Below are 60948 nucleotides of genomic sequence, written 5' to 3'. Positions count from 1 at the left end.
CGTAGTTGCCAGGTGCCTTTCCACAGTTGCCAATGCCGAGCCAAGAGAGCTGCTGATTTCTTTAAAAAGAAAAGGAGTACTTGTGGCACCTTAGAGATTAACAAATTTATTAGAGTATAAGCTTTCGTGAGCTACAGCTCTGTCTTTTCCACCAAATGCATCCGATGAAGTGAGCTGTAGCTCACGAAAGCTTATGCTCTAATAAATTTGTTAGTCTCTAAGGTGCCACAAGTACTCCTTTTCTTTTTGCGAATACAGACTAACACGGCTGCTACTCTGAAACCTGTCATTATGCAAGGCGCTGATTTCTTTGTCACTTATGTCAAAGGACTGGAAAGAGGGCTTGAGAACCACTGTCTAGTGCACCTAGGTGGGATGAGGACACTGTGAGAATCAGTGCTGAAGCAGAGAGAGCCACCTGGCCAGGCATGGGAAGGGCCCACATGTCAATGATTTATTTGCAAGCAGAGTCTAATTAAAGGGAGCAAGATCTTTGAGGTGTCAACAGAGGTGGTTTTTCCTGCTGCCCCACCCCCCTCGGCAGGGCACCTCCTGTTTCACTGCTGGGTGGGGTACTAGCCCCTGTCCAGCTTCCCTTTCCTGGGCCACTCAGACAGCTGAAGCTAATCATCCCACAGACCACACCCAGCCCAAGGAGCTGCAGACTAGTGCCTGATTTAGGGATGGGGCGGCCTCCCTGGGAACCTCAAGTGTAATCAAGTAGTTAATGCATAGCACCTGCTGCCACATTTAGCTGCTGAAAGGGGTCAGCCTGCCTCTGGGGCATCCTTGGCTGTAGCCTGGTGCTTTGTGATTTGCATCTAGCCAGAGCACTGAAGACAGCTGTGATCCAAGATAAATCTCCCAGGATCAGGGAGTTTAACCAGACATTGGGGGGCAGTAGTTTGATCAGACATAGGCCCGGGGGGAAGTTAAACAGATGTGGATTCTGAAAGAGGGAGTTAGCCAGACTTGGAGGATGGAGGGGGGGAAGCGGTGCTGGGTTTTTTAAATGCCTTTGGGGCCACAAGGGATGGTATGATCGTGGCAGGGACCCATCTCACTGGGGAGATTGTGATGTTCATCCATTGCTGTGTGTGGTGTGCTGGGGGTCCTGGGAAGCCTGTTTTAACAAGGGGCCAGAAGCAGTAGCTAGCCAGCCTGAGTGATTTTTAATGTGTGGGCTGGGCACCAGAGCCCTGGATGGGTTTCAAAAGATGAATGAAAAAATACAGGCATTGCTGGGACTTAAAGTGATAACACTGCCAGACACCAACAACCACAGCTAAAAGGCAGCTAGAAGCTGGTGTGTTGCCCAGTGGGCGTCTCTGCTCCTTGCTGGCTGCTGCTCAGCTCGGGGTAGAACATTGCTTCCTCCCCGGGAGCCTGTTTTCATACAACATCCTCCTCACGCAGATCCTGCACCGCTGCCTATGGGCCCAGGGCTCTTCCAGTGTGTTTGCCAACAGTGCCACGTTTTCTGTTTTGGGTCTAGAGCCATGGTGCTGTGCTACTGGTGGGCACGTGGCCCAAGCGCCAGCCGTTTTAGCCCAAGGGCAGGCAACCTATGGCACGCAAGCTGATTTTCAGCGGCACTCACACTGCCCAGGTCCTGGCCACCGGCCTGGGGGGCTCTGCATTTTAATTTAATTTTCAATGACGCTTCTTAAACATTTTAAAAACCTTATTTACTTTGCATACAACAATAGTTTAGTTATATATTATAGACTTATAGAAAGAGACTTTCTAAAAAAACGTTAAAATGTATAACTGGCACATGAAATCTTAGCTTAGAGTGAATAAATGAAGACTTGGCACCCCACTTCTGAAAGGCTGCCGACCCGTTTTAGCCACTGGGACAGCTGAGCGTATGCGCAGGCAGTAAATATGCTGGCAGCTGCCAGCGTCTTGGCTAAATGTGGGCTTCCTGCCGCTGCAGCTGAACCAGCATGAGCAGCCACTGGGGAAGGTGTTTGGTAACATTCCCTAGCGTCGGTAAGGCCAGCTGTGAGCATGTCACGCCCATTCTGTTTGCCAAACCAACACCTTGTTCTGCTTCAATCCATGCACCTCCTACAAGGCCCATAAGAACAAAATGCACAGGCAACCTGTGGAACTCATTGCCAGGGGATGTTGTGAAGGCCCAAAGTAGAACTGGGTTCACAAAAGAATCAGATGAGTTCCTGGGGGCTAGGTCCAGCAATAGCTGTTAGCCAGGATGGTCAGGGACACAACCCATGCGCCGGGCGTCCCTAAACCGCTGACTGCCAGAAGCTGGGACTGGACAGCGTGGAATGGCTCACTTGATAATTGCCCTGTTTGGCTCATTTCCCTCTGCAGCACCTGGCGCTGATCTCCCAGAGACGGGATACTGGGCTAGACAGCTCATTGGTCCGCCCCAGCGTGGCCTTGTCACGGTGCAGTGGCTGGGCGGACCTTTGGACCGTGCCCATGGTGCGACTTTCCCCCTGCAGCCCCTTGTCCCCGGTGCTGAGCTTAGGATGGTAAAAGGTTCCCAGGGGGCGGCTCTGGGTTCAGGGGTGGGTCTCTGCCCTGCGGTGGGGAGTAACCCACAACTGGGCAGAGCCCAGCCAGGCGTTCACCAAAAATATGGAACGCTTCACGAATTTGCGTGTCATCCTTGCGCAGGGGCCATGCTAATCTTCTCTGTATCGTTCCAATTTTAGTATATGTGCTGCCGAAGCGAGCACAAACCTCACCGCCACCACATTGCTATTTAAAGCTCTAGAGATAAGATTATTTATAAGCTAGAGTGAAAAATATTGTTGCTACAGTGGGACGCGTTAGTAATCAGAGAAGGCAACAAACTGGGTCTGACAGGTCGAGTGGCGCTTTTTTATGCTCATTCTCTTAATCCTTTACATTTTTGTACCCTTCCTATTCCGCAGTGCATGATGGGAAGCAGAGCGGCTCTCCTTATTTGAATACACAAATGAGGCCGGGAAGGCCCGGCCTCTCTCGCCCGCCACCGTCCCAGCGTCCCCTCTCTTAAGCCGCCGCTCTTGGGCCTCGCCCGCTCGTTGTCGCACCGTAGCGTCCGGGCCGGGGCAGGAGGGGGAAGAAGATGGCGGCGGCGGCGGCGCCTCTGGCCCTGGGGCAGTGAGACGCGGAGCGTGGCCGGGCGCGTGAGGAGGCCCCTGGGCACGGCGAGGGAGGCAGGGCGGAGCGGGGGCCCCCATGGCCGCGGGGCCGGCCCAGGAGCCGCGTCCCGCCCCGGGCCTGCCACGGCCCCGCCGCCGCGGCTGGTAGCGCGGCCCCAGCGCCCGCCCGGGGGGTCACGCCCCCGAGCCTGCCGCGAGAAGGGCTCCCGCCAGGCCTGAGCGCGCCCCCCCCCCCGGGGGCTGAATCCTCCCCCCACCGCGGCCCCTCATAGCGGGCTGGGCCGCCCCTAGGGGCAGCGCCCCAACCCCCAGGGGACCGATTGCCCCCCCCCCCGCATCCTGCAGGGGAACAGCGCCCCGCCCCCAAGGGGGAGCCTAGTGACCCCCCTTCCCCAAGGGGTGTCGCCCCCCCCTCCCCGGACTGTGCCGAGGAGTGAGCCTCCTGGGGCTAGCCCTCGAGTCCCTCCCCCCTTGCAGAAACAGCAGCGACCCCCCCCCCCAGCATATAGCCCCCAGGTCGCTCTGCCGGGCGTCCCATTCCCCTAGCGCAAAGGGGCGCTGATCCACCCACCCCCCCCAAGGGAGACTGCCTTAGACTTCGAGACGGTAGACCCTCCCCCTGAGGGGCACAGCTGCCTTTTTCCTTCCCTCTCCTCCCGCCCCACCAAAAGGGCCAGACTCAGGGGGACAGAGGCGCCCCCCCCCAAGTTCTCTTCCCGAGCGCCTTCCTCACGGGAAGACGGTAGCCCCTCACCCCCAGAGGATCAGGATGTCGGAGAACCAGCCCAATGCGAACAATCACCATCACCCAATGAACAACAACGGGGGTGGTGGGGCCGCCGGTGGAAACAACCGGGGGGTACGGAACCCCAACCTCAACCAGAACCCCCTGATTAATGTGCGCGATCGCCTCTTCCATGCCCTTTTCTTCAAGATGGCTGTAACCTATGCCCGCCTCTTCCCACCCTCGTTCCGCCGTATCTTCGAGTTCTTCGTCCTTCTCAAGGTGAGGGGCAGGGCCACATATGTATGAAGTGGAGGGACTTTCTCCATCCACTCTTCACCCCCCAGTGCAGTTAAATCCAGTTGCTTCCAAATAATTCTTATCCCTCAGGAAAGATCTGCTGCTACCCTAGAATCAGTCCCCTAACTCCACCGATACTAGCCAGAGAGACTTTCCCACTAGACTGGTGTATTTCCCTATCCATTAGGAAGGGATGAACCATTCTGATCGTTATTCTACACTGCAGCTGGGAGCATGCCACCGAGTCTTGGTAGACAGATGCCCTAGCTCTACTCAAGGCACAGTGGTGTGGCTGTCATAGGCCATGGCATGGGCTAGCCACCCAAATACAAAGCTGCCCAGCCCTCTAGGTCTGTATTCAGGTTGTTGGTCCCTGTGCTGCTGTCTCCACACTGCTATTTTTAGCTGCTAGCTAGAGTAGAGTTAGTGTGAGTCTGTCTTCCTGGGCTCAGGCTCGCTTCGAGCTGCAGTATAAATGTACCCTTTAGGGTCCCTTTAATAAATTGAAAGGCTTTTTAGGGCATTTTCCTGTGCTCTTACTGTCATAGAATCATGGCAGTTAGAAATGGAGATGTCCTGTAGATTCAGTCTGCTTCCCTGCTGATGCAGCATTGTCTCTTACAGTCTGTGCTTTGTTTTAGTTTTTAATGACTCAACACAGTGGCTGCCAACATTCCCCAGGAGAGCTGCTGGCTTATCTGTCACATTCTAACCTCGTGCATGAGGAAAAGGAATAACTCCACAAATATCGGACTAAATAGTCTCTCTCCACAAAATGCCTCCATATTTCTCTCTCTGGGCAAAAGCTTGAGTGAATAGATTATAAAACCTTATATCGGTTTGGGAGTCTTCCTTTGCACTGCTGAGATTCTGTTGTGTCCTCTTGTTAACAGTTCCTAGATTTAAACTTCTGACTTATTCTAAGAAAGTGGTTTATTGATGCCAGAGGGATGGGAAACACTATCGTTTTGTCAAAGTTAAATCTGGAAGGAATATTCCTGGATGTATACAAATGATTCCCCCTCCCCCTGCCCCCAATATAATGTCCACTACATGAAAATTGGATAGTGCATCTCATTGAGCTCCATGGTACAGGATACAGATTTTGCGGGGGGCTTTGGTTTGTCAGCCATGTGTGAAGAACTCTTAGCAATGTGTTGTATAGCCACTATGCTTGGTAGTTGGGTAGTAAATCTTTCATTTTCATATCTTCTTGTCAACTGTTTGAAATAGGCCCACAAAAGCTTATGCTCAATACATTTGTTAGTCTCTAAGGTGCCACAAGTACTCCGCGTTCTTTCATATCTAGGTCACTGGTTCTAGTCCATCTGATGGTTGTGTGGCCAGTGTGAAATGATTTGGTGTTTTCAACCTGGTTTCTGGAAAGACAGTTGTGGATAGAAATAGATGTTCACCACATTAGGAAAAAGGTGAAGAGAGGAGAGTTTATCATAGGTTAGAAAGCACTGCTTATCTCAGCCTGCTAAGTGTGAAAACTACAAACTACTTTGTCCTCTTGTCTGCTTTTTGGTTCTGTTAGGCAACCACAGCTGGTATTGATTGGTCTCCCTTGTGGGCTGTCTCTGCAGAGAGGCCACAGTTTAAATAGGCCATGGACACTGAACTCCTTTCACTCCTCAAAGTTGAAGATTGGAAATGAGGCATGTTAGTGAGATCTGGGTAGGGATGTGCTGTTACTGTCTATGCTCGTGTTTTTTACCAGTGCTAAAAGTAAAAAAAAAAAAAAAAAAAAATCACAAAAAATAATTAGTTTCTAAGTGACAACAGTGTACTTGCATTATAATATACATGGCTACCGCTCTGAAACCTTACGGTATAGGAGCATTAGCTTTAACTAATTCACCAGATTTCAAGCAGGTGTCCTTTAAGTAAGGACGTAGTATGATGCTGGCTGTCTCTCTATAGTGCTAAGTAGTCTGGGTATAGATGTAAGGCACGATCCTGCCATTTATTGTGTAGGGGTGAATTCCTGTACTTGTACAGAGCCCTATTGCCTTAAGTGGGGTTCCTTCTATTGTCAAGGTTTACATGCATGCAATGAGTTGCAGAACCTGTGTCTAGGTGAGCTTTGGTATGCATGAACTTCAGCCTTATCTCTTGGTCCCTTGTAGGTGAAGATGTCTTCGTACAGCTTCTTAATCAAATCTGTGGTGTAGCTACCTAGTTTTGCCCGTCTGTTTACTCCTGCTGAAGAGCTCAAGGATAATGAGTAACTAGAACTAGTTGTGTTATGCAATGATCAAGCACCTTAAGGAAGTTGGAGAGCAAACAACCCTAAAACTCTGCCATGGTGCTGTATTCTAGAATGCTCTCCATTCTTGGTGGAGAGCTGCTCTGCAAGCTATTGAATGCATCTGTTAACATCACCCTGGATTGTTCCCCAAAATAAGGTGGTAAAAACCCATTAGTCTGTAGTGATATCACTTTCTTCTGATGTGACTTTACACCTGTTCCTCTAGTTGAGAAGCATCTCTTGACTATTTTTGAAAGTGGAGACTCCAGCTTGAAGTGTCCATTTTATGGATGGTAAATCACTAACCATCCCTTTAGTGGGGTGACTTGTTTGGTGTGAATTTAAAAAAAGATCTCTTTTGTAACAGTAAATATCTTTTTAATAACCATAACAATAAACTCCCTTGCAATTCTATGGAAAGTGTTCCACGGTGGCTTTCGGGTCATGTTTGCTGTAGCTTTATACTCGAGGCTTTTCAATCTAATTGACATGATTGGTTGCCTGTGTGTCGCAGAGGCCACATCTCGAAATTACTTAAACCTCTCTTGAGCAGAAAAACTGAGAGAGACACAAACAATTGTTTGTTGTTAATTAATACTGACATTAGTCCCTGTGAATGAAAACTGAAACCCTCTATAGTTTTCAATGTAATGTAGATCACTGAAAAGTACATTATTGAGAAATGGTAGTTTAGTATTACTAATCTACAGTGAACATGCTGGAACTAACCAGAATTTTAGACTGAAGAACTTCTTGTCTGTGCTGCATAATTGGATGTTCAAAGTGCATGACATTCCTATTGGGACTATGGATCATTTTAGGATCTAGCTAGGGATAGTCTCAAAAATCAAGAGCTGAGGTCCATTCTGATGCTAGCTGTTGAAGGCGTTTGGGGGTGAAAGGTTCTGCCTGTGAATCATGGAGGGCAGGAGCCACGTTTTCTATTAAGTTGAAAACCTGATTATTGAAGGTTGTAGAATATCGGGAGATTGCTCGGTGCGCTCACGTGCGTGTCAGCCCCAAGAACGCTTCTTTGATTAATTTTCAATCACTTTATTGCCACATTATGATGTCAAAGCTCATGCAGGATGTTGAGGTTCTGAATATAGGGCTGGTGACATGGTAGTAACAGGTTTAATGCTGTTGCTCTCCCTTTCTGATTTGGTGAGAGGTTGCCTCGTCTTGAGGCTATTTGTGCCTCTTGCATCTCATAAAGTTGTGCAATCTTTCTTTCTTGTGCTTTAATGGGGAGTATTTGTTATTACTAATAGTTTGAGGAAGTATTTTGTATGGTGAAGAGAGAATTTTCTGATTCAGTTTCAGTTCTGTCAAAATGATTGAGCTAGGCCTTTTTTGGCTTTCCAGCATTGCTTAGATCTTTCAGTCTGATGGCTGACTGCTGAATTTGGTAAGAGTTTGCCTGTGTTTTGGGCATTTGATCTGTAGTATTAGTGTGGGGATTTATAGAAATGTTGCTTGTATATTTTTTTTTTTCTATGCTTTCCAGCAGGACACACGTTGTGTTTCACACCAGTGTTGGTGTCTGAGCTCTGGACACAAACTGAAAGGTTTGAGCAAGTCTTGTGGTTGGATGAAGTTGTGTGCTTTCTTTGATGTTTTTTCCGTCTCGCTACTATTATGTTTGTGCCCAAAGGCCCCAGTTGCAATTGGGTCCCCATCGTGAAGGGTGGAGACAACCCCTGCTCTGGAGAGTTTACAGTCGTCTTGATGTAGGAATGTCTTTCCAATCTGATGCTAGTAACTACCTGATTGAACAGAGACTTGGGCCTGGTCTGCACTTAAAATTTAGGTTAGCATAACTACTTGTATAAAATCCACACCCCTGCACAACATAGCTATGGTGACTTAACTCTCAGTATAGACACAGCTAGGTCAGTGGAAGATGCTTCTGTTTACCTATCTCCTGTCACTCAGGGAGGTGGCGTTTCTACACTTAACTGAAAAACCCCTGACTTAGTGTAGATACAGTCTACACTGACTGCATTATGCCAGCATTGTTATGGCTTTGTGGCTATGCTGGTATGGTCCACGCAGCACAGCCATAGCCTGCATGGAGGCATCTCCTGACTTTCTCTAACATTTCCTACCTGAGCTCGCAAAAAGAAAAGGAGTACTTGTGGCAGTCTCTAAGGTGCCACAAGTACTCCCTTTCTTTTCGAATACAGACTAACACTGCTGCTACTCTGATACCTGAGCTCAAGTTGTCTTTCCTGTTTGGTCAGTTAACCTTGTAACAAATCAAAGGAATGCTTATTTTAAGTGAACTTTGCCAGCATAGATCCCGGCTTACTAAAGACAGTATATTGGCTTTCTAAAATGAGAGAGAGAATTCAATGGAAAGAAAACCTCAAATGATCTGGAAATACTGTCTAAAGCTAAAGCTGTACCATTTGTCATCTCATGAAGCAGGTGTTGTATAAATGAAACCAATTGATTCCTCTGCCTTTTAAATAAAGATCATTAAGGCCCTGTCTATGCTGAGATCTGCAACCATGCTCTAACTACTCAAGAGGGTCACTTGTTTTAAACATGACTCTCTAGAAAGGTTTGGAGGGGGTTGTAAAATCTCTCTGTAGACAAAACTAAAGTGGCCTCTCCCCTTTCCCTTAATTTTGGTTTCCTTCAACGGTGGACATGTAGGATTAGAGAGACTTTCATTATCCATGCAGTGAATTCCCCCATTAGCTAGTGACCTAGGTGAATGAAATTCAGGAAGAATCTGGTCAAGCTAGAGAAGCTGAGGTCTGAGGCAATGCTACCTTTTCATATAGGTCTTATATGGGGCTAAAACACCTCTGCCTGAAAACCCCAACACACGGTCCTCATGACACCACTGCTGTTGGCAAAGGCTGAAATGCTCTCCTGTGACACAAGTTTGCTAATGCTATCACTGATGGTATAGGGCATAAGGAATATGCAGCCAGCATTTTGGGCCAAATCCTGGTCCCACTGGAGTCCGTAGGAGCAGGATTTGTGCCTTGGTGCATATGGGTAGAGTCTACTAACACACTGAAAGTTTTAATAAGTTTCTGGTTATTTTTAAAATTAATATTTTATCATTTCAAGTTATATATAAATAGTGCACAGCTACAGATATACTAGTTTTATCTGTCCAACAGTCAAAAAAATTGCTTATGAAACATACTTTCCTACTTAATGCCAACTCTAAGGGTTTTATTTAAAAACAAAGAGAAGGGCAAGAAACAATATTCAGGTTCAGAAACCTCAAGGCAGTTGTACAAAGATCTGAAATATGACCTTTCATAATTCAGGGAAACATACATATGTGAAAACGTCATCGTACAATCATTGCATTTAAACTGCAAAGAAAAGGAAACATTCTCTCCTAGATATAATGTTCCATGATCCAATAACTAGCTGCTCATGGGTGAAATTTCTTTTCAACTCTGAGAGGCAGGGTGGGTGAGGTTAATATCTTCTATTGTATCAACTTATGTTGGTAAAAGAGACATGCTTCTGAGTTCCCCAGAGCTCTTCCTTAAGTCCGTGGAGCTTGAAGGCTTGTCTGTTTCATCAGTGGTATTTGGTCCTGTAAAAGAGATTCTCACTCTTCTGGTCTGTCTCGTATCCTGGGACCAGCACGGCTACAACTCTGCAAACAACGAAAGATTCATAACTCTGGGCGGTTGGCTGATAGCCTATAAAATAAGGGTTGAGGTACCTTATACGTTTTTACGCTAACTAGTGCCATATGTGAGAGAAAAGGAGTACTTGTGGCACCTTAGAGACTAACAAATTTATTAGAGCATAAGCTTTCATGAGCTACAGCTCACTTCATCGGATGTAGCTCACGAAAGCTTATGCTCTAATAAATTTGTTAGTCTCTAAGGTGCCACAAGTACTCCTTTTCTTTTTGCGAATACAGACTAACACGGCTGCTACTCTGAAACCTGTCAATATGTGAGAGACCCTCTAATCAGTGTAACTGCAGATATGTTTCTTATCCACATAAATATCTATTCTTTTGAAGGTCTTGATGGCACCAAAATACGATGTAAAGGGGTTGAATACTTTTTTCATTTTTTACTTTCAACTGTGTGTTAAATCCACAGAGAAGTGCCCAGGGAATAGACTCAGCATTGTTTGCCTCATGCCCTCTCTGGAGAAGGTGATCCCAATATTAAACTGCAATTCTGCATCATGGGAAGAAACAAGGAGCAGCCTTGGGGCTGGGTGTAGATATATTTATAGACATCATTTTAAAGCTGGATCAAATATTAAATCTCACGGTTGCAGAGAAACGCTTGGAAATATATACTGATTTGCACCTTACAGGCTCAAAGCCCAGAAGGCAAATAAGAACCCAACATATATTATTTTAACATATCATGATTTTGGGGCTGGTCTGACTCATTATTTTTGAATACTTTTTGTCTTGGCAATGCTGGGTACTGTCTGATCTAGACATCAAATAATCTAGATACTTCTCCTGTTGTGGCTTTTTTAGGTCCCTTACAATAAAAGAACATAGCTGAACAGCAGCCAAACACCAGAGAGACTTTCCCAGGAAGCTTGAGTACAAACCTTAAGATCATCCTGCATATGTAAAATACAGTAGGGGAGTTCTACCAAGCCAGAAATCGGAGACAGGCTAGTTGTATCTGGGAAGGTTTGTGTAGTCTGATAGCTATACTTGGTTTGCAGTCATGTTCTTACAGGATTTGATTGATCCTGGGATACCATCCCCATTCCTTTCATTACATTGTGTGGAGTAATGAAAATGTGCAGTGTTTAGCACTTATCAAAGATGATTTCTTAGTGAAACATATACCCGTAGCCCAATATGTTCACCCTGGTAAATTCTGGGACTTTGCTGTTAATGGATCATTATTAGATTAAAAATTGTAATTTAAAAAATGTCCTTATCTTCTTTTGTCAAAGCCCTAGTTTATTAAGGTTAAAAGTGTCTTTAAAAAAAATCTAGCTTTTTCACTGGTATTTTGTTTTGAGCTTCATTCAGCATGGGGCATGAAAACAGGCTGGTCAATTCACTATCTAGTTACCTTTCATTAGCACAACTCTGAAGTGTTTTCTGCAAGTAGAAAGGAAATGATTTTAAATTCAAACTCTGTCCTTGGAAACTTAAAAAAAAAAAAATCACAAGAACTAACAGAAAAGTTTAATGAAAGTCTTTGAAATAAGACCAAAAACTATCTGACTCTGTCCCTTTAAAACATTTCCAGTGACTGTCTCATGACTTGTGATATCTGCTGAGCAAAGGTTGTACGTTGGCACCAACCTAAGCAAGGACCTTGTCAATATTAAACTGAATTCTAGAGGCTTGGGAATAAATACACAAGAATTAATTACTAGAGTTGCACTTCCTGGAAAATTCTGGCCCAGTAGATTCATACAGTATATTCCCTCCACTGGAAACCAGTTTCTGGATCAGGAGGGAAAGTCTAGCAAGGGATGGCTTGTTTGCCAACAAACAAGCATTTGAAAATAGCACAAGAGTGGGGTGAGGAGAGCCAAAGGTAAATGGGCGATGTCCATTTTTTTCGAAGATAGGTTACTTTTGGGGAAAACCAGGAAGTTAAATTTTGTGCTTCCCAGAGGTATCCAGGACAGTTTTTCTCTGAACGGGCCTCTGCTGCCATATCAGATGGCTGTTACAACCCACTCTCTGGTAACCATTATTGCCAGCTCAGTTGCTAGTAGAACTGATATTGTGCCTCCCAGTCAGAAAAGACTGGGTGCCTGATTCTCCGTTGCCCTGCCCCCTTGTGCAAGCATTTACACCAGTGCAAAGTGAATGTAAAATTCTACAGTTCTGGATCAGAATCTGGCCCTGGTTTTGTAACATGTTAGATCCCAGTAGCATGTGAACAAACTCAAACAATATACATACAAGGCTGCTGAAATACAGCTGCTTCTGGTGCGGCAGTCACCCAGCATATGACACATTGTGCAACAAGGGTGTGAATAGGAAAGGACACCAGGGCCAACTTCTACTCCTGTGAAAGGTGTAATGAAGTCTCTTGAATGTCCACCCACAGCAGACAGGCCTCAGCTTTACAAGGTGTGACAAGAAAGGCTGATGCAGGTTCATGGCAAAATACTCCCTGGATCTGCCTTGTCCAGCTGAAGAGAATAACTGCTTCCAGGAACTTTTTAGTGTTAATATTTTGATGCTTAAACTGTCAAGACTAGGAAGCTTCAAAGTTCTTGGCTACTTCTGTCTTTGTTGGCCCAAACACATCCAGGTATCTTACTGGTTAGCAAGAAACATCTATAAAGCATGTGAGTTTGTAAAAGTACCAGATTTAAAAAGAGCCAGCCTGTACTCATAACCTCTCCCTTGTTTCCTGCTGTTTCAGGCTCTCTTTGTGCTGTTCATCCTGGCTTACATTCACATCGCCTTCTCCCGTTCGCCCATTAACTGCCTGGAGCATGTGCGGGACAAGTGGCCGCGCGATGGCATCCTGCGGGTGGAAATACAACGCAACTCCAGCCGAGCCCCCATCTTCCTGCAGTTCTGCGAGGTGGAGAAATTTCCGGGAATGGTGATCGAGTCTATGCAGGAGGAGGAGGAGGAGGAAGAGGAGGAAATGACTGTGGAGATGTTTGAAAACAGCTCTGTCAAGGTAAAGGCTAGCCATGTGCTCCCTGGGAAAGAGTTGGGGATGTCATCTTGCAGGGAGCATGGAAATAACTTTACAGATTGGCTTGGTGCCAGTGAAATATTCCTGTGCCCCACCCTTGTCATGTCCCCCTCACACTTCAATTTAAAAAGAACCTCTGACCTCTCCAAATGTCACCTCAAGCAGAAACTTGTGTGACTAGAGTGGCCTTGCAACATACACTGGAGGCCGGTAAACTCTATCTCCATTGGCCCAGTGGGAGATGTGATTTCTAGAGCTGAAGGCCTGTCATAGAAAATGCCCTGTGCCTGCCCTTTCCCAAACAGCACATCTGTTGCATCACTTCTTTTTCAAGCACTGAAAAGTGAATTTGAAAGTGGTGGGCAGGAGGGAGTTGGTTTAGAAACAGACCGTGCACGCAGTGCTGATAGGCTTTTCTGGGTCTGTGCTATTGGATAGCTTGTTTCAGATGCCCAGGTGTTCTAAATTTTCCTTAGCAGTGGGAATAACACTTTCTGCTTCTCCTTGGATTCCCCCCCTCACCCTGGAATGATGTGCACATCAGTTTGCGATAAGTGCCGTCCTCTTTCAGCACATCGTTTGTGTGTGAGGGTAATGTGATCTTCCCAAACTCATACCAATAAAGCCTTTATACCATGTCATCACGGAGAATGTCAGTTTCTCTGTAATATGTGACACAATTTTTAGGAATGTTTTAGAGGTTTGGGTTTTTGTTTTTTTGTTTTTTTGTTTTTTTCTTAAATCACTGTATTGGGACTATTTCTTGCATCTCCTTGCCTGTAAAGCCTGGTGATATTAGATGCCATGAGTATAGGGCCCAGAGGGGAAAAGAAATTAAAACAAACAAGTGGAAAATACCACCTCCAAAATAGCCATTCTGTACCTAAAAATGCCTATGCTTTAAAGTCTCAAAACTTGGTCCCTTTCAGAGCTAGAGAGGAGTGCCGAATCCCATGGGAAATCTTCTTGTAACAGGGCAGTGGGTCTTTGGGGCCCTTAAACCAGGGAGCTGTATATAGGTCACATGTCCGTTCCTAGTCATGTGTCCAAGGGGAACTTGCATACTCGGGGAAGAGATAGGGTCAGGGAAATGGCTCTCTGCAGCTGTCTGGCAGAAGTCTTGAGAGGAAGTCCCCTTCAGGAGCTGGTTTTGGGGCAGCCTCAACAGGGGAGGCTTGTGACAGATCTGGACAAGAGCTAAACGGCTGTAGGGCAGTGAGACAGGTTTGAATGGTGGTGGCAACTTGCTCTGAATCTTTTTTTAATAAAGAGAGCCCTGTGAACTGTAACTGGAGCTGTGCCATTGTTTGCAATGTGACTGCCCCTTCCCTGGCTGATGGATCAGCTCGCCAGCTTGCGTGTCCCCTTTCCAGTGGTAGAAAGATCTGGTTTTTTAGTCTGCTGGGCTACAACACACCAGATGGAAAAGCGGTGACATTTTTAGGCACAGAAAAGCTGCTACTAGCCCAGGACTGAATCTTGGCCTTTCCAGGCTAGGGCTAGCTTTGTGGGGGGAATCAACACATAAAGGGAGGAGACAGAAATATTCCCTCTGGTGGGTTCAGATAAAAATCTGGAAGCTGTTTGACACTCCAAAGGGATTTGGAGTGTTAGAATAAAACTTGGGGTGGTGGATTATGGTGACGCAGCCATAGATATATTGATAAATTTAAGGTACCTGTGCAGTTCATGGCACTTCTCCAGTTTAGCATTGGCTATCACCTCCACATAGCTGGCTCATGTAAATGAATACAGTCTCTGTAACTTCACTCCCCTTACCCTCCTGGCTTTTAAAATCTTTAATCTGTGGGGTCCTTCACTTTGGGATCTCCTACTCTGCCTTTCTGATTCACTGGTGCAGCCATCTCAGGTTCAGAAATGTGATAAGCAATGATCTTGTGCTGCCCTATTGCCGTCTTGGCAGTTGGCTTGTCGGTGATCGAGCAGGCTGTCGACATTATGCAGCTCGTTCTGTCTTGAAGTCTACTGGGACGCTGCCATGTGTAAGAGGGTAATTACCCTGAACGCGCCAGGCTGGTGTAGTCCCACAAGAATCCGCCATTTCTTGTCAGTCCAAAGCTCCGTTTGTTTTCAGACCTGACTGAATGCTTGCAAAGGTTGGGTTTTGTGTCTGTCTTTTCCTCCTTGGGTTTCGCTGTTTGACTTGTTAACTGGATGGGGGAGGGGCTTGGAACCCAGAATCGAAATGAGCACTAATGCTACTTTCATTCCAATGGTTTTTCAACAGTTTGAGCTGGACATCGAGCCCAAGGTGTTTCTCAAGCCACCCCGGGCAAGCAGCACTGAGGCACTGACCCAGGTGACCCAGAATGAAAGCCAGGATTTCTCGTTTAGCGAGGCGACCACTAAAGGTATGCAGCCTCTGAGTGAGACTGTGTCCGAGTTTGAGATGCTAGCCAGAGCAGGTAAAGACCACTTACACTGGTATCCATGTTCCCTCCTCCCCTTTCACCTGCATATCCTCCCTTTCACTCCTCTTGGCTTCTCGAGGCACTTGCATAACAACCTTCAGCGTTTTCCAGATGTCGCTCTTGCCTTCGAATGAGATGAAATTGACAAATGCTGACTTTGGTTCTGCAGAGCTTTGCTGTGTGGCTGGGGAGGGAGCCAGGCTTGTGCTGTGAAGTCTGCTGAAGTCTCTCGTTGCCAGCAGTGCCTGGATTGTTATGCTGATCAAGCATCACAAGGATGGTTGTACTAGAACAGACTGTTTGGTCTGGTATCATGTCTCTGACAGTGGCCAATGCCAGATGGGCCAAAAGAAGATGAACCAACCTCCCCTTCACCTTTCCCCCATAATTCACCTGAGCAACTATTGTCTTTTTATCCTCTAGGGGCGATGCAAGAAATTCCCGGGGCGGGGGGAATCCGTAAATCCAATTTTAATACATATTCTTAATAGTACTAGCAGGGATTTTCTGATCCTTGGTCCAGGACCAGGTCTTGGAATAGCTAACTGGTCCTGAAACCATTAATACTGATCCACTCATCTTAACCCTGGCAGATTGCAAGATATGGAGATGCTAGAATCATAGTTCAGAATACCATCTTTTTTTTTTATCTTCCCTACTTCAATTGCAATGTGATTTTTAGCAGCTAATATCCTGTACAACTTTTAGAAAGCGACCATGGGTTTTTATTCCTTAAACTGCGATTCAGGACATATGCATGGTATAATGCTATGGTGTCTGGCTGTACTAGATAGCTGTTAGGTTGAAGTAGGATCATGATAACTGGAATGACTTAATACTTAGCATGTCTTGTTTGCTGAAACGGATGTTTTATTTCCCTGGAAAACTGGGGCTCTTTGCTTTCCAGCAGTCTAAACCATTATTTCTAGCTATGGAGGATTATGAGCGCTAACATTAAAATGCTCACTGTTCCCTTGATCTTGCAGTATTTTATTTGGTGCTGGTCCAGGGTTGATTTAGTTCTGAACTTCAATTGGTGATTAGGGGGTCATGACACTACTTAAGACTTGGGAATGAAATATATATTGTATCTATCAGAGGGTTTTTTGGGTGCAATACCATCATTCAGGCCCGTGCAAAACTCCCCCATATTATCTGTAGCATACACTGAATAGGCTCTTCTGCTTTTGCTGAATTCTCAATGGAAATGATCCGACAAGAGGAAAGGAGAGAAATTAATAAGTGGTGCTGTCCATATCTTTACAGTGTAATAACCAAGTGCATCGTGTCAAAAAGGCTTGTGGGAATGTGAATAGGACTCATTTCCCTCCTCTTCTTACCTTCCCCAATTAAAGGGACATGGTTTAGTTCCCAACTTTTAACCTTTGTGTAAGATGCATTAAAATAAATTGATATCGATGCTTTCATGATCTAAATGAAAGCAATTCTTGTGATGGGATTTAAACCCTTTGTCTGTGTTTGAAAACTGGTAGCAATTGTGCTACCAGTGAAAACCGAAAAGTAAAACTGACCAGTCTGCTTTCATCATCTACTGGGTGAAATGTAACAAGTAAACAAGTGGGAAGCTTCAAATCTATGTTGAAATTTCTCTTACATAATGTGTTGCTAGAACTCAGGAAAGGAAGTTACATTTCTTATATATGACTTTTAATCTGTATTCCTTTAAAATATTTTCATTATGGGAAGCCTGACTCTTTTGGTCTGCCTCCTTTAGGAAGGAAGGAATGCTATGACACTCTTCGGGGGAAAAATCCTCTTTAAATTGATTGGTTGCTCCTTAACAGGGGATTTTTCTGGTCTTGGGGCTATCACAGCAGACAATGTTTACTTCAAACTCCCATCTAAGCAGGCAGTCATAAGTCATAATAAAGTGATGTCAGAAGGCTTTTTTTTTTTTTTTTTTTAAATCTGCTTCTTGCTCCTGCCTCTGGTTTTGGACATTCTGGAAGCAGCAGCAGCAGTTCCTGTGTCCTGAGACGTTCTAACTCTAGAGAAGTTAGTTGACTGTGGTTAGAGCCAGCCCGACTGCAGCTGCAAGACCTAGGGAAGGTTCAAAGCAGGAAAATGTACTTTGAAGAAGACCGTTTTGAACAATGCATTAAGCTTTTTTTGCCTCCAAAATAGGCATTTATAATTAATTTAACAGAGGCACATGGCGTTGATCTTAAAGCACCGAGTTGGCGCACGCTGTTGACTTGATTCAAGTTTTGTAGGAGTTGACGTGATATGATGTGCTAAATTAACCTTTGGGACAAGCAAGTGAGGCAGCTATATGTACACCTTGTCCTTCCAAGAAAGGAAAGTAGTTTTGTCCCGTGTGGGGTGTCTACTTACCATTCATTTATTGTAGTCCGAGCGAAGGTGGTAGAATATTCTTACAGCATTCCCAAAATGTGTAGGAAATGGAAGTTGCATAAATCTCCCCCATAGATTCCTTGGGGAACACACACAGGTGTCTCTGTCCATCATTCTTTACACATATGCTGCAGTGGGACGTGTCAAACCCTGATTAAAACCATGCGGATTTTCTGTTTCCCTGTGTTCAGACATCTCAAGGACTGAGTGGGAAAGGGAAGCAATTTTAACTTGGTTTTTATCACAGTGAGATCAGTTCTCCTGTTCTGCAACCCACACAAGCATGACTTTTGGTTTCCGTGCTTATATGATATGCAAAGGTTAATGACTTTCTGCCTGGGACTAATTGTTGGCTAATGTCCAAGTAATGGGGGTGAGGAGTGAAAGATTCCCACCAAAAAGACCCTCGCATTGTGGTTGTTTCATCAAACTGACCCAGAGCTGTGTAAATTTCTTTGTATCAATTGATTTAACTGGCCTTAAAAGGAAAGTTCTTTGTAAAGGTATTTAATTTTTGCCAAAAATCATCTTGTATGAATTGATGTATTTTTATCTGCTCTTTGGGGGTGAGTCATTTAGCTGTAGAACACAGGATACAGCCACATCCACTTAGCTGCCTCTGAATTCTTGAAACAGCCAGGTGACCTGTGTTTGACAAAAATGCTCTGTTAAAATAATAAGGCTGTAGCACCTAGTGCAAAAACCTTAAACCTGGGCAGCGCTTAGCAGGTCCAAACAAATCCATATTTCCTGGCCTGAAGCCCTGTTAGGCCCATTGTACTCATGGGTTTATGCTAGCAGTCTGCTAGGAAATCTTCAACAGCTGAAAGGGGCCAGCATAAGGAGGTCACTTGAGGACAGATTGAGAGGAGGGGGAGGGGAGGGGACAAGTGGCTTCCATTCCTGCAGGCGCAGTGCACGGAGCACAGGTGTTCTGAAGCCAACTTGTAAATCGCAGCAGATGGCTGCCATTGTAAATTGTTCAGCTTCTCACAATAAACAGATTCGTCCTCTACCAGCAATCAGTTCTGTTCCAGATCCCAGGCCTCCCCTGGGCCCAGCCTCACTCTTGACAGGAAATCTTTACAACTCAGACCGATTGGTTCTTGAAAACCTTGCTGTCTTATCTGTGGAGGGCAATTCTCTAAGCAGACTTGTTTCTATATGGGATATCTTTCAAAGCTTTTCTTTAAGGCACTAGTGACTCTTGAGTGGGTAATGCTCATCTCTCACTTATGAGAGAATATGAATAAAAACAGGATCTTTGGGTTTTTTTAAGAGTTTGTCATCTCCTTGTCTGTAGCTGAAGTTATAAGCTGCTTGCTTTGGAAACTGAAGTCCTAGAGTATATTGTGATTTTAATAATACTTTGCCTTTCTGTAGTATCTTCAATTCATTGCTCTTAAAGCCCTTGATAGAAACAGATCCAGCCCCTCTGCGAGATGGGTGGTATTATCCTGCCTTCACAGATAGGGTAACAGAGGCCCAGAAGTGAAGGTCACAAAGCCAAGTCAGTAGCAGAGCAGGGATTACTATTTGAATAATGATTCCTCTTGGATGGGGACTGGAACGAGGGACAGAAGCATGGTTCAGCACAGGTCCAACAAATGTCCCGTGTCCGGGGGCCAGAGTGGGGAAAGAAGGACAGAACATGCTCTCATTAGAGCATATCCTCTCAAGTCCATTATAAGTGGTGCTTAGTCTCCTGATTCCCTTTGATGTGCCTTCCTGGTTTATTATGCTTTGCTTCAGAGGAGGGTTCAAATCTGTGGTCTTCAGAGACAGTGAGCTGGAGTTCTTCCATCTGCTTTACCGTCTGTTGCTGAAGCTTGATTACTAAAGGTTTAGTTAAATTGGCCCCAGTATTAGGGATTGACAATGGGATTGGAGAGTCTCATGAGGCGAACAGTAGTGACCTGATGCTCTTTCCATCTGATGGCCTGTGTGAAATGAGTTGATGGGGAGATGGTCACTTTCAAAAGAATACCACCAGCCCAACTGATGGGGCAGTTTGCGTACAGACCACTAGGCATGAAGACAGCTTCCTCCAGGTTGGAGTTGCAGCCCGCTGATAGAATGACATGGGGAAGCCTTGCATTGTTGCTGATCTTGCTTAGTTATTTTGGCTGGAATTTTCAAGGCAGTGAATGGGCTCCTTTTAAAAACCCCAGGCCTTGTAGGTAGGACTCCAGGAGTCTGGGCTGTAAACATGGCACCTTTCAATGCCCTGAATCCAAAGTGAGTGGATAGTTCCTTAGTGATGCTCCTGCTGAAGTGGTTGAGAGGATTTCCCCGAAAGCCAACAGCTGATATCATCCCAGTGCACCTCCTGGGGTGAATGCCATTGGAAAATGCATCAAAGGGTTCATTCCTATCCATGTTAATGGGGTGGGATTACTATTGGGGGGGAGGGGAGAAGTGATGTAAAAAGTGCAACCAAAGCTTTAAAATGACAAAAAGCCATTTGTGCTTGTTTCTTGGCAAACCTGCTTTTCAGGAGGGGACGGGGTAAAGAGGGATGTTTCCATGATAGTTTGCAAACCCTGCTGTTGAATCTCCTTTCCCTTCCTCTCTTGCAGTATGGCCCCAGGAAGAGTACATTGTGGAGTATTCTTTGGAGTATGGGTTTTTACGCCTGTCTCAGAGCACTCGTCAGCGTCTCAGCATCCCAGTCATGGTGGTGACACTAGGTATGTAAGGGACATGACTGGGGTTCACACACTAGTTGACAAGACTCTTCTAAAATGCCTACATGCTGTTTGCCAATGTGCCAGTTTTAGCCATGCCCCCACATACCTACCTTTGCTTCAGTTGCACAGAACCCTTTTGTAACAGCGGAGGGGACCCTCGTTCAGAGAAGGGCCGTCTTTCCAATACGATGCCAAGGCATCCATTACTGAGTCTGAATCTAAGCAATACGTTTTGCTATCCGAGTCCTAGCGTTATTTTCTAGAGCAGTTGTCCCTCCCAGGAAGGAATCTGAAGAAACCAAACCTAAACTCTTCCCAATTTGTATTATTTTGTTGCTTTTCCTCCTTTGCTTTAAACTTTAGAGGCTAGAAACAAAATAGCCTGCAGCCCTCCGAGACAGTACTACTTAACACTTGTGATGCACAACATCGATATCTGTTGTCAGAAGCGATTATACCTATCAGAGGCCAATTTGAGCATGTCTCCTTAGCATTGATGTTTATCTCTAATCATCTCTGCATCCTGCATAGCCACAGGGACCATTATCCTGTGACAGCACTCTTTAAGTTTCCAAGGAAAAAGTGTAGTCTTGTACCTTCTAGTGCCAAAAATCATAATTAATCAGATGCCAAAATATGTGCAGCAATCAGATTAGACATAAGTAGTGCAAGAGAGTGGTACAGTTCTGCTGTAGTAAACTGTGATTACATGGCAGACAACACATGGGTCTACATTAAAGGTAGGTGTTTTTATTTGGTCTGATCTTTCAAATTCCTAAATAAGCCCCCTACCTGCCTTACAGAAAATGGCTTGCATTTGTATTCCACCTTTCATCTAGATGGATCCCAGCTGCATTGTGAGCAATTACATGTGTTTATAAAACTTCTTTGAATGTATGTAGGACTTTCATGTCACTATATTGACCTAATCGCTGCAGCCACCTCTGTGGTGGAATACTGAAACTTTTCCAACAGTGTCTGGAGTTACCTGGGGATGCTGAGTCACTTTGATTCAACATTTTAAGATCCTTTTGCTTTAATTCTGAATCTTGTTGCAAATAACTGTAACCATGCACCTCACTGTCCTTACCCTTTCTGATTTCTGTCATGTGAAGAGCTTCTGTTCATATCGGCTGTTCTCATTCAACTGCAAAAGCCAATGTTTCTGTGGTAACTATGCCTACTGTCCTGCTAAAAGGCTCAGACAAGTGAGTGCCATGTTTAGCTAGGGCAAGTGCACCACTTCCGCTGGCCTAAGGAGGGAGAGTCTAAGCCTGGGAATCAAATTGTTTGCTCACATAGCAGCGCAGAGCGTCGGATGTGTCTTGATGTAAATAATAACATGTAGCGTTTCCTGCTCTGTGGTTTGACCTCTGATTGAACAGAGTGAATCTTCTTTGCCTTTCATGCAGACCCCACCAGGGACCAGTGCTTCGGAGACCGATTTAGTCGCCTGCTGCTGGACGAGTTCCTGGGTTACGATGACATTCTAATGTCCAGTGTGAAAGCTTTAGCTGAAAACGAAGAGAACAAAGGTAAAGGCACCAGGAAACAATTTTGTGGTGGAATATTTGGAGGAGGCGCTTTCAGTCTGTGGGTGCATGAATGGTGTGCCCTGGGTGTTGACTGTGCCCTAGTACTGAGAATGGTTCCCCGGCTCCATGGGGAGATTATCACCAGGCAAGGAAAATGAACCAAGTGTGAAGAGAGAGGATAATGGCCACAAGGAAGATTTTCTCCTGCCATATGCTGAATAAGAATGAAGAATGCACCAGTATGGGAAGCTCATTTATTATTTAATCAGACCAGGATCCTCTGTTTCTTCCAGGTTTCCTCCGCAACGTGGTGTCTGGGGAGCACTATCGCTTTGTCAGCATGTGGATGGCTAGGACGTCGTACCTAGCTGCCTTTGTCATAATGGTCATATTTGTAAGTAAAACGGTTTGTGTTGCCTGGATTTCTGGACTAGGTGTTATTTAAGACTGAATTTTGGTAACTTTCTTATGTGCCCTAATCTGTATTAACACAAGAGGCCATGGCGCCTTTTACTAAATACACTTACAATCTTTTGCAAATGCAGAACTGACCCAGATGAAACCAATAAGCAAAGGAGGCTGAGAGGTCATAGATGCCAAACCACTATGCCTAGAGTTAGGGCAGTGTTCCTTCTTCCTTCAATAATCTAATGGCTGGTGAGAGGAGGTGTTTAAATATCTCTCGCATGAAGATAAATCAATCCTGTGTGATCTTTCTCAGAGACACAGTGTGGCCAACCTGGAGGTGCACGGGACTGGAACAGAGCTGGAACTTTGGGTTCTGTTCTCAGCTCTGTTTCAGATTTTGGGGCATAACTTAACCTGTCAGAATTAGACTCCTGCTGCAGCTAAACTACATGCCTATCTCTTTCACAGGGGCAGCATTTGGTTTAATTACTGTTTGTAACGTGCCAAAGAAGCGCTACTTAAAGCGTGAAATATGCAGTACAGTCTTGAGCTTTGTTACAGTGCTAAGAAAAATACACACACATCAGAAAATTCTTAGTTAACATAGATTCTAAGGTCAAAAGGGTCTGTTATGATCTAGTCTGACCTTCTGCATAGCCCAGGCCAAAGAACCTCACAAGTACATGTCAAGTTTGCAGGTTAACTGTGCCCTCTGTAGTCTGCTCAGGGGCACATCTCAAACTTGTAGCCATCACCTCTCTGTGGGCAAAGTGCTGCAACTTCCTCCAGACTGAGAATTTAGTATTCAATTCCTTCTGCCCTTCAGTGTGTGTATCCCAGCAAATAAGACCTTAGCTTAGCCCCTGTAGCTCTTCACTCTTTCTCAAGGGCTAGGACAGTGAATGCCAGTGACCAAACATAACATAAAAAAAATAAACATGCTCAGTTTACTAGGTGTTTCCAGACCCTGGCATGCTTCCCAGTCCTTCGGATCCTTCCAGCAGGGTTGTACCCTCTTGGTTACAATCTTGTCAATTATTGGATCAACTTGAGGGATTCTGAGTCAATTCAGCTGAGCCTTTATACCAAAAGCCTTTCTTTGTCTCCTGGGCCTCTGGAACCCAGTCTGAACCAGTATATGCAAAAATCCCCAGGAGGTGGTTCCTCTTTGGAGTTGGATACCCCTGTCCTAGGATTTGGTGTAATGGCCCCCCCCACTGATCTTTATTCCTGGAGAAAGTTTGGCAACCCTCCCCCATGGAGCCAGAATACAATTGTTGGCTCACAGAGATACAGATATAACATTTTTAAAACTTAGTACCGTAGACTCAGATATCTCATTTGTCTGTAATATCTGTCTCAGTGCATCCCATGATGGAGCATCAGCATGAACTCTGTATTTATGGGAAAACCAGCTTCCCAGGACAGTCCAGTTCTAATCCTGATCTGTTTTGCCGTTTCAGACTCTGTCAGTTTCAATGCTGTTGCGCTACTCTCATCATCAGATCTTTGTCTTCATTGGTAAGTGCTTCTAAATCTCACTCCTACAAGGTGTTTCTCTTGGGATAATGCCATGCCCTGGTGAACACTCACTACTTTTGAAGGGCAAGAAAAGAGCTTAGTGTCTTTTGTGGAGCTGAGCTGACTTGGGCAGTCGATTCTTTATCCCATTCATTGTCCTGGAGCTGGGAAAACACAGCAACTTTTTTCCAAAGGTTACTCATCACGGAAGCTGAGAGGGCATGACTTCGGCCACCTGGAGTATGCTACTTGGTGACCAAAGGACAGATTCTGTCAGTGTAAACGCAGCTCCATTAACTTCTAGACTCCTTTTCTTCCTGCTTACATCAGATCTGAATTTAGCCTTAAATCTCCAGACAAATATGCTCTCTTTAAGTTGCCCTTTGTGACCATTCCCCTCTTATCGGAGGTTGGCTGAATGCAAATCCCATGTTTCAGGGCATGGCCTAATGCCCAGGAGTCAAAAAACCACTGTCCCAAAGGTGCAGCCTTGGTGCCTTCTGGGGGATTTCGTCTTCCTCTGCAGCAGCGGGTGTAGGTCATTACCAGGGCAGGATTTGTCAGACCAGTGGCCTGTCCCAGTGTGGGCCTGTGTGTACTGTGAGCTGTAAGCTGTTCGCAGCCGTACGGTTTCCTGCATCTGGCTCTCAAGGTGGTTTGTGGCGTGTTACTCTGCTCTGTGAGCTGCTGAGAGCCCTTCATGGTTTGCTTTCCTTCTTGCAGTGGACCTCTTACAGATGCTGGAAATGAACATGACCATTGCGTTCCCTGCTGCTCCCTTACTCACTGTCATTTTGGCTCTAGTAGGTAAGAACATGGATTTACTCCTTATGCAAAGGAAGAACCCTGAGCATGTCCGAAACGAACTTAGTGTAGCAAGCTGTGTTGTGGTGCATTGAACACACACAATCCCCCCTTGCCCCTTGTACCTTAAGTCACTGCGGGAGTTAATGTTCTCACTCCCTGCAGAGAGGTCATGTCATGGAACTTGGTGTGACCATGTTGTAAGGTTTTGAGTTTTTTGTCCTAGTCTCCAGTAGAAATACACCCACACTTGGGTTAGGACTGGTGAAGATTAGTGATTCTCAGAGCTGTGCATTGGGCTGGAGGTAATCCACATAGTGTGTGTACATCATGTATAGCGTGATCCACTTCTCCATCTCTCTCGTTCCTCACCTATGTCCTACACCCACAAAGCTTCATTTAAAAACAATAAATCTTGTGCTGTGGCTAATGTTATAGCTGAAGATTCCAGTCAGCAAGGAAATCTTTGTGCTTTACCTCATGGCTGTTAGAAACCAGCTCCATTGTGCCTGGTTGCATTTGTTTTGCAATCCAGCAAATGCACATAGCACCAGTTGCTAGATAGTGTTAACTCTGGGTGCACTCTTGGTTCTGGAGAATGGCTAGCTGGGATTATCCATTGTCCAGGCCCCATAGCTAGTTGACATGTCGGTGTTTTTTTTTGTCCGGCAGGCATGGAAGCCATTATGTCAGAGTTCTTCAATGACACCACCACTGCGTTTTATATCATCCTCATTGTGTGGCTGGCAGACCAGTATGATGCCATCTGTTGCCACACCAATACTAGTAAGCGGCATTGGCTAAGGTAAGAGTTGCCCATTCTCCTTCTAGCATGTGCGCTTCCATCAGCTAGCAATGTGCTTCAGGCCTATATTGCATGCCGCTTTATTCTGCGATGTGAGGCTTCTTTAAAATTTTCATCCAGCGGTGCTGGGTTGGCTTCCATTTTGGATGGCTGCTGTTTTCCCTTCTTGGCCCTGAATGTTCTTGCATCTGAAGCCCAATTGCTTTCCCCACATTCAGGAGGCAAGCTGGTTCTTTCCTGTGTAACTATTAGGAAGTCCCCCTTTAAAACCGATTCAGACATTTGCTCACTTGTCAGTCCTGCTTTGTGTTTAGATAAACACTGATTTCTGCTGAGAATGTCAAGAGTACCCATTAATCAGCTGCTCAGTGGGAAATCCCTGCTCAAGGCTGGGATGGGTGGGTTTTCACTGTGGTTGCGTCCTGTTCCTTATTGTCCCTTCTCTTTTCAGGTTCTTTTATTTGTATCACTTTGCCTTCTATGCATACCACTATCGATTTAATGGGCAATACAGCAGCCTGGCTCTGGTCACCTCGTGGCTTTTCATCCAGGTAAACAGTGGCCTTCTTTTGCTCTTCCTTAGGTAGAAGAGTGGAGACAGATCTATGTCTTAATGCTAATTCTGCCCATGGTCACTTTGTTAACCTTATGAGGGAGCTGGATAGAAATCTAGGGCTTAAAATATCAAGTGAGAAACTGATCAGGCCACTTGTATGACTATGCATGGATGGACACAGGCTAGAGTAAATTACCCCCGAGTCACTGACTGCCACAATGTAGACTCTATAAAAGCTGTTACAAAGCAAGGTTTGAACAGACATCTTTACTTAAACAAGAGATTTGTGCACTTCCTGGGAACATGAGAATAGAGGGTGGATGAAACTGCCAAATCTCTTAAGATACAGGGCCTTGGACTTTTAGGTCATGGGCTCAAATCTGGCTGTGGCCATTAGTGACTTAAAGTGGGACCCATAAAATGGCTGAGAGTTAATGGCAAGGGAGTGTCTTGGTCAAATTCCCACTGGATAGCTGTCCAGAGAACATAAGGCACCTTCCTAAATGATCTCTTTGTGAGGGTTGTGACTCAGGGGCCAGGTACTGAATGGACTTATGATGAACTCCCAAGTGATGCCTGTGGTGATGGTTGAATGGTGTTGAGGAAGCTTGCACTGGCTGCCTGATGTCCCTGCTCTGTGGCTAGAGGCCTCGAGAGTCTCTGGCTGATGACCTGACACCTCTCACCAGCTGTGAGCCTGCAGTCAGCTGCTCATAGAAACTCCAGATATTCCTGGCTGCCTTCTTCCTCCCAATCCCTCCTTAAGAGGCTTGGATTCTGTGGTTCTCTGGTTGGTTGCAGGGCTTTTATGACCCCACTAAGCTGCTGGAGAGGCCTCTAGGGACCACAGTGGAAGGTGGAAAATCCTTCCCAAAATGTCTAGGTTTGACTCTAGATCCAGAATGTTTCTGGTTCCAGTATGAGTCAGAGCAGCCTAGCCACTCCCTTGCTCTTGTGGTTACAACAGTTAAGGGAACCAATTAACAGACTTTCTACAGGACTGCAGCAAAAACCTCCTTGGCAGATCTTGGCCAACAAGTAACCCCTTTCCCTTTGCGTTCCCTAGCACTCCATGATCTATTTCTTCCATCATTATGAGCTGCCGGCCATCCTCCAGCAGATTAGAATCCAAGAGATGCTGCTTCAGAACCAGCAGGTGGGTCAAGGGACCCAAACAACGCTTCAGGACAACCTCAACAACAACACTACTGCTGCCCCCACTGACATGGGCGGCAGGCGGCCCCATCCAGGAGTGAGTCCTGCCACAGATAGCAGCAGCTCCAGTTCTCTGGCTCCCAGCGAGGATCCCAGTGCTGTTGCCATTGCAGCTGCTACAGCCTCTTCTGTAGGGAGTGATCTGAACTGGGTAGCTGAAACTGCCGCTATCATTACAGAAGCCTCGTTCCTGTCTGACCTGAGCACTAGCCTCTTGGAGCCAAACGTGGTGAACGAAACCCTGGCCAGTGGGAGCCCACAGGATGCTGCTGTTGCTGCTGCTTCAAGCTTGGTAGCCCAAATTCGAGTCAGTAGCGACCACGTGGAGACTGCTGTGGGCTCCATTACTGTTGAGGTCTCAACAGCAGTGGTTACTGCAACAGATGCACCCGCTGGTGCAGAAGACACACCAGCTACCCCCCTTGCCAGTGCCCCCCTTGTCCCAACACAGGAGGATGGTGCATCTGTCCCCAGTCCTTCCCTTCCCGAGCAGACTGAGGCTGCAGGGGAGCCATTCAGCCAAGCAGAACCTAGTGGAAAGGACTATGTTGCAAACAGTAACCTGGCAGAGACCCCTCAGCCCCTCACGCAAAATGCTGATCTGGTCAAGCATTTGGATAGTGCTTTTGGGGACCATGGGGAGACCGCCCCCTGCCCAACAGCAATGGACAGTACAGCCTGCTCTGAAGCTCACTCGGAACCAGAGTTCAGGAGCCTGAGCCCGTTCTCTCATTGATCTCTGGCAGTCCAGAAGGAATCTGGATTTCTTGTTTCTCCCCAGGCCTGACCCATAATTCCTTTTAGTGAGGGCAGAGCAGCTGGAGCATGGTAAAGATTCAGTACATTTCTCCCCTGGACTCTAAATGTGTATGTGTGTAAAAGGGACAGACTAGCTGGCCATTAATGCCCAGCATCCCTCTGCAACTAGACCTGCAGAGAGGTTCTTCACTGCATGCAAGCTGCTGGGCCCCACATTTTACTTAAGCCATTGGCAGACAACAGGGCTGCCGGATTGGTCACTTGGGCTAGTCAGTGTCACAGTTCTGTGGTCCCCACTCCTTCCTCCCACCCCTCTTGTGTTGCTCTCACAAGGAAGGGCTTCCAGTTGTACTGGCTGGATCAGCGGCTGGGGACTGAGTCATTAGCCTTACTTGCCTTTGCAAGTGTGACCCAAATTGTACTAAACAATTTTTTGTTTTAACTCCCGCTCCCCCCCCCCCCCCCAAAAAAAATCTTAGTGTGATGAGTTGCATCTAGTGTGGTGTATTCCTGGAAAGAGAGGCTGGAAAGCTCATCAACTGAAATGGAAATGAACCTTGGGGGCAGTCAGAAACCACTTGCTGGAGCTAAGAGTCATTTCCTTTCACCATGGGAGCTTCAGTGGATGGTGCTTGACATCTTCACTCTGACAGTTTGGTAGTGTCTAGCTGACTTTGTCCATAACTGACTCCCTGTTCTTCACTCTTGTTCCTCACCAGCCATGTGGGCCTTGACTGTAGAAGGGTTTTTTGGCTACTTAGCAAAGGAGTAAAGTTGGCTGTTGCAAAGACGTGTGTGTATCTGTATAAGGGGTGAGACACATGTCTGTATTAATGTTGGGGAGAAGATACAGGTGGCAGTTTCTTGGCATTCCTAACTTTTAGAACTGCAGTTTAATAGAGTGTGTGTGTGTGTGTGTGTGTGTGTGTGTGGGGCAGGCAGGGGGGGTATTAATGTCTCCTTTGGAGATCCACAGAAAGCAGCAGAGGGCATCAGCAAGCTTGGCCCTCCACTAGGGAAAGGGCATCTTAAGCCCTGTGCCCTCTTACCAGATTTCATCGCAGATGAGAAGCTGGGAATAGGGCTTCGATTAGCTGTAGTTAAGCATCTTCCTGCTGCCCTCTCCCCCCTGACCTGTTACCAGTGGCCAGCGTGTCCGGGGAGACATGAAACATGAGGCTGTTTTCCTGTGCTAACAGCTCTCTGAGAGCCAGTCAGTTGTGCCTGAGCTGATAGGTTCATACCACTTCCCCCTGCAGGTTGGTGGCAGGGGTATGCTTGTAACCATCTAGGCTGATTCTGGGATGGATCCCCATAGCTCTCTTCCCTTTTCCATTCCTACTGCACCCCCCAAAAGGAGAGCAGCTCTTCTTTCCACCCCATGGCCTCTCGGCAGGGGCTCTCTCAATCTAGCACCTTAAATGCATAGCACATAGACTGTGGGTAAGCTAAAGGGGAGCTAGTGCCAGGGGCTGTGGCCTGAAAACATTAGGAACTGAACAATAGCTTCATAATTAATGAAGGAGCTTTCAGGGACGCATGTGTGTAGCCCTGTCACCACAGAGCTCCACTCTTTGCTTTAGTGGCTTAGCCTGTTTTTTCAGTGCCTTGTCCCATGCGTGGGACACCCTCACATCCTAAGATTGGGCCCTTCCACAAGTCGAGGAAACCCCCTTGGCACAGGGCCAGAAGGGGAGACTGCAGGTAGAAAACTGTTACTCATGATGGTTCGGTAGAACAGGACAGGACCCGAACACTGAAGCCAAGAAGAAATTGAGATACCCCCCACCCCGTTTCCTCCTTGGCAAAAAGGAACCCTGGAGCACTGTCCTGCTGAAAGGAAGAGGCAAAGCTAGCTCTGAGATTAGTGTCTCACCCTGATAGACTGTAGTTTGCCTAGGGGTTGTCTGTCTTTCTACCCTTTTACTAACTCGTTCTAGTAGGTGGTATCTGGTACCCAAGTTAGAGAGGCTGCATTAGAAACCATCCTGTTATCGGCAGCAGAGTTTTCTAGTTTGCTCAGCCTGCACTGGTATGCCCATCCTGGGAGCTGCTCCCTTTGGAGAAAAGTTTCTGGTAAGTGATGTCCGATTCCCCCAGCAAGGCTCTGAGAGGGGAGATAAACTCAGGAAAAGGTAGCGTATGTGGTGGAAAAGGGAAGTACCAAGGGGGAGGGTGGGGCTTAGCCTCCCACCTCCCCTCTAATCAAGGGGGCCATGTCACAAGGGGGATGGAGACCAAGCTGTGGAATTGTTCTTGGGCTCCATCCTTGTCTACAGGAGCTAATCAGCCCTCATCCGGTGTTTCCTTCCTGTCTGATCAGTCCTAGGAATGAGGCCCTCTGGTATTTCCACTGCTTACCACACAGGGGAGGTGCTGTTGGATGGGGAATTGGGGTGTTATTGAAGGATTTGCCATGTCAGTGGCTGCCCAGCGCAAAGGGGTTTCTGACAATATCTCAGCTTTCTTTCTCTGCCTTTCCTCCCCAGAAACCCATTTAGGGAATACATGCTGCTGCTGGAGGTGGAGTGTGCATGCCAGGGCCTGGTATGTTGGTAGACCCCTCTCACTACACCCAGCCTCCCCAGGAGCGAGACTGGGTCCAGCCAACATCTCCCCCCTCAATTATCTGATGCTGCTTCTAGGCAGCTGAGCTCCTTGCAGACAGGTTGTAAAGGTCACAGAGCACAAGCCAGCAGAAACAGCTGTAGGATTTTAGGGGGGGGAAATGAACCAAATCATTTGTTGAATGAAGGGTAGAGTTCATTCTATTTAATTAATGTAAAAATGTTTGTATGTGTATATATATATATATATAATAAATATTATCTCTAACGGCTTCAGTGCTGCTGCTTTGCAAACGGTCGTGCTGGGGTCCTGGGGAGGCTGGACCTGTCAGGCTCTGGACTTCATTCTGGGCAGTATCACGTACACTTAACTCCTAGGTCTAAGAGACTTACTGCTGTCATAGTATCTGAGCACCTCCCTACCCCAGAGGTAGGGCACTTTCTTTGTTACAGATGGGGAGCTGAGACACTGATTAAGTGACTTGCTGTGGTGGAGCAGGGAATTGCCCCAGGGTCTTCCAGGCCAACCTTCCCCAACCCTCCACACAGCCCAGCACTGGAGGGACAGAAGAGCAACCAGTCTTTGGCTTGAGGCACATTGCACAGCCATATGGAGAAGATGCTGTTGCACTTCTGTAGCTAGTTCTCCAAACTATGTTGAGGACTAGGGAGCCTAAATACTTTTGAGGGTCTGGGCCTGAGCCCCCAGGGTTTCCATCTCTGATTTACTGACCTCCCTTTAAAAACAGCTTGACAGCACCATTTGGACTTCTAATGCTGCAGGGCTCATGGTCAGTCATCCTCTTATGTGTATGGACTGCTACATTCTCATACCTACATCTGATCTTCCATCACATCAGAGATGAGACAAGCTGGGACTTTCCTATGCCTGAAATGAAGGGATTGTGTTAACCAGAACCTTGCCAGCAATGAGCAAGCACGAAAAATGGGGAGTCCTGCAGTGACGGAAGAGAAGTTTCCCTCTGCATAAAACTCTTGCTGCTGGGCTGAAGGTGGAAGGAGACTTCCCCCACCCCCAGCTTTACTCAAAAACAGTTTTGTGATTAAATTCCCTGTTGCTCTATCACCTTAAATTCTGCAATTTTGTGCTTTGGGGGAGGATCCTGGCTAAATCTAATCTTAATTCAGTAAATAAAATCCTAATCCCAGGCTGACAGTTGCATCCAAAAAACAGCTCAGAGAGAAGGAAAGATGGGGAGAGAAACTCATGCTGGTGAGGGAGATGGACAGGTTCTTTCCACAAGCTTGGGGGCTGGAGGAGCTAGTGAGCAGATTCCTGAGTCAATCTGCATTTTAACCCCCCACCCACCCACCACTACTACTCTAACCACCTGGGGGATTCGAAGGGGGGGGGGGTGGGTGGGAGGGAGGAGAAGTCTGTTTTGCTTTTTATTCTAGTTAAAATTGAACTTTGTACATTTTATTTACAATCAATGTTACAGATCCTGCCAGCGAAAGGGAACACTATTAGAATTTGCATTGCTCACACCACAGCGTTTTCTGGACAACTGCCCCCCTCAGATGTTGTAGGGGAAAGTTTGAGTAGGTCTCTATTCCATGCTGCGCACCCACCCTGGAGAGAGAAGGGATCCAAAACTGGGCATAAACTTCCCAACCTGAGATACCAGTTCTTAGAATCCAATGAGGAACTATCTAGTTTCCCCAAACAACTGTTTTAAATAGGGAAGGATTCTTTGTTCTGAGGCAGTGGGGAAAGAACTAAACCTAGAACTTCCTCCTTGAGGAAAAGCCAGTCTTGTCTGTCCTCGCACCTGCAGTAATGGATATGTAACTGAAAACCTGTTTAAGTGAGACTCCTTTCCATAGCTGTCAGGAGCCTGATGGAGGGTTCTACCATCCCCCTACAGTAAGCTGATCATGTGGAAATCTCTCAGCTTGCCATTAACAAAGGACAGCAGCAGGGTGGGAATTGGGTCCTAGCTGTGATACGAAGAAATTAATTTCAAACAAAGTGGTGAATGAGTTGGGAGTGTTTCCCAGTTGTGATCTGTGCAGCTTCACCCCTTCCCCAACCAGGAGCCTCTGCACTCACTCTCCATGCTCTGGTTTGATTTAAGAGGTGAAAGGAAACAGTAGCTGGTTTTCCAGAGTGCGTTCAAAAGGAACTTGCATGGCCCGTGTCCCATTACCTGTCCTTGTTGTTCTCTGCCGTGGGCTTAACAGGCAGCATGCCGATGTTCTTGGTGGGCCCCAAGGCCACCACCAACTCGCTCTTCCGCACCAGGGCAGCTCTCAGCTGATCCCTGATTGCCTGGATCCGTTCCTCCAGCTCCCTGAGCTCCTCGCTGGTGTCCCACTCCTCTGGCTGGGGCACCCTGCCATTCATGCAGTGCCACATGGGCACCTCCCTCTCCTGCGCTGGCTCAGAGGGCGTCTGCTCCATGTTGAAATGCACCCGCTTGTCCTCTTTCCCAGCAGCCTTCCTGAGGTTGTTCCAGCTTGGCTGGCTGGAATTTGGGGCTGGTGCCTCTTGGCTTTTCTGAATGTTGCACCTTCAGAGTGAAACAGGCAGAGGGTGAGTTGAGCCTTCAGGGCTGAGTCTACTATCCCAGCTGCCTAGAGGGCTCCCCCCTCCATTGTCTGTGCCCTTCCAGAGAGAGAGGATGGCAACAGCTGGTCAAAGCTGGGTCTTCCCTCTAGAAGGAGTGATTGGCTGAAACTGTGCATTGGATCCTCGTTTCTCCAAGCTGGATGCTCACACCCAAGACTCTTTGCTGGTGGCCAGCAAGGTTCCAGGGCAGGGCACCTTTCTCCCACCCTAACACCCATGGGAAGGCACTGTGTGTTGGACCATTAGACGTTGGTTTGCACCGCCACTTGGGGGCAGGAGCCCTCTGCTCTAAGCTACTGCTGCAGCTAGACAGCGCTGAAGACTCAGGCTAGCAGCGGAGGTGGAACCGGGCTTTGCCCCCTGTCAGTACCTTTTCTCAAGTCTCAGCTTTTGGTTTTTCTGCTCCTCAAAGCCCACGTTCAGTGCCCGGTGGATTTTCTGTGAAGCACAAGGAGGAGAGGAATCAGACCCCCAGGGGAAAGGCTGGGGGGATGTGAGGACAGGGCTTTGCCTTTTCAGTGTTAAAAAGTAACTTTGATTCAATGCCTTGCATGATGGCTGTCTGGGCCTCCTACAGAAGAGCGGATTAGAGTCTAATTAAGCCAGAACTGGGGGTGGGTATGAGTCCCAACAGCTGCTGAGTGTAGGCAGTGGCATAGACTGATTCTGCACTAGGGAAGAGGGCAGTGTGAGATGGGGGGGCAGAGGAGGGGGAATCTTTAGGACAATACCAATCCCAGAAGGCTCCCTCCAGTGGCTTTCGCTGGGCCCCACATTATGGAGGGACAATGCTGTGTCCCACCAGGCAAGGTGGGAGAAAAGAAAGGGGGTTCTGGGGCTTGTAGGTCCTATGATAATACAAATAATTACTAGCAATAAATACTCAGACCCCAGCACCACTGCTCTTGGGCCAGTGAAGCACCAGGGACCGTTCTCACCACTGCTAGGGAAGGGGCTGGTGGGGACCATCAGGCCCCTGTGGAGGTAGAAGGAGGCGGCTCTCACCTGGCTGGTGTGCAGCCAGTAGTTGAATTTCTTCTTCCTCTTGATGCAGGGCAGGATGAGGCGGTAGAAGACGTGCTCACACAGGGAGGTGAGCAAGGAGCCACAGAGCCCGATGCACAGCAGCAGAAAGAGGCCGGAGAAGTGATAAATGCCCATCTGCAGCGTCTGGAAGGGAAAGGGGAGGGGGGATTAGCCTGGGCCCCACGACATCTCCTCCCTGCAGAGCCCACCGGGCCGCCCTCACCTCAGTGACACCCAAGACCCGCTTGCCGCAGGGCACCATCTTGTACCACTTGTCATGCAGCAGGTCCATGAAGCCGGCTGACTTGTAGCGGCTGATGAACTCGGAGAGGTTGGAGGTCAGGGGTGAGTTCTGGGGGAGCCCGATTCCATAGCCTAGGGGGGGTGGGGGAAGAGAGAGAGAAGCACCATCATGGGGGTGGACTGGGAGCCAGCAGCCCCGGGCTCTGTTCCCAGGCCTACTGTGTGACTTTGAGCACATCACGTCTCTTCTGTATTGAATGTACAGCACTGAGCGCAGCAGGACTCTGATCTCATCAGGGCCACAAGGTGCTACCAGAATACAAACAATGAATAAAAGCCCTGGGCTCCTGCCCCCTCTAGACCCCACCACTGCAGCATCTGAGCCTCGGGGGGCTTGTCACCCCATTGAAAGCTGGAGGAACTTGGGCAAGGTAACAGCTGGGCTATGAACCTGGATCTGCTGAGTCCCATAACGCCCCAGTCAACCTTTCTCAGGGCTCTCAAGCCACACCGCTCCCCTCGGTCGGCCAAGTGCCTGCAGCTACGCAGCCCGGTGTGGTTTATTGCAGGGGGGGTGGGCGGCTGCTTCCCCCCCTAAGATAAGTTGTTCTCATCGTAGGACAGCTTGCACTCCATTGCTATAAATCCATCTGGTCTTCCCAGGAGGAAAACCCACGAGCTTCACCTCTTAGTGGCGTGGCAATTGGGAGCTCTCAGCAAAGAGGGCCTTGTGACATGCAGCAGCCTGCCTTGCCTTGCAGGGCCCTGCTGATGGGGCTGCCTTCGCTTCCCCGTTTCCCTTTCTAGTCGCAGCTTGGCAGGCGAGAGCACGGGGGCTTCATTGAACTTCCCTCTCGGCTCCGGTCTGGTTAATGAGGAGAGATCAGCCAGCATCCCTGCTGCACAGGGGTGAGAGGAGGAGGAGGCTGTGCAGGAGATTAGAGGAGGTGGAAAGGCTCAGGCATGGGGCGAGAAGAGGACATGCAGCACCTGGAGGCTTTGCTCACCCTTAGCCAAACCAGGATCATGGTAGGCTGAACCCTCATGCTCCAGGACACAGGCTCGCTGTCCATGGCAGGGTCAGGAAGGATGATGAACATCCTAGGACACCAGGCCAGATGGGCTACTGGGGTCTCCAGCAGCATGCCAGCTGTCGGGTAGCTGGCACACAGCTGGACTCAGGTGAGGGGCTGCAACACACCAGGGTTCCTCTGTGCTTTGCTAGCTCAAAAGACTCTTGCTCTGGCTGACCGCCGCTCGGAGAGCCTGGTGAAGGGCGCCACGGAAGCACCGCTGCTGCAAGCAATGCCTGTCTGCACAGTGGGGCCCTGTGGCACGTAAGCTGTGGATTCACCAGGGATCAAAGCCCAGGTGTGCAAAAGCTCAGGTTGCGGGGGTGGTGTGTGTGTGTGTGTGTGTGTGTGTGAGAATGAGACAATGCTTTGTGCTGCTTTTGCAGGGGAGCACTCACCGCTGGTTGGAAGGCACTGGAAGCTACAGCCCCTCTGCCTTGGGCATGGGGTCAGTGTTGTTTTCGTCCTGCTCTGGATGGATCCGGCCCCTGAACTAAGGAGCCTTTCCCCTCCAGGTCCCCAGTTCAGCTCCAGCTATGACCAAAACTCAGGAGCTGTCTGCAGTGGGGGGGCCCATAAGCGAAGTGAGCCTAGCAGAGGGCAGCCCAGGCAGCTGAGTGGATCATACGGATCATTTCTCTCTCCCCCAGGGAAGGGGGGTACGTGTAGGGAGCCTGCCAGCCCAGGCTGTGCCCAGCGTCGGGCGAACCAGAGACCGGCTCCGCTGCAGGGCTGTCGGGCCAGCTCGGGAATCACACACACAACGCAGACCACCTGCTGCAGGCTTTAACAGCCTCTCGCCAAGAGTATTTACACTGAGCCATTTTAACACAGAGATCAACGCTACACGGAAGCCACCCATCGCCTGCCGCTGTGGCCCAGGCCCACGCAAGCAATGCCCCTTCTCCCAGGGCACCGGGGCATTCGGCTGCTCGGGCCACGGGCAGGGGGCCAAGGGGACCCGGCCCCAGGCAGCGGCTCACCTTCAATAGCAAACGGCTTCCCCACGGTGAGGAGCTTGCAATCCGAGTCGATGGTGACCTCGTAATCCAGAAGGGACTTGTCCATGATGAATGCGTTGAGCTTGGGGGGCTCAGTCCTGGAAAAGGGAGCACAGGGGAGAGGCTGATTGGCTGGATTCGCCCTCCCCGTCCCCAAGAAGTGGCTGGCGGGTTAAGGGGTAAATAGCCACAAATTACAAAAGAGGCTAGTGCAGGTGTGCTGGCTGCGGGGGCACCTCCCGCCTACTCCAGCCCAGCCTCTCCCAGCAGGGGGTGCTGTAGGAAGCGGGGCAGGGTGCTGGCTGCAGGGGCACCTCCCGCCTACTCCAGCCCAGCCTCTCCCAGCAGGGGGCACTGTAGGAAGCAGGGCAGGGTGCTGGCTGTGGGGGCACTTCCCACCTACTCCAGCCCGGGGCAGAGGTGCTGGCTGTGGGGGCACCTCCCGCCTACTCCAGCCCAGCCTCTCCCAGCAGGGGGTGCTGTAGGAAGTGGGGCAGGGTGCTGGCTGTGGGGGGGAGCTCCTGCCTACTCCAGCCCAGCCTCTCCCAGCAGGGGGCGCTGTAGGAAGTGGGGCAGGGTGCTGGCTGTGGGGGCACCTCCTGCCTACTCCAGCCCAGCCTCTCCCAGCAGGGGGTGCTGTAGGAAGTGGGGCAGGGTGCTGGCTGTGGGGGGGAGCTCCTGCCTACTCCAGCCCAGCCTCTCCCAGCAGGGGGCACTGTAGGAAGCGGGGCAGGGTGCTGGCTGTGGGGGCACTTCCCACCTACTCCAGCCCGGGGCAGAGGTGCTGGCTGTGGGGGCACCTCCTGCCTACTCCAGCCCAGCCTCTCCCAGCAGGGGGTGCTGTAGGAAGTGGGGCAGGGTGCTGGCTGTGGGGGGGAGCTCCTGCCTACTCCAGCCCAGCCTCTCCCAGCAGGGGGCGCTGTAGGAAGTGGGGCAGGGTGCTGGCTGTGGGGGCACTTCCACCTACTCCAGCCCGGGGCAGAGGTGCTGGCTGCGGGGGCACTTCCCACCTACTCCAGCCCGGGGCAGAGGTGCTGGCTGTGGGGGCACCTCCTGCCTACTCCAGCCCAGCCTCTCCCAGCAGGGGGCGCTGTAGGAAGTGGGGCAGGGTGCTGGCTGTGGGGGGGAGCTCCTGCCTACTCCAGCCCAGCCTCTCCCAGCAGGGGGCGCTGTAGGAAGTGGGGCAGGGTGCTGGCTGTGGGGGGGAGCTCCTGCCTACTCCAGCCCAGCCTCTCCCAGCAGGGGACGCTGTGGAGACCGGTGCAGCGCACTTGGGGACGGTAGCCCAGAAACACACAGTTCCTTTACCGCGCGGGCCAGTTCATCGCGAATGAGCCAGGGGCACACGCCCGCCTTCCCCTGCGTGTTGAGCTTGCCCCTGCTGCTGCTGCTGCTGCCCCCTTACTTGAGCATGGTGACCCCGGCGGGGGTGGTGGGGACGCTGTGGCGCCTCATGTACTCGTGCATTTCGGGGAAGCTCTTCTTGATGTACTCCTCGGCGCTGCTCTCCCACACGGTGCCGAAGCGGAAGCCCTGCGAGGGGTGGTGCAGCTGCAAAGAGGACCAGGCGGTGGCTTGCAGATGCCATCAGCAAGGCGGGTGAGCAGGGGAGGGAACCGGAGGGGTTGGGGGGTCAAATCAGTGAACCCCACATGCCATGAAACGCGCTAGCCCCAAGCCCATCAGCCCTGCCTATCTAACTTGGAGTCGCTGGCTGTACATGCCAGACTCCATTCCCCACCACTCAGTGGCACCAAGTAAGATATTTCTTGGGAGGGGGCACATGCCAGTCCCACCCCCAGCCGGGGAGTCTCTCCTCTCTTAGCTACACAGTGCAGGAGCCAGCGCCAGCACAAGTTGATGTCTCGGGGGCCGCCCCTGCACTCTGCTATATAGGAACAGACACTCCGTGAGCCAGGGGGAAGCACCGTTTGGTCCAGCTGCCCCTCTGTCTGAACGGCTGGGCCAAATTTGAGCGGGATTGTAACCATGCAGCCACAGCGATACTCCGGATGGCTCTGGCATCAGCCATATTGATTTAGTGAGCAAGTGCAAAAACCGGGGGGAACCGGTAGGGTTTGCTCCTTCTCTAATTGGCACCACTGCTACCACCAGAATGCAGCCACCTCTGGGGTGGAGGTATTTCTCTGCAAACAGCAGCGGTTCAGGACAGGAGGTGAGGAAGCATGCTGCATCTAGCTTGAACTGCAGGGGAGAGGGATTTTAAGGGAGGCAGAATTACCCCAACTGGAATCTGGCCAGGACTTAGGATGAACCCCCACCCCAACTCATAGGAGAATGACTCTGGGGTCTTTGAGGTTGCAAGCAGACAGGACCTTGGATTTAAGTCTCATTCAAAAGACAGCACCAGCACTGCAGGGCCAATGGCTCAGAGACGGCTCTGAGGGAAGAGCGCCCCCGACTGAACCATCCACTGGATTTTACACCCCCTGCCCCTGTCGTTCCCAGAACCAGCAGCAGTTGGGAGCCAGCTGGGAAAACGGGGCGTGGCAGGTGGCCCAACAGGCAAAGCTCCAGGCGACAGCCCAACACAACGACGGGTTGGGAACGATGTGGACAAGTTTCAAAAGGCCTAGCGCGAATAATGCTCTAGGCCTAACCCTAACCCTAACCCTCTAGTCACTCTAGTCGGCGAAGTGACGGGTAGGGGGGCGCTCTCCTCTTGGAGTTGGGCCTGACCCCAAGGCCCCAGCATGGTGCTAAAGGGCGGTGGGCTGCTGGAGTGGCCACCACCCAAAGGAAACCGGGTTGCAGAGGAGACCAGCGTGGGGAGGGGAGGGAAGACGGCAACATCCCCGACCCCTCGGATCCCGCCCGCCTCCGAGGCAGCGCAATGGCCCTCCCACCTTGGGGTCGTGGATCCCCGAGAGCTCCTCAAAGGTCTTCTCCCCCACCATGACGGCGGCCAGGTTGGCCGTGTAGCTGGAGAGCACCAGGAGGCAGAAGATGGCCCAGAGGTTCATGAGGAAGCGGCCAGTGTAGCACTTGGGCGTCTTGCTGGAGACGGTGCGCCCGAAGAGGATGGCGTAGCAGAGGTTGAGGGCTGATGAGTAGGAGAAGATCTTTATGCGGTTGCGGCCGTGCGGGGTCATGCCATAGGGGCTCTTCCACTCGTAGAGGGTCAGGAAGAGCGCCGTCAGGTGCAGGGCCACGAAGATCCCCACCCACATGGTCCAGTGCAGGGGCCACATGAAGGCGCCGATGGGTGAGGCCGTGTCCTTGGTCCTCACCAGGATGCCCAGGCTGGTGGAGAAGAAGGGGCTGGTGAAGTCGATGACCTTGCTCCTGGCCGAGTTGATGCTGAAGGAGGTGACGGCCATGTGGGCCATGCCGCTGAGCAAGTCCCCCACCAGCCCGGTCCACTGCCCGTTCTTCCAGGCCCCGTACTTGCCGTCCCCGACGATGTAGAGGTCGAAGTCAAAGGGCAGGTCCTCGGCCAACTTCTCCAGCAGGTCAATGCAGTAGCCGTAGCAGCACTTCTTGTATGCCAGGGGCACCGAGCCGTTCTTGGCGGTGAGCGCCTCGAAGAGGGCCTCCAGCACGGTCGAGTCATTGGTGTGGGGGTCCAGGCACAGCTGCCCAGCTGGGCAGCTCCCATCCTCGTCCACCTTCCGCGTGAAGACAAATGGGTGTTCCACCAGCGTCACCACCCGCAGCTTCACAGGCAAGAAGCCACCCCTGCCATCCGGGCTCTTGCGTGGCAGCTGGTTCTGCCAGAACCCTTCCTCCACCTCCAGCTTGCCGTCCTGCCAGCTGCCCACCGTCACCCAGGTGGGCGCCCCCAGGGAATCGCGCAGCAGGCTCCAGATCCGGTAGCGGTGCTCGGTGTGCACCAGCGACGTGTTCCTCACGGACACCCGCCCCGTCCGCCCGTGGAACGACGTGTTGGCCAGGAACCTGGGGGAGGGGAGAGAGGGAGCACTGGGCAGCTGACATCCCCAGGATCGGGGAGCTGAGCACAGCGCCACAGCAGTGGGGCCAGGAGGGAGCTGTAGACAGGGTCTGGCCACAGTGATGCCTTTCCTGAGCCCAGCACACCAGGGGCCCCAGGCTGGGACGGTGGCAGGAGGGAGCTGATCTACTGAACAGGCTGTCAGGCGGATCGGGGCAGGAGGGGATTTCTGGACGGAGGGGGAATTGATGAGAGTTCAGAGACCCGAGGGGCTGGAGGGGACCCAGCAGCGGAAATACTGGGATTCTTGCCCTTTTCTGCACCAATCTCCCCCATCTAGCTGGGCTCCAGCCAGGATCTGCCCCCCAATGAACAACAGGGGAAGGGCAGGGTGGTCACAACTCCCATGTTGAGAACCCCCTGCTCTTCAGGACCCTGAAGAGGCTGCTCCAAGCCCCAAGGACCTGACCAGGGCGGCGGGGGGGCCTCCCCAGCCTGGTTCCACTTGCTAAATCAAGGAGTTTGCTTCAGTTGATGTTTTTTTGAGAGCAGAGGTTGCTCCGTGCTGGGCAGTCGTTCAGAGACTGGCTGAACTGAGGGTTTTAGAGGGGCAGGGGTGCTGGCAGAGCTGGGGGTGGGAGCGCCCTTGGGCCGGGAATCTTCAGCAGCAATGTCTGTGACCTAGATAAAGGGGCCGATTATTATCAGACCGGCTGGACAAGTGGGGAAAGTCAGGGCCTCCCAAGTGCATGTCAGCACATGTGCAGGGAGGAGCTGTGTTGGTATGCGTGCCGGTCTGTGTGTGCACATCCATATCATCGCGTATCAGACTGGACATGCAACCATGCAGGGCAGTGTGTGTGTGTCTGTGCATGCATGTACATGCATATCTTTGCATGTCCGACTGGACATGTGACCACGTGTGTCGCCGTGCATGTCTGAGCACTTGGGTCTCTGGGTGTGGCTCCTCTGGGAATGGGCCCATGTGTGTCAGTGCTAACATGAGTTCATGTCAGAACACACATGGCACAGGGGATTGGAGGGGCATGTGCAGGCGGGGGGGTGAATTCCATTTTCCAACCAAGGCTGCCAAAGCATCCCATAAAACAACCCTCTGCCCAGCTGAGCCTTCCTCTGGCATCAGCTCCAGTCTCCTCGTCTCTCCTTTTCCTTCCATCTCTCACTCGCCTTTCCTCTGCTCCCCTCCCTCTCCCGGGCCTTGGAACAGGCTCATTAAGACACTAGTAGAGTCTCCAGCATGAGCCAAAGTTACCAGAGAGGCCCAGAGGAGGGGACAGCACTTTGCTGCATTTCTAAAGCAGCTAGATCATTCATGACCCTGGTAGCTGAAATTAACAGGAATCAAATGCCATGCTCCAGGGCCCAGGCCGATTGCTGGGAGGGTCAGGAAGGGACCTAGCCCACACTGCCTTGTGCAGGGCTTTCGGGGCCTTAGCACAATTCACATTTCTATAACAACAGCTTTCTGGGGATGTTACTCAGAGATTTAAAGAGACATGGTCCCTTTCCCACACAGCTTCTGCACAGACACAGCCTCTTGCAGGAAATGGTTAGTGCCTGAGCGGACAGCTGATCTTCCAAGAGGAAGCATGACCTAGTGGTCAGAGCACAGGCTGGAGTCAGGAGACCTGGGTTCTCGTCCCAGCTCTGCCACCGCTTTGCTGTATTGACCTTGGACAAGTGACTTTTGGTGCCTCAGTTTCCCCATCTGTATAACAATAAATTATTCCCTTCACCCCCTCCCCCTGACAGAGAGATTGCAAGGGTTAGTTAGTGCAGTGCCAGAGGAGTGCAAGGTATTAACATAACAACGCCAACTGCTTCTTTCCCAAAGGTCACAAAGCACTTTACAAAGAAGGGAAGTATTGTGATTCCCCATCATACAGATGGGGAAATTGAGGCATGCAGAGAGGAAGTGACTTGCTCAAGGTCACCCAGCTGGTCAGTGGCAGAGTCAGGAATAGAAGGGAGGTCTCCTGAGTCCCAGCCCAGTGGTCTTTCCCCTGCCATCACACACAAGGCTTTATAAAGCAGAGGAGGTGGGGTGTGTGTGTGTGAATTTAATTGATGCTACAGGAATGACTCTGCCGGCGGCTTTAAGCATCATGGATTTATTAATTAAATAATGATTTTTATTATATAATAAAATATAATAATTTATTTTATTAATTATTAATTAAATAATAATTTATTATTTATATTATTTATTTAAGTTCCACTTCCCTATTATTACCCAGCCTGACAAACCTTAGATTTTTAAGGCCAGACGGGACCATTATGACCATCTAGGGCTGAGCTCCTGCATAACAGAGGCCAGAGAATTTCACCCAAACGAGAAACTGAGGCACAGGGAGGGGAAGTGGCATGCCATGGGGTCACCCAGCAGGTCAGCATTAATACCTGAGACAGAACCCAGTTCTTGCAGTCCGGCACCCTGGACCAGCCCGTAACATCAAACAGAGAGACTCCAGTGCTTGTAGTAAAAATCAAATGCAGAGGAAGGCCAACCAGTAGGGGGCACGGGAGGGTGTGGGAGGACCGGCTGGGCATTGCTGCCGGCTTGCAACCCCTTTCTGCGCCCAGCCCCCCGTGGCAGGAAAGCGCGTCTGGCTGTCTGAATGCTCAAAGAGAAGCAGATGCCCCAGCAGGGGGCAGCGGCTGGACGAGACAGACACTGGCCCACGTGCTAGGAGCTGCTGATGGGGGCTGGCTCAAGCTTACCTGGAGAGGTAGTGCCCAGAGGACTCCGAGCCGTCCACGTGCTTGTCGTTGCAGTTCACCATGCTCTGGATGAGGGTGAGGTCGGGCCGGATGTACATGGCGCTGGAGATGGCCCGGGATACCAACTCCACCGCGTCCTGGGTGAATTGCTCCAACGTGGGGCTGTTGACCTCCCCGTAAGCCAGGAGGCCCAGGGGCAGCCCCTCCGTCTGCAGTTCATCCACATTCAACGGCTGCCCCAGCATCCAGTGAAAGTCCTGCAGCCTCAGGCCGGACTCCGAGGCTGCCCTGAACACCAGCCGTGAGAGGTGGGCGTCACAGCCGAAGAGCAGCACCGGGCCGGCCAGCTCCTCAAGCTCCTCCAAGTGTTGGCGGAGGTAGCTGGTGGCACCCGGCTCATCCAGGTAGCTCAGGTCCAAGATGGTCCTCAGGAAGAGGTCGGTGCTGCTGGTCCAGAAATCCAGGAAGCCAGAGATGTCCCAGGCATGGCACAGCACCAGGGTCATCTCATGCCAGTTGTTGGTCTGCAGGATGCTGCCAAGCACGTCCACCAGGGTCTCCATGGGGCTCTTCCGGTCCATGTGCAGGTGGAAGGGATTCTGCAAGCCCAGAGATGATGAGTGAGATTTACTTTTTGGTCTTTGTATTACAAGGGCAGGTGAAATTGGGGGGCCCCACTGCGCTAGGCGCTGTACGTATCTATAAGATATGTCTGTACTGTAACCAGGGGGTGCGATGGCAACTCATGTGGCCACACCAGATACTCAGTGTCATCTAGAGGCATTTCTCCTCCTCTGCCCTTCTACTGAACTTTCCTCCCAAAGATCTCTGAGCTTCCCTCCTGGCCATTAGGTAAGGGAGACATGGGGATCATTTCCTCCCACCACTAAAGTGCAGCCACCTCAGGAGTGGAATGCAGCAGCTGTTTAACAACTGCCCAGAAAGGCTGCCCTGCTAGTTAGGACAGGAAGGGCCAAACTGAGATGAAGTTACAAGAGGAACTTTAGGGAGGAAGTGTTTAATGACCGAGGGAACTGGGGGTCACCATGTTAAAACAGGGTACACCCAGCACCCCCCTCACGCCACACTAGAATACTGCGGGCACTGCTGACCCCGTTGAGTCATCCACACTGCCTCCTGCAGCACAGCGGCCCCTAGCGCCTGTGGCCTTGGGGGCAACAAAACACTAAATAGGAACAGGAGCTTCTGGGAACTCATGCAGCCTTTGAACTTCTTTTTCCACCCGCTCGTGGCTGTGAAGTGATCCTTACCACAGGACTAGGAGGGTGCCACTGTCTCCAAAGGGGGTGGACAAGTTATTTGCAATTGATGGGGAGGGGAAGGGCTCCTGTGAATTCCCAATGAGGGAGGGGTACGCTGTGTTGACTGGCAATTCTGGGGCATGGAGAGCATTGGTCTCTGCTGGGCACTGTCCCATTATCCCATGGCCTGGGATACTGATGGCCTCTGGACTGGCGGCTTTGCATGCATTTAAATCAAAAACAACACACAGGAATAAAACCCACCGCAGTGCTGACTCACGCCAAAAATAAAACTGCAGGCGATTCACAGAGGAAATGGGCAAGGAGGCGAGTGGCCAGGAGAGGGCACCAAATCCAAGAGAGCAAAGGGAAGGCTTCAAAGAGGAGAAACAATTCCTCAGGGGTTCTGGCTCGGCTCCCAGTCACACTAAGGGGGTGTGTGGGTGTGTGTGGAGGGGGTGTCGCATGCTTTGCTTTGCTTTGCCTCACCTATGTGCTCAGGATCTAACTGATCCCCATATCTGGGGTCAGGAAGGAACATCCCCCTGGATCAGATTGGCAGAGACCAGAGGGGAGGTTTTACCTTCCTCTGCAGCATGGGACATGGGTTGCTTGCAGGTTTAAACCAGCATAAATGGTGGAGTCTTTGTAACTTGAAGTCTTTAAACCATGATTTGAGGACATCAGTCACTCAGCCAGAGGTTCGGGGTCTATTACAGGAGTGGGTGGGTGAGGATCATGATGGTCTTTTCTTGCCTTAAAGTCTACACAGCATGTAGCAGCACCTCTGGGCTTGAGTGTAATACAAATAAACAAACATCCCAACAGTTCCCAGAGCCCAGCTGTCCGATATGCTTAAATAGTAACGTTAATTCCATGCAAAGAAAAATTAGACCCTGTCCAAATCGACTGGCATCAATTGGCTTCATCTTGGGTCCTAGGTCACTTTTTACTCTCCCTCTGCATTGCATTCCCATCAGCCCACAGAGGCTGCAGGAAAAGGTTTACGAAGCAAGGGAATGCCGGGGCATTAATAAATCCATGATGCTTAAAGCCGCCGGCAGAGTCATTCCTGTAGCATCAATTAAATTCACACACACACACACACACACACACCCCACCTCCTCTGCTTTATAAAGCCTTGTATGTGATAGAAATAATTCCCCATAATAAAAGCAAGAGAACACTGGGCAGGGAGGCAGGCAAAGATGAGGGCTGAGACAGGGAAGAGCTGAGAGGCTGGACTGTTGCTTGTTGTGATGTGTTACCACAGGATAAGGTCTGCTATGGCTCCACTCTAAAATAGTTTCCTCCTGAGAGCACAAACTTTGCTGTTTGCCAGGTAACTGACTGACACCCTCAGAGCTCTATTGATGGGGCAATTTGCAGGAAAGGGGTTTCATTCTGGAGTGAGACGGTCCCTGCTCTGTCACTTTAGGGTCACCCAGACACCGTTCCCACAGTGGGTGTTCACAAAGATTCCAGCGGCCTTGGATGTACAGGGAGGGCTGGAACAATTTTTATAGTGGGGGTGTTGAGAGCCATTGAACCAAACTGTAAACCCTGGGTATAAAGGAAACCACTTCAAGCCAGGGGGTGCTGCAGCACCTCCCGTACCCCTTGTTCCAGCACCCATGTGGATGTGTAAGCCACACCCAGCAGTGCCACCCTTTAAAAGCTATTATTTTGGGTGCCCAACTGGAGACACTTAAATGGACTTTTTTCAGAGTAGCAGCCGTGTTAGTCTGTATCCGCAAAAAGAACAGGAAGACTTGTGGCACTTTAGAGACTAACAAATTTATTTGAGCAGAAGCTTTCGTGAGCTACAGCTCACTTCATCAGATGCATGCAGTGGAAAATACAGTGGGGAGATTTTATATACACAGAGAAATGGACTTTGTTTTCAGAGGGCAGGCGCTCAGCATGGCCTGGAAATTAGGCCCTTTTAAAGTGTCCCTAGATTCTGACATGCAGTAGCAGTCAGGGGACCACAGAGAACCACAGGGTTTGTCTGCGTCCTGCAGCCTCGTGACAACTGACTCTTGTCTCTTCTATGCCCTGGAGGACGCCACCTCTCTCTTTAGAGGGGTTTCTCCCCACACTTACCAACATCTCCTCTCTACTAACTGCATCATGTTCATTTAACCCCCCAGTACAGGAGATGCTGGCCATGCCCCTGCTTGATTTAATGAGGCCAGAGGAATATAGAGAGAAGCTTCTCAGGCAGCCCGTGTGACAGCAGCATGCACAAAAAAACCCCACCCTTTTGAACCTACCATTGTATGATCAGTCATTTGTTTATATTTCTTTGGCATAGCTTCAAAGGACTTTGCATACAGCGCCTGGGGAGATGCAGCCACCTCTGGGGTGGGAAGCAGCAGCCAGCACACAACACTGGGGACATTTAGCCGGAGAGCATAATCTTACAAAGAGCGCCTGGGGGTTGGTGGTTAAGGTCTCATCTCACCATCTCCCCTGGATGGTCAGTATAGATATCTATGGCCCAGCTGGGATCTGCCTGCTGACTGGGGCCTTAGATTGTATACTACAAACATCAGCATGGTATCTAAACACCTTCCTCTCTGGACCCGGCAGGAACCTGCCTCACCGCAAGAAGCCTGGAACACGGTGCCTCTTTGTGTTACACAAACTCACACCCAGCACTAAAGCCATGAGAATCAGGAATGCATGCACCCTAAAGTGAACTTCTCCTTTGCACAGGGGCCTTTTCCTCCAGAACCCCACTCCCTGCCCCCTCCAGCTACTGCAATTAACACTGCTCTCCCGCAGGTGCATGGGGGTGGCGGGGAATGAACGGGGAAGGAGGCTGGCCTGGCTTGCGAATAAAGTGATCCCGAACTATAAATATTCCCCCTGATGGATAGGTCTGAACTTGGCTGTGATTAAAGCTCAAAACCACTGGGACTTTCTAGGTGGCTAAACTATTGATCAGACCTTCTGAGTCATTCCAGAGACAGGATTGAGCTAGGGCAAGACTCCTGGCAGGAAGGAAGCGCAAGGTAGCCAGGAGAACAGAAAGCAGAGCCTCCTTTGAAACAGGGACCCCACCAGGCTCTCCCCAGGCCCCCTAGATACACAACCCTTCCACTCCAGGGTGGCAGGCCCAGGGGAAGAGACTGCCAGTAGCAAGTAAGGATTTGCAACCCGGCATCTCTTCTGCTCCTTTGCATACAGAGCAGACCCCCCCCCATAAAAATAGTCTCAACAACAAACCCTCCCCCTCCCCCAGCCGCACTGCTGCTGCTCGACACTCAGAACTGCCCCCCAGGCTTACAGACAACCAGGGCTTATGCTGGGGAGGAGAAAAGGGTCCCAACTGCAGCTTGCCCAGCTTGCACTGGGAGTTGGAGGGGCTGGATTCAGTGGGCAAGGAGCCCCCCGCCCCTACCTCCCAAAATCCTCTTCCTGCCAACAGGGGAATTGCTGCAGCGGGGTGGGGTCCCCCCCCCCCAGCTGGCCTAGCCCGTGTGTGGCCAAGGAGCTCCCGGGCTCCACCAGCTGCAGGTCGCCCAGCGATCGGACCAGCCCTGAGCCACGGGAGCAGGCTGGGTTGGACAAGCCAGACCCCCCCCCCCCCCCCCCCACACACTTGTGGCCCAGCCGAAGCTGCTCCGGGCGGGGCAGGGGCGCAGCGCCTCCCCCTTACCTGGGTGCTGAAGGGCTGCTCCAGCTCCAGGACGCTGAGGAAGGGGATCTCCAGGACGGCGGAGAGGAACTCCATCTGGAGCAGCTCCTCCCGGGACCCGGGGAAGGCCAGCACGGCCGCCACCCTTTGCACCACCAGCGCCTGGCACAGCCAGCGAGCCAGCGACGCCGGGTCCCGCTCCCGGGGAGCCCCCGGCACGATCTCCAAGCTCAGGTTATAGGGGAACCAGCTGGCCCGGCTCGCCCTGGCCAGGGCGCTGCGCACCCGGCTCTGCGCTCCCCCCAGGGGCAGCAGTGCGCCCAGGCGCACCGTGTGCCCGACCCTGGCGAGGATGTGGCAGGGCTGGGGGTGCCCCGGGCAGGGCGCCGGCAGGAGGCTGCCCGCCACCCCCACGCACAGCCAGAGCGCCCGCAGAAACTCCATGGGAAAGTTTGGGCGCGCCCCGGTCCCCCCCTCGCCCTGGGTGGGGGAGAGGCGGCGGCGGGCGCTGGGGAGGAAGGAGCCCTGGGTGCCGGAGGAGGAGGAGGAGAAGGGGCATGAGGAAGGCTGGGAGAGCGGAGGAGGTGCTGGGATCTCCAGGCAGGGCTGCCATGGAGCGTCTGCGGCAGCAGGGGCAGCAGAGGGAGCAGTTTGCATTGGCGGGGGGGGGGGGGGCAGAGATTAGGGCAGGGGGGTGGGTAATCACAGCAAGGCAGGGGAAGGGGTACGAAGATGCCAGGGGACATGGCTGCCAGAGGGAGGAGAGGCCGAAGGGAATCCAGAGGCGAGGGGAGGCTGGCAGAAAAACGCCCCCTGTCCTCGTCCTGCCCAAGTGCCCTCCTGGAGATCCTTCCCTCCCCACCACACACACGCACCCCCAGCGTGGAGCCTGGCTTTGCCAAGGAGTGCTGGGCCAACACCAGCGATCCTTAGTACCCTTTGCTGGGCACGACTGGCCACGAGCAAATGTCTCAGTGAAGTTCAGAGGCCAGGCTGGCAAAGGGTGAGGGGAGGGGGGGGGCGGTTATTTAATCTCTGGCCCCTGGTGGGATTTGTCTGGAGAAACCTATAACAACAGTAATAATAAATAACCCGGCTGCTCCTTTCTCTCGGGTTATCATTTTTTAACACAAAAGACTGTGGATCCAATGAAAACTAAGGGCTGGATGCGGCCCCCAGGTTCCCAAAGGAGAGGCAGTCTTGTTGAGTGCTTAGAGCCACAGCTGGGCAATAGGAAACCTGTGTCCTAATCCCGACCCTGCCACGGACACACTGTGGTGCTAGGCCCCCCTTCTGGGCCTCGGTTTCCCCATTTGGAAAAGGAAGACGATGACGCAGCCCCACCTTCCCGATGTGCTTTGAGAGCGAGGGGTCTCAGTGTGATGAATCTGTGCCCGATTGCTGCCCTCTGGGTTCCCATATGTTACACAGAAGGCTGAGAGCCCCTGGGCAATAGTGAGGCAAAAGTCCACTAAAGTAAAATCTCCCCCAGCCAGTGTAGCTTCCCCAGTGGTAGCAATGGCGGGGGGAACAAGCATAGATAGGGCACAGGCATTTTCACCAGCGTGTGCTCTTGCCCTGCTCAGAGCAGCCTGCCGGTAAGATTGTGTCTGTTTAACTTAACATCTTAACATCTTAAAAAATGCTAACAAATCTGTAGGCACCTAGGACGTCACGGCTCTCCCTGTGCTGCTGACCAGGGCCACTTGAAGCCACCTAGCAGCAGCTGGGATGTAACCCACACCCTTCTAGACCCAGGGCCTAGCACTTGAGCCAAAGGAGAATCTCTGTTAGCAGGGAGGTGTCTATGACACACAGGAGAACAGTTCAGATTCCATCCACTAGTGGGCAATATTGCACACAGCAACGCTAGCTAATTCCTTGCAGAATTTATCATTGAGAGAGAGCCCTTCTAGCCACAAGGATAGGATACCTGGTGCTTACAAGCTTTCTGCCTTCATGAACCCGAGTATTTATCAGTCAGGAAAAACAAAGCAACCCTTGCCTTCTTTGAGTCCTATTGGACCCAGAGCCTTCGGGTTGATTTCCTTGGAACCTATTGAGGACTGGCTCCTTCCTCTTTATTTTATTTGGTAATCATTCAGTGAGGGGTGCAGTTATCTCCGAGTACGCACTGCCCTTTCATTGTACTCACATCACCTTACATAACACCCCTCGGCCCCAGCCCAGTGTGCATGCACACACCCAACTCCATACAACCCAATCTGCAAACATGCACTCACGCCGAGCTACACAACTCAAACCACGCACGCATACACCCACACAACCCCTGTGTAACCCAACCTGCAAACACACACACACACACACACACACGCCGAACTACACAACTGACAAACCACACATGCATGAACCCACACAACCCCTATACCACCCAACCTGCAAACATGCACCCACTCCAAGCTACACAACTCACAAACTATGTTTGCATGCACCCACACAAGTCCTATACAACCCAACCTGCAAGCGCACCCACTCTGAGCTACACAACTCACAAACCATGTACATCGTGCAGTGCATGCAATCACCCAAACCCTGCACAACCGAAAGGGCACATGCATGCTTTAACACAACCCAGCGCCCCTGCTCCTTCCCCGGGCGTCCGCCCACTCATCTCGCACAACCCAGTCCGCCTGCTGCCACACAACAGAAACCTTCCATGATTGCACACCTCTCAGGCACTGGCCAACCCACAGGTCAGCCTTGACACACTCCACTGTACATGACTCTCAAGCCCCAGGGCAATCCGTACCGCAACACACACCGAATCCTGCACAACCCACAGTGCATGCATGACCCCAACCCAGCCCCATAGCAAACACGCCCGGCTTGGCACACGCTCGTACCAGCACAGCTCCCTTTGTCTCCAGCGGCCCAGGGGTGCTGCAGTAGTGGGGACACTTTCACACTTCATTATGCATTCCGTTGGCCTTCCCTGTCATAATACCGAGCCCGGGGAAGGCCTTTGGGAAGGGGCTGAATGAGATTCAGGCCATAAATCCAGAGGAATTCCAGGAGAACGTTCACTGTCTTTTAGTAAGCAGAGCCCCCCCCGCCCCCAGCCCGCCAATCATCTCCTCCCCTGCCTTTCCCAGCCTTGCCAGGCAGCATGTGTGACCCGCATGAGAACACGGGGCCTTTTCAATAGGCACATACTTGGTGAACAACTCGGGAAGGAGTTCGCTGGAGCGAGGCCGGAGCCTTGTCCCTTTCAGCGAACAACTACTCAAGAAAAAGCAACACGCCCAACCTTGTTCACAGGCCGGGCTTGAGGGTGGACCGAAAGGGTTGATACCTCGGCATTTTGATACCTTTAACAAATGCGAACTTCGCAGCCCCACTGCAAGGGAGCTAAAGCAGGATTTAGCTAATCTAACCCCCCATTTCAGTGAGATCCTGCCCCAAAGAGCTCAAGGCGACAAACAGACAAAGGCGGGAGGGGAAACTGAGGCACAGAGCGGGGAAATGATTTGTCCAAGGTCATGCAGCAGAGCCAGGCCTGGAACTCGAGTCTCCTGGATGCCCTAGCCACTGGACAGCCCTGCCGCCCACGTGATGGACGACCTAGTGACTATGCAGCTCTGGATTTAATGGAGGAGAAATGGGAAGGATAATCTTGTGCAGGTGACCCCCTGACAGCAACTTACGTTTCTGGTGCATCATCCCACGCTCGCCTGTGCCTATATACAGTCATCATTTCAGCCATGGCTGCAGTGCAGCCGCCTCTGGGGTGAAACCCTGCAGCTGCTTAACGGCACACAGTGCCACTACATAGCTGTTTAAGCCAGGAAGGGAATATCTTCTCCTGCTGCGACTGCCAGGCAACAGGGGATCTTTAGGACACAGAAGCTAATCCCCCTGCTCTTGAGAGACGTGTTAGGGGATCACTTTTGTAGCCCAGCTGAACGATGACACCCTCAGTCCTACACAGGGGTTAGCACTCAGAAGGGAGAGCGGAGCCCCTACTTCGCGCGCACACCACTCCGCAGCACCTTGTGGGCTCCCCTCCCGTGGGGCAAGAGCAGGCCAGATGCTGCTTATCTCAGGAGGCAATCTAAGAGGATTCCCAGCCTGAGGCAGCAGGGGTGTAGCTGTGGCATGATAATACTGAGCTAATAAATGGCTAATAAAATTAAAATAGCCCAGGTATTAGCCAGCCAGATGGCTGTGGCACTGGGTCCTTCAGCTGGAGAACAGGGCACGGGCAGGAGGCTAGGGTCCCCCAGTTCAGTCTGACTCATCATTCTCTGGGCCTGGCACCTGCCAAGTCTGCGCTCACCCCTCTGCCCCTTGTGGTACAAGCCACTAATTCTCGCTGCATGCCAGGGCCTCCCTGTTATTAACCTTAAAGGACCAAGGACAAGCGTGCCGGCCGCTCAGCCTTCCTTCACTGGGATCTGCCCTTCTGATATATCCCTGGCTCCTTCCTACCAAGGCCAGAAGGCTGCTCACACTGCCTTTAGCAGGCCACTCTTAAGAGCTAGCACCATATCCTGAGAGGATGGACAGGAGACAATGGAGTCAGCTGATCGCCTACCCAGCTAGCTGCACCATGGTCACAGGGAGAGGCCAGGCAGCGGCCATGTGTGTCCTAGGGAGATGAGCGACATGTGGCCAAGGCGGGATGGATTTCGTGGTTCACTGATCTGCATTTCTGATGAGGTCCCTCTCACCCTCCCCCCGAAGACAAACACCAGCTGCCAGCAGAAAAGGAAGAAAATCTATTAAATTAACAACCAAAAAAACCCCACCCCAGCCAAGTACCAGCTGGCGAAATATGTTGATCATCAGACAAATGTAATGAGTGAACGCTAATGAATTCCTCCCAGGCACGATAGTGGGGGAGATCTGTCTCGCTTCAAAGGGGAGGGCAGGAGAAGGAAACCTTTTGAAGGCCTAACGAGAACAGCCCATGCAGTGTCACACTGGACCAGTCAACCAGATGGGAGATGGTCCCTCCCCTGCAAATAGATATAAAGCAACTGATAACAAGATTAACAATCCAAGGGGCAACGTGGCCAGTTCTCCCTTCTTGGCGCATGTTTTTTTGAGTGAAGGATGGAGCGGATTGGCTGGGGACCTGGCAGGAGCGTGAGGGCTGAATTTAAGGTGCGGGCAGCCCCTCAGAATGCAGCTCTGGCTCCTCGCTACCTGCTGCTCAAGGATAGGAGGGGATAGCTGGGCAGGCTAAGCTAAGCCTGGAATGGCTACACTCCCAGAGGTCCAGCTCCCAGCCATGGCTAACACAGCCATTGGTTGGTGCACGAGACCATCACGTCAAGTCACACGAGACCTTTACTAGCTATGAGCTGGCTCCAGGGCCCCACAGCTCCTCTGGACTGTAGTGGGAGCTGGGAGGGCTCAAATCCTTGGACAAATCAAGCCCATGGCTGCTGCCTCTTCTGCAGAGGCTCAGGGGCAAAGCAAAACTCTATGCCAGAGCTTTCCTACACCAAAAGCACAGGCCCCTCCCACTTTACCTAAACGTGAATCCCCATTTGTTGTTAGCAGTATATGGCTTATGACACACAGTTGAGCCATTCTGATTCCATCCAGCAGGGGGTAGCTGTGTGCATGCTTTTGTGTGTGCATGCACCCCCCCCCACACACACACACACGCACTCAGTCTCTCTCCCCCACCCCAGCTCAGGTCTTCCAGGCTAGACTCTACATTTTTGATCCTTACTCAGTCCAAGGAGGAGGCCTAACACAAAACATTCCATCCCTTTTAATTTTATTTATTTAATTTTGGTTACAAATATTTCCCTGATTTTCCCTCCCGCGTTATTAAAAACAATCGACTTATCTGTATGCCCCTGGGATGGATTGTTTGGTTTTTGGAAAAGACAGGCAGCTGGAAGTGGCCCTTGCTCTGACCTTGTCCATTTCACTTTCCGGAGCATCTTTTCCTGTCATGTTGCTTCGTGCTGTTCCGCTGTAATTCTTGGAGACAGATGTGGTGGGGAGCGGGGGGGGAGAAGGAGGGGAGCGACCACAAGCCAGCATGGTACCAATATCAATGGATTGCCACTGGGAAGCCCTGCTCCACTTTTGGCTTCAGCTGACCGGGACCATCAGCCCCCGCTGGGCCCTTTAAATCGTCCAGCTCCAGTGATGTTCTGACACAGGCCTGCTTGTGCAAGGGAGGGATCCAACGCCTGCTCTCACGCCATCCATTTTTTTTGGCAGGTGGGGAGAGAGGTTGAATAGAGCTAGTTATTGGGCAGCAATGGGACAGGCCAGAGAGCAATTACATAGCACCAGTAATGGCCGTGTCTGCGTTTCTGTATCACTTTTCTGTTAATTAACCAGCAGGTGTTAACGCTTCCTCTCCCCACGCCATCCCCAAAGCGGGGACCTTACAGCCCTGTTAATGGACTGACTCTCTCTCTGCCCAGCTGGCATGCAGCTCCCTGGCCCTTACGTACCCAGCCCAGCCCAAGAGAGCAGAATGCCGTGGTCGTCTTTAGGGCCTTCCAGCTGAAGGGCTTGTTTTTACCAGCATTAGTCAGTCATAAAACACCAACTCACCCTGGTAGGTAGGACTTAGCCCTGCTTCCTCGATGGGGGAAACTGAGGCTCAGAGAAAGGAAGCTACTTGTCCAAGGTCACTCAATAAGTCAGCAGCAGAGCCAGGAATTCTGACTTCCACTCCAGCCACCAGGCCACACTCCCCTCCCAGATCTAGGAATGGAACCCAGGGGTCCTGGTGCACCATCCCTATCTCTAACCACCAGGCCACACTCCCTCCCCTATGGAGTCTATCTGGCCTGGCTGTACACAGACACTGCACGCACTATATGAAGACAGGAGGTGAGTGTAAGTCAGCCGGGGGGTGGGGGGTGGGGGGGCACAGAAGGGTCCTGCTTCTTTACAGTAGTAGTGGTAGCCCCTGAGCAGAGATTGGGAACTTACCCCTAAAAACCAGGCTCCTTATCACAGCGGGTCTCTCTCAGGCTCTGCCGAGATCCTGACCGTTTCTTCCAGCTCTGGGGCAGATGCCGACTGTGAAAGGTTTCAAGTCACCGGGATTAGGAGCAACCCCACATGGTCTCCAGCCCAGCCGCATCCCGGAAAGCACAGCCCAGGACATCACCGCCCGGGTCATTGGAAACAGGGTTGAACCAGTTCTCTGGCCTGTGTTATGCAGGAGCTCAGACTGGATGATCACGGGGTCCCTTCTGGCCTTAGAGTCTATGAATTCAGCCCCTGAGGAGCAGGGACGAACAGGCCGTGCTGGGTGACGGAGGCTACAGAGAACAGCAGCTATGCCCTGGGCCTGGGTGCAGGTGAGAAGGGAGATTCCTCCAGGAACCCAGAGAGGACGTGCAGGAGAAGGCAGCTCCATGGCTCTCTGCTGCCTCAGCAATGCTGCTGGTGTATCTGGGACAGTCTTTCCAGGCCCGTGCTTGGCCTTCTGAGCTGAAGGTGCAGTGAGGTGGGACTACTGGAGCCCCGCCATAAGCAGGTGCTGTTCAAGAAGCAACAGGCCGTATGGACTGGGACTCAGGAGACCTGGGCTCTGCTACTGAAATGCTAGGTGATCTTGGGCAAGTCCCTTTCCCTTCCCACCCTTTGTCTGATCTATTTAAATGGCAAACCCTTAGGACCACAGGCTCTCTCTTACCATGTATGTGCAGACCTAACACAACGGGGCCCGATCTTAGCAGATGCAGCTGTACTACAAATAACTCTGCTATCTTCAGGCATTGCACTGGTATGCCAGGCTGCATTAAGCACCTTGTCTTAGAGCCTTCTAGCAAGACAACATCCTCACCTAACTGATTGGATCAATTTTGTGGCCACGGGAAAGCAGAGAGAAATGGATTTCCCCCATCGTCCCCCGCATGGCTGAATGGTGTCGCTCTGGCTTTTTACAGGAGAGCTGCAAAACAAAAGTACATTGTGCTGCTCTGAAAGACTTAAAATGCAACTTCCACTTGGGTCAGCGGCTGATCAATGAGCTGAATTATACCGGACCGGACAGAATAATGCAGCTGGGTTTCCTTCTTATCTGCTCTGACCCAGCGACGGACAGCATTAATGCCAGTTGCTGTCTGTCAATCGAAGTCTCTGATACATACATCCAAGATCTTCCCTGGTCACTAGAACCCTGCCTGCCCCCTTCCCCACTGGAGCCCTTCCTCCCCCTCCTCCAGCCCAACCTCCCTCCTGAAAGGGGCTGGCATCTCTGCTCACCCCCCCCCCCACGTTCCTCCACACTGCATCCCACTTCTTCGTAAGAGCAAATGGGACAAATGCCAACTTTTATCCAAAAAGTCAGGACAACTGGGACAGGGCTTAAATGTATAGCCACCCTCCCCACCTGGGCAGGTAGCCAGGTGGGAACCTGTGACAAACAGCTGCTGCCCCTGTTCTCTTCTCAAACTGCACCACTGCGTGAAGAGAGATCCCGGGGGGGCACTCTCCGTTCAGCCCCCTGAAATCAGAGGAGATGGCTATGGGGGGCGGGGGGTGTTTTCCCATTGCACGGAGAGGAGCAGGGCAGAGAACAGAACCGGGGAGCCTGGACTCCGGAGTTCCATTCTCAGCGTGGCACCCAATAGCAGTGTGAGGTTTGACAAGTCATTTTGTTGCTGCTTTGTGCCTCAGTTTCCCCATCTATACAATGGGGACAGCACTGTTCTCATGCATAGGGCCTTGCAGGGTTTAAATGATGCCTGTAGAGCTCCAAGAGGCCAGGGCAAAGGGGAATAGTCAGACAGGTGCCTAGGAGAAAGATGATGCTCTAGAAAGGACAGCTGGGCTAGTGGTTAAGGCAACAGATGGGGGAAATCAGGAGACTCAGAGCAGGGACCACCATGATCATCTAGTCTGAGCTCCTGCAAGTTGCAGGCCACAGAGCCTCACCCTCCCACTCCAGTACTAGACCCCTAACGTCTGGCTGAGTCACTGAAGTTCTCAAATCATGATTTCAGGTTACAAGGAATCCATCATTTACTCTAGTTTAAACCTGAAAGTGACCTGTCGAGACCCCCAGTTCAATCCCTGGCTCTGACACCAAACTCCCTGTGTGACCTTGGGCAAGCTGCTTCATCCTGCTGTGCCTCAGTTTCCCTTCTGTAACACGGGAATAATGAGCTTCCTTTACCTAGACCGACTGGCAGCCTCTTCCTCTGTATGTGCAGCGCCCAGCACAATGAGGCTCTGATCTCAAGCGGTGCTGCCGCAGTACAAATAAAAAAAACAACACTGTAGGATTGCCGCTATATGCACGACCCAGACGTTGCCAAGTATGAATTAACCATCGTAACCCAGATGTGGGCCACACAGAGCTGCTTTCAGCGAGGGGTAAAACATCCAGGGGCTGGGACAGAACGGTAGCTTCAGCAGGATGCAGAGCAGATGTTGCATTTCAGAGCCCCACGTGCCTGGGGGATTTGCTTTAACAAAAATTAGCAGCTGGGCCAAACGAATGATTAGGCAAATCCCCAATACAGACCGCACAGACACAGGTGAGCTGACATTTCATGATAGTGATGAATTGCACCCAGGTAATGGAGACCACCCAGCCCTGCCCTCCATGCCTGCACAGCCTTGCTGGGAAGCAGGACCTGGGCAGAGTTTGGGGAAGGAGGTTCTGTATCAGGTCACCAATGCAGCCCCCAGGCAGAGGGCTGCAACCTTACAGCAGGGCCCACTGGTGGCGAGGGGAGGACCACATCCAACCAAACTCTAGCACCAACCCGATCAATCTGAACTTTGCACCCTAATGCTGCTGCCGGCAGCCCACTGGAGCCCTGTGGGAGATTGATGGGGTGCTGGGTTGGGACAGCCAGGGGAGGTGGGGACACCCCAATGCACACAGCTGCACTTTTGCCTTTTGTGGTGTGGACTGCACGGGTGCCGGGGCACGCCTGCAGCTTCCTGCTCCGTGGGCAGGTTCTAGGCACGTCTCTCGCTCCGGAGACTGAATTCCATCCCCGGGAGTCCGGCGCTTTGATCTGCCTCTGGCTGCCCCCGGCCCCCCCCTTGCCATAGTGTCTGAGCACCTCAGTATTCAACCTCACAACCAGCCTCCCCCCCGCCCGTGAGGCAGGGCACTGCCCTTAAATATATTTTATAGACAGGGACCCGAGGCCCAGAGAGACTCACTCAGGGTCCCCCCCAGAGTCTGTGGGAGAACCAGGAACTGAACCCACACCCAGGTGGGCCCCCCCAACCACTGGGCCATACTTCTGTTAACACACGTCCTTACCTCTGGTAAATCCCACCATGTTTCGGTGGTGGGAGACCATCTCCCCTCGCTGCTTGGGAGCCATATTCTGAAGCCCATCTGGGGTCTTCTGCCACGTGGCAGCATGGACTCTAGCCTCCCTAGGGACACTCCTGCAGGGCAGCTCGCAGCCGGGCCACCGCTCTGCTCAGGAGCGCGTCTGTGTTCTGGTCACAGAGCACGTTCTCTGGTCTGGGACAGCAGGGGTCCAGGCAAGGGGAGGACAAGAGGCTAGAGCAATGAACTGAAACGCACGCTGTATCCCCTGCCCCAGGACGGACATCGGGGAATCAATAACAGAGACATACCTGGCACCTTCCGGGCTGATGGCTGAGTGACATTTACACAGTTAGCACCAGGGGCCCCTGCAACGCACCATGGACTATTCCCTGGCCTCCCAAACCCCTCAGTAGCGAAGACAAATCTGTGCCTTGACGCTAACCAGTCATCCAGGCCTCAGCTAGCCAAGGCAGCATGTGGAGCTTGAAAAGGATCATGCCATAGGCTCCAGTGGACAGCAGGAGAAAGTGAATTCCAACTTACTGAGGATGCTGTCATGGGCGCCCACAAACCCCCCCATTAGGGGGAAGACACCACCTGGCAGTGGTACTGTCACTCACTTGAAACACCACCCACCCCATTGGCAGGTTGTCTCACCAGCCTGGAAGGGATTAAGTGGGCTCTGCTGTCTCCCTGAGGGCAGTGGGTCATGATCCCACTCAGGTGTAGGGCAAGTGGGAGGAGTTGGCTGGAGAGGGAGGATCTAGGGTGTGGGCTGAGCAGGGTGGGTGGAGGAGCCTGATCTGAGACGACAGTCTGAGCTGGATTTTATCTTGTTGCTTTCTGTGTTGAAAGCAGGGAAGGGATGCTGGGCTAGAGGGGCATAGGGAGGCTGGGGCAGAGGCTGTTATTTCGACTTGGGGAGGGGGTAGAAGAGACTATTCCCAAGGCCCACAACTGACTTCTTGCCTTTGAAGCCTGGACTATGTTTTCAGAGCAGGCTGGGAAAGACTCCTGCCGGCTCGCTGGATGACCCATAGTTAGCAAAGTGTGCGTGGAGACCCGGAGGAGACCCTAGTTCGCCCAGGTCCTTACAGGTGCCCATTACTGTAGTATCTGAGAGCCTGGGGTACTGTCCTTTTGCCATGGCAGACTCCTGCGGCTCTCAGAGCAGTTTGCAGGCTGGGGCCGACGCTGCTCTAATGCAGCCTATTAACATCGATCCAAACCATCTGAAGGAAAAACAGATGGGGGGGGGAAAAAGAGAAATGGCCCTTATTAAACTAAAAGCATCATCTAAGTGAGCTGGCATGAGACAGGAGCTTGGCCCAGACATTTGCACTCTCAATCAAATGCTCTTGCTTCTGGTTTATTAAACAGGTCCACCATTGCAGGGTGGGCAGATGGGTTGAGGCTCAGCTGTGCCTGCAGGAGATTTGGGCACATCTGCACCCCCTGCTCAGTGAAAGGGGGCAAAGCAGCCACCTCTCCTGCATCCTCTGCGCACCCACCCCCATTCAGTGAAGGGGGGGGGTAAGGGGAGCATCCTCCCTGCCCCCCACATCCTCCCTTTCCTTCCCTGCTGTAGGTCAGTTTGGTCGCCTGGCAAATCAGAGGCCACTGGCATGGCTGGGCCCCAATACGCAGGAACCAGCCCATTCCTTGCGATGCAGCAAGGCAAGAAACCCCCCACACCGCTCAAGCCTGCTCGGCCAAGCCTAGCTGCCCGGGCCAGCAGGAGCGAAGGGAGAGGAGCCAGGAGCCTCCGGTGCCAAGTGGCGGAGGGGGAGCTGTTGAGAGCAAAGCAGGCCGGGGGTAGGCTTGGCTACTAGGATTACTAGCTCCGAGGCTGTGGCTACTGGGAAGGCCAGGGTCTTACCTGCCCCTGCCCAGGTGAGCTGCTCATGCAGGTGCCAGGCCCCCATGATTCAGGCAGCAGAAGGCAAGGCAGGGAGCAGGTCTGAATGGGGGCTTTTCGATTCTTTACAGCCTCTGGGGGCTCAGCGCAAGGTGACAGCTGAATAGGGTGACCAGATGTTCTGATTTTATAGGGACAGTGCCGATATTTGGGAATTTTTCTTATAGAGACACCTCTTACCCCCCAGCTCCGTCCCAATTTTTCACACTTTCTAGCTAGTCACCCCCCGGCTGAAGCAGCCCCAGCAAGAGGGAAGGCACAGCAAAGATTTCCCAGATCTGTGCTCTGGTGGGGAAGGCGTTTGCACTCAGAGATGGTGCCGAGAAGCTCTAGAAACGGAGAGAGATGGAGACCTTGGATCCCCTGCAACTCCTGTCTCAGCCCCCACCCAGCACAGATTTTGTTCCCCGGGAATGGTGGGAGAACCTGTCTCTCCTTTGGGGCGGGGGGTGTTGGGGGCAGGCCACGGAGATCAGCACTGGAGTGGTTTAGCCTCCTCTTAACCCCACCCGGCAAAGCCAGGCAGCCCACGTTGAAAGCACACCTATGGCGGAGGGTCGG

General features: G+C 51.0%; 2 protein-coding genes and 1 non-coding gene across 5 annotated transcripts; 1 reads left to right on the top strand and 2 right to left on the bottom strand.

Moving 5' to 3' along the window:
• Positions 1-2604: 2604 nt before the first annotated feature.
• On the bottom strand, positions 2605-2711 carry LOC119848542. Its single transcript, XR_005290281.1, has one exon. It is a non-coding gene; the product is annotated as a U6 spliceosomal RNA (small nuclear RNA).
• Positions 2712-3036: 325 nt separating this feature from the next.
• TMEM259 (transmembrane protein 259) lies at positions 3037-30984 on the top strand. 2 transcript variants are annotated; one of them, XM_038383953.2, is made up of 11 exons: positions 3037-4128; positions 12763-13029; positions 15296-15473; positions 20435-20545; positions 21958-22080; positions 22374-22474; positions 23952-24009; positions 24733-24816; positions 25486-25618; positions 26070-26169; positions 27241-30984. In XM_038383953.2, exons 1-11 carry the CDS (start codon positions 3892-3894, stop codon positions 28123-28125), a joined length of 2277 nt encoding a protein of 758 aa, XP_038239881.1. In that variant the 5' UTR covers positions 3037-3891; the 3' UTR covers positions 28126-30984. The 2 variants fall into 2 exon arrangements, with proteins under 2 accessions (XP_038239881.1, XP_038239882.1); XM_038383954.2 differs by having other exon boundaries at positions 3038-4128; positions 15296-15419.
• On the bottom strand, positions 28590-51269 carry GRIN3B (glutamate ionotropic receptor NMDA type subunit 3B). 2 transcript variants are annotated; one of them, XM_038383952.2, is made up of 9 exons: positions 48236-48883; positions 43307-43905; positions 39519-40569; positions 38057-38202; positions 36634-36749; positions 34558-34709; positions 34314-34478; positions 33679-33746; positions 28590-33249 (listed from the first exon to the last, which is right to left on the bottom strand). In XM_038383952.2, exons 1-9 carry the CDS (start codon positions 48869-48871, stop codon positions 32883-32885), a joined length of 3300 nt encoding a protein of 1099 aa, XP_038239880.2. In that variant the 5' UTR covers positions 48872-48883; the 3' UTR covers positions 28590-32882. The 2 variants fall into 2 exon arrangements, with proteins under 2 accessions (XP_038239880.2, XP_043358455.1); XM_043502520.1 differs by lacking the exon at positions 48236-48883 and adding an exon at positions 51079-51269 and having other exon boundaries at positions 32120-33249.
• Positions 51270-60948: the final 9679 nt, after the last annotated feature.

This window comes from Dermochelys coriacea, chromosome 25, assembly GCF_009764565.3.
Source record: "Dermochelys coriacea isolate rDerCor1 chromosome 25, rDerCor1.pri.v4, whole genome shotgun sequence".
Classification (NCBI taxonomy): domain Eukaryota; kingdom Metazoa; phylum Chordata; order Testudines; family Dermochelyidae; genus Dermochelys; species Dermochelys coriacea.
Note: the sequence above shows the minus strand (reverse complement) of the source record. Positions and strands in the feature narration are given on the sequence as shown.

Excerpts from the sequence above, each read along its gene's own strand:
- TMEM259 (XM_038383953.2), top strand. The coding sequence starts at position 3,892 with ATGTCGGAGAACCAGCCCAATGCGAACAATCACCATCACCCAATGAAC. Across the intron at positions 22,475-23,951 it reads TTGTCATAATGGTCATATTT|ACTCTGTCAGTTTCAATGCT; the intron begins GTAAGTAAAACG and ends TTGCCGTTTCAG. Across the intron at positions 24,010-24,732 it reads TCAGATCTTTGTCTTCATTG|TGGACCTCTTACAGATGCTG; the intron begins GTAAGTGCTTCT and ends TCCTTCTTGCAG.
- GRIN3B (XM_038383952.2), bottom strand. The coding sequence starts at position 48,871 with ATGCAAACTGCTCCCTCTGCTGCCCCTGCTGCCGCAGACGCTCCATGG. Across the intron at positions 38,203-39,518 it reads CGGGGATCCACGACCCCAAG|CTGCACCACCCCTCGCAGGG; the intron begins GTGGGAGGGCCA and ends TCCTCTTTGCAG. Across the intron at positions 33,747-34,313 it reads ACTGGCTGCACACCAGCCAG|AAAATCCACCGGGCACTGAA; the intron begins GTGAGAGCCGCC and ends TGTGCTTCACAG.